The sequence below is a fragment of the Gossypium hirsutum genome, chromosome A03 (assembly GCF_007990345.1).
Source record: "Gossypium hirsutum isolate 1008001.06 chromosome A03, Gossypium_hirsutum_v2.1, whole genome shotgun sequence".
Taxonomy (NCBI): Eukaryota; Viridiplantae; Streptophyta; class Magnoliopsida; order Malvales; family Malvaceae; genus Gossypium; species Gossypium hirsutum.
Genome location: NC_053426.1, coordinates 53238613 through 53310701, shown reverse-complemented (window position 1 = coordinate 53310701; position 72089 = coordinate 53238613). Strand labels below are relative to the sequence as shown.

General features: G+C 34.5%; 1 protein-coding gene across 5 annotated transcripts; it reads right to left on the bottom strand.

Annotated features, from left to right (window-relative positions):
- Window positions 1–39138: 39138 nt before the first annotated feature.
- LOC107887187 (E3 ubiquitin-protein ligase SIS3) lies at window positions 39139–47104 on the bottom strand. Of its 5 annotated transcripts, none has more exons than XM_041093788.1 (10): window positions 46733–47104; window positions 46610–46644; window positions 46311–46377; window positions 46118–46145; window positions 45665–45803; window positions 45479–45571; window positions 45188–45253; window positions 40877–40996; window positions 40230–40343; window positions 39139–39806 (listed from the first exon to the last, which is right to left on the bottom strand). In XM_041093788.1, exons 2-10 carry the CDS (start codon window positions 46640–46642, stop codon window positions 39408–39410), a joined length of 1059 nt encoding a protein of 352 aa, XP_040949722.1. In that variant the 5' UTR covers window positions 46643–46644; window positions 46733–47104; the 3' UTR covers window positions 39139–39407. The 5 variants fall into 5 exon arrangements, with proteins under 5 accessions (XP_040949722.1, XP_016666840.1, XP_016666841.1 ...); XM_016811351.2 differs by having other exon boundaries at window positions 46118–46191; window positions 46606–46644; window positions 46733–47102; XM_016811352.2 differs by having other exon boundaries at window positions 46118–46191; window positions 46733–47100.
- Window positions 47105–72089: the final 24985 nt, after the last annotated feature.

Sequence of the window (72089 nt, the reverse complement as noted above, 5' to 3'; positions counted from 1 at the left end):
TCAACTGGTCAAACAGATTATCAATACACGGTAATAGGTATTTGTTCTTTATTGTCACTTTGTTGAGTTGTCGGTAATCGATACATAACCGCATAGATCCAACTTTCTTCCTAACGAATAAAATAGAAGCACCCCAAGGAGAACATCTGGGCTGAGCAAAGCCTTTATCTTCAACTCCTGCAACTGTGCTTTCAACTCTTTCAATTCTGTAAATGCCATTCTGTATGGTGCTATAGATATCGAGGTTATTATAACAGCCTGTTTTTATTCAAATAGGAATAGTGGTTTTGAAACCACAAATCTGAGGTCAAAATATTTATTTTACTATTATTTTAATATTTACAGCATGATAATGTGATTGTGTGAAAATTTCATGAGGAAATTTTATCGTTTAAATGGTTAATTTGGTAAAAAGGACTAAATCGCATAAAGTGTAAAACTAGTATTCTATTAGCTAAAAATGTCAAATAGCTATAGAATCTTAAAGTTAAGGTCCCTAAATAGAAATTAGACCATTATTATGATACTGGATGATAATTGCATGGCATAAGTGAAGTTTTGGATTAATTTAAAGGTTAATTTTGGTATTTGATTATTAAAGGTTATTTTAATTAAAAACAGAACACAAAATTTGGTGGCATTCATCTTCTTAGATGAATTTAGAAAAATAAAAGAAGCTATATTATTTCATCTAGGGTTCAGTCATTTGAAAGCTAAATTGGTAAGTAATTTTGACTCAATTTTTAATGATTTCTATGTTTTCGAGATCGTTGCTTCTTATTCTAGCTAGCTCGTATCTTAAATTTCAAAACTGTTAAAGATTTGTCATGTTGCCATTGTTGAATGCTTGAATAATTTGATGATTTATGATAGATTTGGAAGGTTTAATGTTAGATTAATAGTTTTTGTAAAGTGATTTTTGAAAAAAAATGTCAAAAAGGGATTAAATTGAGAAAATATGAAATATGGTGGTTAAAAGTGTGAATAAATTGAAAATATGGGCTGCTAGTAACATGTATTGAATTCGGCTAAGCATGGGTTTGTACTAGATTGCATGAATTTGCAATTTTATGTGATAAGGACTAAATTGTAAAAAATGTGAAAGTTTAGGGGCAAAAGTATAAATATGCCTTAAAGAGTGTTTTGGACTAAAATGAATGAATAGATGATTAAATAAGTTAATTTTAAATATATTTAGATCAAGAAAAGTGAAATACAGACTTGGATCGGGGAATAGATAAAGTTCTCGACTAATCGACTCGAATTCGCTGTTTTCACATCCGAGGTAAGTTTGTATGTGATAAGCATTGTTATAATTATGCTTTAAATGTTTTGATATTTCATAAATTATGTTTGTGAACTTATAGTCATGTTTGACAAAAATTCAGATATATATATGTGGCACTTAGTGTGCAACTCAAGAAAGCTTCGGCTATATATGGCACTTAGTGTGCGATTCGGAATAGCTTCGGCTATATTAGGCACTTAGTGTGTGAGACCGAGATAGCTTCAGCTATATAAGGCACTTGGCGTGCAAAATTATAATAGCTTCGGCTATGTATTGGCACTAAGTGTGCGAGATATCGAGTATTCGACATGTAACATCCCTTACCAGCATTTGACACTGGAACAGGGTATGAGGCATTACCAGACTTAAACACAAGCAAACATACATTTTCGAGCCATAAAATTTGGCATCAAATTCAAAATTTTTGAAATCGAGCATAAAGTCCCTAGCACGGGCCTACGAGGCCCAATACATGCTTTGGAAGGGATTTGGGTCTAAATCAAGAACTTTAGAAAATTTTATGACACTAAGAAAATTTTTGCTAAAACAAGGGTCACACGCCCGTGTGGCTTGGGACACGCCCGTGTAGGCAGACCATGTGGTCACACATGCCCGTGTCCAAAACCCGTGTAACCCTCTGTTTGTCACTCAAGAGCAAATTGAAGTCACACGGCCAGGGCACACGCCAATGTCCGAAGGTCGTGACCTTCACACGACTGAGACACACGATGGTGTCTCATGGCCGTGTGCTCAATACTGAGTATTCTGTTTTGCAACAATTTAGGTGCAGGGGACACACGGCCAAGTCACACGCCCATGGGGCTAATCATCATCACACACGGCCTAGACACATGCTCGTGTCTCTATTGTGTGGACAAAAACAAGGTTCTTTACCAAGCCATTTTGCCACCCTCACTTGCACATATCTACTCAACATCACATAGCACAAACTCAAGCATGAAGAGCAACCAAATAATCACAACCAAGACAATAACATGTCATTCTCATACCATTTTTAAACATGCTTAAAATCTCAACCTTTGCGCATCAAATTATGCAAGTTTCCACATTCACAAATGACATTAATACAAATATACTCATAACCAACATTAGCCAATTTCCAAGGTTATATACAAAATGAACCATGAACCATTATAAGCCAACACATATGACCAAAAGACCAAGTCCCTATACATGTCATAACTCAAAATACTTGAATTCATCAACACCCAAAATGATAGCTTGATAATGTGACAGGATCTCCAACGATCTCAAACCCGAGCTAGCTTGGTAGCACTATAAAACATGGGAAAGAAAGGGGGTAAGCTATAAAGCTTAGTAAGTCCATATGAACATAATAAGCAACTCTTACCAATCATTTACAAAATCCAATGATATAAACACAGGAGAATATAAATTGCATCAAAACTCACAGTTATAACCTATTCAGTCACATTGTTTGTTCTATCAATTTGCAAGCATAATTTAACATGTCTTGATGTTAGCGTAATAACCGAAATCTCACCATTATAACCGTTTACCACAATCAACCAATCACGTCAAACCTCATAATAAAAATGCACATTAATTATGAGTGTTCACTTTTCAAGCATATATTCTAACATCTTTCAATTGTTTAAAGCCCATGTTTTCTCATAATCATTTTAATAGACAATTATGTCAATCTTTCCTTTTTCTCATATCTAATAAATCACAATTTGTGTGAATCAAACATGCTAGATAATAACTCAATTTGGCTCGAAATCCAATTACGCGATCGCCAACTGAATTTGCCATATATTTCATACATCACAAGTATAGATCAATAATCACAAGGCTTTTACAAAAACATTCTCATGGAAACCATGAACTCAAAAGTCAATGCTTATAAACTTTATGTACATATTTGTACAAATTCGTAATACTTACATGCTCTTTCCCTTCTTTGACATACGCATTGAATTTCCCATTGAGCCACTTGGAATATTAACGGATACTCGGGAATCTCGTACACACAGTACCATACCAATGCCATATCCCAGATATGGTCTTACATGTAATCTCGTATCGATGCCAATAGCCCAGCTATGATATTACATGAAGTCTCACATTGATATCATATCCCAGATATGGTCTTACACGTAGTCTCATAGTGATGCCATATCCCAGATATGGTCTTACATGTAGTCTTAGTAACCCCAATGTTGTGACATTTGTATCCTATCTATTCCTAAGGTTCAACCGGAATTTCACGCTTGCCGTAACTTTTTCGAATATGTCCAAAGGTCATTCAAAATTCATACAATAATAAAACATTTAAACATAATTAAAACAATGCATTATTTACATACAAACTTATCTCGGCATAAAAATGACGAAAAGGACCTAACAGTCAAATACTCATTTTTCCCCCGTTCTAATTTCGAACCTCATTTTTCTTGATTCTATAATATTACATTTAACTTATTTAATCATTACACTATTCAAATCAGCCCACATTATGCCAAAAATTACATTTTTGCCCCTAAAGTTTCATATTTTTACATTTTAGTCCCTAGGCTCGTAAAATGAAATGTACTCAATTTATTCAACTTCCATGCCTTGTCAAACCTTATACATGTTTATAGCAGCCCACTTTTTTCTTTTATTTTCATTTAAACACCCATTTTACAACTTTTTTACAAATAAGTCCTTTTTAGGCATTTTCATCAAAAATCACTTAGCAAAAGTCGTTTATCAAACAACTAACATGCATTTTCTACCATTAAACATCGTACACAAATATCCATCATGGGTAAAATTTTAGATTTTGATTATGTCTTAAATTAGCAGTAGAAATAGGTAGATCATGTTACAAGGATTTCAAAAACATAAAAATCATTAAAAATGGCCTAGAACGGACTTACAATCGAACTTGGAATCTTGAAAAACCCTAGCCATGGCTTCTTCTTGTAAAATTCAGCCATGGGAGGAAGATGGACAAAAATTGGCTTTTAATTTGGCTTTTTAATTCATTTAATTACCAAATTACTAAAATACCCTTAATGAAAAACTTGAGAAACATACCTAACCATGTCTATTTTTGTCCAAAAACTTAAACAATGGTCTAATTACCATTTAAGGACCTTCAATTTCAAATTTCATAACAATTAGACACCTCTAGTATGTAGAACTCAACTTTTGGATTTTTACAATTTAGTCCTTTTGACTAAGTTGAGTGCTCAAACATCAAAATTTTTGAACGAAATTTTCACGAATTCATTCCATAAAATTATAGACCATAAAATATAATAAAAATAATTTTTTCTACGTCAAAATATATGGTCCCAAAACCACGGTTCTAACTAGACACAAAATCGGACTGTTACAACTCTCCCCCTTTAGGGATTTTTGTCCCTGAAAATCTTACGAGAAAAGAGATTAGAGTAACGCTCTCGTAATGTCCTCTACCTCATCGAAGAGTCCTTTCAAGGGAAATACTTTCAGAAGCACTCTGTCATCGATCTGGAATCCAATATCTTAAATTTTCAAATCTGTATACTACTTATATCAGCCTAAAGTTGCTTTCAACTTTCATGAATCACTTTCACCTTTTTACTCAGAATCACAAATCAATTCCACCCCGTATATCTTTCCAATCACCTTTGAACTCTAAAACACAGTGTGAGAGCATATTGTCAAAGATCTAAATTACTCTCTCAGGCTTATCGTCAGTCTAAAGATGAATTACATTGCCAAGATGCAACTGCGTACTCAGATTATATTCCCAACCATCAGAATATCTTCTTTAAATAACTGTATATTTAATACTCCCTGAATGAACAAACGAGCTACTACTGGGTTTCGTACAACATTTTCTACATAAGCTCTGGATAATTTATTGCACGAATTCTATCTCGGAGTAATAATAATAGAAATCGAAATCAAAAGTCATCTCACATTATACTTTTTTAGTTTACCACTCAGTATCACATTTCTGAGGTTCTCAATCTTGCAAATAAAACATCACTTTAGCTTTTTAATTTAGCTAAATTTATACTTCCATCAAATAAGATTAATCATGAAACCAACATCCAGAAAATGAACAAAGGCTTTCCATTCAAGCATCTGCAACTATATCTATTTCCTCAAAGGTTAATCGTTAACTAGTCACAATCTTTTAATACTTCAAGCCATCAATGTTGTCTAAATTTTTAGATTTTTCTGTAACATTAGATACTTTATACTCTTGGAATCAAGAGACACATGACATTTTTTGTCGAACAAACAATGTCATCAATTTCTCAACACAAACATACTAGCAGCCGACTTTAATTCACTCTTCGAACAATTCTTTTAATGAGACTTTAACCATCTGAAAGCAACTGTCACTTTACATTCTTACATTAAAACACATTCCAATTCGTTCTATAGTGTATCACTAAAAAAAATCACGAATCCTTTACTCAATTCAAACAGAACCCAGAGTCAATGTTTCGGTTAATACACCTTCAACTGTTTTCAACTTTGTTAACATGCAACAGGCCATTAAAACTTTCACAAATGAGATAACTATCAAATAATAACATATCAAAATACTCATTTCTTCATGCTGTTAAATGACTCAAACATAGAATCTTTTATAATTCCCTTAACATGTTAATCAAAGATCTTTACAACTGCATTAGCTCAAGAAACAACATATCCTGATTGAACTCATTGATCTTAATCAAACTTACTTGAGAAAAGAAAACCATCATACAATTTGAGCTTGAGTTTCCACTATCTATACCTTTTCCGATGTCAATTCCTTTCACGAAAATTAGAGAAATCCCGATACCAAAATCATTACGTTCCTATGATCGAACCAGAAATACACCCATAATAGACATAGTTATCACAAGCCAAAGAACACACTTTAAAGATGAACCATGATTGATAATTTACGAAATAAGGATGATAAGAAAATCGAGATAAAGAAATCCAAGATGCGAATACCATACTGGAAGTCTGAGAACATAACTCATAAGAAATAATAAAGATCTTGATGATTCCTCAGAGAAAACCAGAAGAAAAACAATTGTTACACACTCTAGAATCAATTGTAATAGAGATAATATATTTTCCAAATATATATATATAAAACAAAACAACATCCAGTAGAAACAAAAGAATAGCCTTACATAAATTTTCACCGTCAACTTTTATTCCAAGCATAATAGAATAGAACCCCAAAGTGAGAGAGATAAGATATGCTGATCCTCTACCAACTAGACCAACAGTACTTTCATTTAACATTATAATCAGCTAGCATTCTCATACGATAAGAATTTCATCAGAAAATGAACAATCACATATATCTCCAAGGATAAATGAATAAATAAAATACCCAGGAGACATCATCTGTAATAGCCCAGTTTTAGCTAAATCGGAACAGTGGTTTCAGAACCACAAATCTGAGGTCATAAAATTATTTTAATATTATTTTTAGTTTTTATAGCATGTGACTATATATGTCTGAAAATTTCTTGAGCTAATTTTACCGTTTAATAGCTCAATTTGAGAAAAATGACTTAATCGCGTAAAATGCAAAAGTAACATGCTATAAGTTAAAAGTACTTATTTGCTATGGCTTATTAAAGAAAGGTCCTTATGTTGTAATTAGACCATTTATAGTGGAATTTGACATAAATGGGCTTAATAACATGAAATTTGGTGGCTTTTAATTAAGGTTAATTTTGTAATTAAATAAAACAATGAAAATAAATAAATAAAAAGAATGAAAACATGTTCATCTTTGTTTTATTTGAACAAAAAATATAGAAAGAATAAATCCATTTAGGGCTCACATATTCGGCATAGATTGATCTTGATTAAGGTATGTTCTTTGCTCAATTTTTGATGATTTTGACGTTTTTGTAATCGTTGCTCTGAGTACTAGCTAGCCCATGCCTTAATTTTTGAGTTTTTTGGTGATTTTGTAAAATGCCATTGATGATAGTTGGATGTTTCTGAATGTTGATGATGAAATATGAAAGTTTGGTGTTTAATATACATGTTTTGTAAAGTGATTTTTGATAAAAATGTCAAATAAGGATTTAATTGTGAAATCTACAAATTGAAGGGTTGAAATGTGAAATAAATGAAAGTTTTGGCTACTAGGGGTCCCTATGAAATTCGGCTAGCATGGAAATGGATTTAATTGTGTGAATTTTGTGTATTTTTGAAATAGGGACTAAATTGTAATAAATGTGAAAGTTTAAGGCCAAAGTGTAAATTGGCTAAAATATGTGTTTTTGGATGAAATTGATTGAGTTGGTGATTAAATGGGTTAATATTGAATACATATAGATCAAGAAAGAATGAATTCGAATTTACATTGGGGAAAATCGAAGGTTATCGAGTAATCGATCCGATTCGTCAGTTTTGAGTACGAGGTAAGTTCGTATGTGGTAATTTTGTTATAAATGCATGTTAAATGCTTTGATATCGTATAAACTATGATTATGAGATTATGGATAGTGTTGAATAGTGAAAATGACTCTATGAATGCATTTGATGATAGAAACGAGAGGTGTGAAAGCTCGGTTGAACCTTAGGAATAGAATTGGACAATTGTGAAATGTTATAAGTTGATATACCGATTTGGCTTTGAGCTATGCATATCAGATGAGTTGGCTTCGAGCCATGATATCGACACCTTTGGTGTGCATAATACCTTGATTTGGCTACGGGCCATGGTATAGGTACTTATCGATTGAGATCTTGAGTATCCGACTTCTATTCCAAATGGTTCAACGGGTAATGAATGATGTAGTTGAGAAAGAGGTTAGTACGAGGTGGTATAGGTACGTATGGAACCTATTCGAATATTACATTGAGAAAGTTCAATGAGATTATTACTGGATCATGTTTTGAGACATGAGAAAGGTTTGCAGTTAATGTAATTTTGAATTGGTAATGTGAAAATGGTTGTATTACATTTATTTGATGAATTGAGTTAATCACTTACGAGTTTACTAAGCTATGAAGCTTACTGTGTGTTATTTGTCTATGTTTTATAGATTATCGAAGTTAGCTTGGACTCAAGGATCGTCAGGAAACATCATCACACTATCAATCATTTTGTTGGTACTTTTGAAGCCTTGTATATATGGTATATGGCATGTATAGGCTAGTGCCATTATGGTACATTTTGTGTTATGAAATTATAGCCATGTGATTTGGTTTGTATTTGGTAAAGTTGTGGGATGTGAATTTTACTTATTGAATGTGTTTATATATGCTATGTAATGTGAATGGTATGCCTTGTGAATTTGGCCTAGTAAGGTATTAGAATAAGGTATTGAATTGGTGTTATTTTGAAATTTGAATTAGATGATAAGATGATGAGTAAATGCATTTGGAACTTATGTAAGTTTTGATGGTTTTGGCATAATTATTTGGTATGTTTTGAATATGAAATTTAGTAGTTGAAATGGTTGAGGATAGTTGGTATGAATTGTGTATGAATTGGCATGTTTTGGCTGCCTATAAATGTAATGAAATGGTACCATTTTGGTTGCTAGGTGTGCATAAGAAAAGGGTGGCAAAATGGCTTGGCAAATGGCCTATTTTTTGTCCACATGGGTAGAGACATGGGCGTGTGTCTCAGCCGTTTGTGACACACGGTCACGTTACACGGTCATATGTCCCCTAGGGTACCCTTTCGAATTAAGTCAATATACCCTACAGGTTTGGCACGGCCTAGACACATGGGTGTCTCTACTGGCTATGTGTGGCACACGAGCTAACACATGGTCATGTGGCCGACCGTGTGACACAAGTCAGTAACCCCTCCAGTTTTCCCACGGCCATGGCACACGAGCGTGTCCCCGACCATATGGTGCAAGTTAGTATGTATGCCTTGTTTTCACACGACCTATGACACGGGCTTGTCTAATGGCCGTGTGAGGCACACGGCCTGTTCACACAGGCGTGTGAACCTTAAATGCAAGAAAATTTTCTGTGTTTCCCAAAGTTTGCTAACATTATCGGTTTTGTCTCGTACCTCTTTTAAGCAATTTTTAAGGTCTCGTAGGGCCTTATAAGGGACAATGTGAATATGTTGGATGAAATTTGATTATGAATGCATATATGTATGATTTGTATTGCGATGGATCGATAATGCCTCGTAACCCTATTCTGGCTATAGATACGGATTAAGGGTGTTACATCATCATAATCTATTCAATTTCAACTGTTACACTCAAACATCTTTACGATTCAAATATCATTTCTCTGACTAATTATGTCATCACTAATCTCGTATTATTCCATTCATTAACGAAAATCAATTCGAAAGAAATTCTAGCAAATACAAACCTTAGACATCATACCTGAATGAGTCGATTAGCCGAGATTAACTTTTTCTTTAACCGTGACATTGCAAAACCCGAATGATCTTTAGAATAACCTGACATCTTTCCAAAACTGTATTCACTTGCCAAACTATTCTCAACTCTGACCACATTATTATTTATTCTATTACTGAACTCTCTAGTCTTTCATTTGTGAGCTTATTCAACATAAATCTCATGAAATTTCATTATAAAATACCACATTGGTAAGGGGGTGAAGTCGTAAAACCTCTAACTCGACTCTCATATATGCACACATGTGACTTAACATTCATTGTCATCATAATATCATCACAGTTATATAATTCACTTCAAGCAAATTAACGTACATAATTATGTTACACGAACTTTTCGAGTATATTATTCAAACAAGTCCACTTATACATACATTCTATAAATTTTGAGTAAGTTTACTTATCGCATTCACTTAATCAAACAAGTCAGGCACATAACATCATATGAATGCCAAACAAACATCGATAGCTTATCACAATATAAACTTTTATTTCGTTTCATAAAATCACCATAATCCATCGAAACACAACGTTCAACTGGAACAATGACATTTTACCCATATTTCTCAACTTATGGTTACTTCATTTTGTACATCATCACATACATATCATGAACTCTTATTCATACCTAGCCAAGTTTCAACTTATCACAAATACATTTTCAAATATCTTAGTATCACCTTCATCGTTTTCAAAAGTAGTTCGATTGGAAAGCATCTCTGTCTCAACAAAACAATTTCATCAGAGTCAGGAGATATCACACTATCACATATTATATATGGCATGTATAGCTAGACTCTCACACATGCTAGGTTAGTCCGAAAATCGACTAAACCATAACTCTGATACCACTAAATGTAACACCTCTTACTCGTATTTGACACCGAAATAGGGTACGAGGCATTACTGGACTTAATCACAAGCAAACAAACATTTTTGAGCCATAAAATTTGGCATCAAATTCAAACCTTTTGTAATCGAGCATAAAGTCCCTAACACGGGCCTACGAGGCCCAAAACATGCTTTGGAAGTTATTTGGGACTAAATCAAGAACTTTAAAAATTTTTACGACACTTAGAAAATTTTTGCTAAAACAGGGGTCGCACGCCCGTGTGGGCAGACCGTGTGGTCACACACGCCCGTCCAGACCCCATGTAACTCTCTACTTTCCACTCAAGAACAAATTGAAGTCACATGGCCAGGGCACATGCCCATGTCCCAAGGCCGTGTCCTTCACACGGTTGAGACTACGGCCATGTCTCATGCCCGTGTGCTTAATACTAGCATTCTGTTTTGCAACAATTTAGGTGTAGGGACACACGGCCGGATCATATGCCCATGGGACTACCATGTGTCACACATGGCCTAGACACACGCCCATGTGTCTACCCATGTGGACAAATACAAGGCTATTTACCAAGCCATTTTGCCACCCTCACTTGCACATATCTACTCAACATCACATGGCACAAACTCAAGCATTAAGAGCAACCAAATAATCACGACCAAGACAATAACATATCATTCTCATACCCTTTTTAAACATGCTTAAAACATCAACCTTTCCACATCAAATTATGGAAGTTTCCACATTTACAAATGACATTAATACAAATATACTCATAACCAACATTAGCCAACTTCTAAGGCTATATACAAAATGAACCATGAACCATTATAAGCCAACACATATGACCAAAAGACCAAGTCCCTATACATGTCATAACTCAAAATACTTGAATTCATCAATACCCAAAATGATAGCTTGATAGTGTGATAGGATCTCTGGCGATCTCTAACCTGAGCTAGCTTGACGGCACTATAAAACATGAGAAAGGAAAGGGGTAAGCTATAAAGCTTACTAAGTCCATATGAACATAATAAGCAACTCTTACCAATCATTTACCAAATCCAATGATATAAACACAAGGTAATATAAACTGCATCAAAACTCACAGTTATAACTTATTCAGTCACATTATTTGTTCTATCAATTCACAAACATAATTTAACATGTCTTGACATTAGCCTAATAATCGAAATCTCACCATGATAATCGTTTACCACAATCAACCAATCACTTCAAACCTTATAATAAACATGCACATTAATTATGAGTGTTCACTTTTCAAGCATATATTCTAACATCTTTCAATTATTTAAAGCTCATATCTTCTCATAATCATTTTAATAGACAATTATGCCAATTTTTCTTTTTTCTCATATCCAATAGATCACAATTTGTGTGAATCAAACATGCTAAGTAATAACTCAATTTGGCCCGAAAGCCAATTACACGATCGCCAACTGAATTTACCATATATTTCATATGTCACAAGTATAGATCAATAATCACAAGGCTTTCGTAAAAACATTCTCATGGAAACGATGAACTCACAATATCATGAAGTCAATGGTTATAAACTTTATGTACATACCTATACAAATTTATAATACTTACATGCTCTTTCTCTTCTTTGACATACCTATTAAATTTCCCGTTGAACCACTTGGAATACGGATACTCAGGAATCTTGCACACACGGTACCATACCAATGCCATATCCCAAATATGGTCTTACATGTAATCTCATATCGATGCCAATAGCCCAACTATGGTCTTACACAAAGTCTCATATCGATGTCATATCCCAAATATGGTCTTACAAGTAGTCTCATAGTGATGCCATATCCCAATATGGTCTTACACGTAGTCTTAGTAACCCTAATGTCGTGACATTTGTATCCTATCTATTCCTAAGGTTCAACCGGGATTTCATGCTTGTCGTAACTTTGTCGAATACGTCCAAAGGTCATTCACAACTCATACAATAATAAAACATTTAAAACATAATTAGAACAATGCATTATTTACATACGAACTTACCTCGGTATAAAAATTGTGAAAAGGACCTAATCGTCAAATACTCGTTTTTCCTCCGTTCTAATTCCAATCCTCATTTTCCTTGATTCTATAATATCACATTTAACTTATTTAATTATTATACTATTCAAATCAGCCCAAAATCACATTATGGAAAAAATTACATTTTTGCCCCTAAAGTTTCATATTTTTACATTTTAGTCTCTAGGCTCGTAAAATGAAATGTACTCAATTTCTTCATCACCCATGCCATGCCGAACCTTATACATGCTTATAGCAGCCCATGGTTTTCTTTTATTTTCATTTTAACACCCATTTTACAACATTTTTACAAATAAGTCCTTTTTAGGCATTTTCATCGAAAATCACTTAGTAAAAGTCGTTTATCAAACAACTAACATGCATTTTCTACCATTAAACATCAAAACACACAAATATTCATCATGGGTAAAATCTTAGACTTTGATTATGTCTTAAATTAGTGGTAGAAATAGATAGATCATGTTACAAGGATTTCAAAAACATAAAAATCATTAAAAAATGGGCTAGAACAGACTTACAATCGAGCTTGGAAGCTTGAAAACCTTAGCCATGGTTTCTTCTTGTAAAAGTCAGCCATGGGAGGATGATGGACAAAAATTGGCTTTTAATTTGGCTTTTTAATTCATTTAATTACTAAATTACTAAAATACCCTTAATGAAAAACTTTAGAAACATACCTAACCATGTCCATTTTTGTCCAACAACTTAACCAATGGTCTAATTATCATTTAAAGACCTCCAATTTAAAATTTCATAACAATTAGACACCTCTAGCATGTAGAACTCAACTTTTGGACTTTTTACAATTTAGTCCTTTTGACTAAATTGAGTATCCAAACGTCAAAATTTTCGAACGAATTTTTCACGAAATCATTCCATAAAATTGTAGACCATAAAAATATAATAAAAAAATTTTTCTATGTCAAATTTGTGGCCTCGAAACTACTCTTGCAACTAGACCCAAAATCGGACTGTTACTTGCTTCGGCCGACTTCCAACCTTCGCGAGCTTTTGAGCATTACAAAATAAGGAAAATTGTAACATCCCAAACTTGGCCTGGACGTTATGGCTGAATCTGGTGTGTCACATTAAAGTGTTTTTCAAAAACCTTATTTTCATTGAAAACCCTTCGTTAAAATAAAAACCTTGAGTAAAATCCCAGCTTGTATTTGTTGCTTTCAAAGCGAGGTGTATTTAAAAAAAAACTTATTCCTTCTTGTATGGTAATAATTACTTTGTAAAATCTCTATTCAGTTGTGGAAGCTTTTTTTAAAACAGATGATCTATGAAAACTTTCCATTTAAAAAAATGAGTTGCGGAAACGTAGTATTTAAAAAAAGTTATGGTTTAGGAAAACGATGTTCTACTTCTAACAAATATAAAGCATAAAAATAATATTCCTAATTTGAAATAATAACCAGAGGGAAGGCCTTATTACACCCCAAATCAAAAACAATAGTTTAAAATCAAAATATTAAAAAAATACATATAAAAGACTAAGTCTAAACTTTTTGCTAGTTGGCCACCTCCGAGTCTCTCCATCCGTCGACCTGTCTACTGAGGATCACCTAAAAGAATTAAAATGAGGGGGGTGAGTTTCGAAAACTTAGTGTGTACAACCCTCAATAAGTATAAAGCAATATTAGTCATTTTGGGTTTGAGCCCAATTCAATAACGGTGGTCTTTGGGCCTTAGCCCATATTAGCCTCAGTTGGGTCGAAGCCTACATCGCAATAATATCACAATAATATCATACATGCAATGTTGTGCAACCCACCCCAATATTCCAACCACTACACACCAACTCCGTCCCCCGATACACATCATGTGGGGAAATAAATATCAACCCACCTATCCGATACACATCAATGGTAGCCCGGTTGCGGTACTACCTTCATTGCAGCAAGCTGCTAATCACATATTGGGCTTGATAGCCTTCGGTGGACCACGGTTGTCAAGCAACCATGCGATCCTCATATACTTCCTCCGTTCCATAATTCCCAACCCATATGCAACCTAAACAGAATATCGTATGTATGCAGCAGATATACATGTAACATCTATAAGTCTTACATTCAACACTTAGAGGGTATTTTAGTAATTCTCGCCCTTAGGGGCATTTCGGTAATTTTACAAGTCGAGGGTATTTCGATAATTGTACAAATCGAGGGTATTTCAGTAATTTTACAAATTAGGGGTATTTTGGTAATTTTCCTTTATTACGGGTTTTTACTTACCTTGGCCCGTTAACAAATCCCCGTTGGCTAAGATGAACAGATACTATGCACCAGGTAGGATTCCAGAGAAGAGGAGGTGAGTCATTGAGACCGCTTAAGTACCAAGCTCTCCTAGATCTAATCCTAGACAAGCATATACTCGTTGCCAGACCTTAACCTTATGACTTGTCCATGGTCACACTTAATTAATTAATTAAGTTCTATGTCTGTTTAAGCAGTGATCATATACTAGGCCCAAAACCCCTTACAAAGCCCAAACAAGTCTACATACATGTATATGGCCCACTAGGCCCAATCTCATTCATATGGCCCATTAGGCCCAAATCACATTCATATGGCCTATCTGGCCCGAATCAATTCCAAGCCATGTAACCAACATGACTAGTTCATCACTTATTATCAAATCAACAATTTGTTTATTTTGGGCCCACGGCCCTTCGGGCCCATTTAGCCCATTCCTGCCCAGATGGCCTAAGTACGGCCCAGATCCATGAGATCACTTATAGGGCCTCTGTCAACGTATCGATTGCCCCCTTACGAGTTTTCGCGCACTCGCAAGACTATCGTAGCCAAACTTTTGGCTTTTCGGCATTTTGGGATTTTTCGATCTAACGTGTGTACAGTGTATGTACACACCTTCGGCTTTATATCAAGCTATCATAGGGTAGAAGTACACACCTTATCACCTGGAGTACTAAGTATTCATAATCGCCTGAACTTATATTCAACATTATACTCCATTAGTCACATCCCATTAATTCAAAATAAATCCACTACTTACCGAAGAACAACCTATACCTGCCTTGACTAGATTGATCGGCTACGATCTGCCTACGTAACTCAAAATCTGACATAGTCCCCCTTCTGGATCCAGGCGAAAAGTCTTTAACGGCTGACACCTTACGTCGTTTAAACTTGGGAGCCTCTATCCCAACCTCTCTGCTAGAACCCTCTTTTTCCATCCACTAATACTCAGTCAGCGATCACACTCTTGAATGAGAGGGAGAAAGAGAAATAAATGGAGAAACCATAGGTTAACGAAAGTAATGGTATTGGAAAGGATAAAGAAAAATCGACTTTTAAGAGTGTAGAAATGAAAGAACTTAGAAATATTTAACAAAAGCTGAAGAAGATCTAATTCACTTACCGATCACGAGATCGCTTTCTAACAAGAAATGAAAAAGAAGTAATCGGCTAAGTTAAAGAGGGAAGAGGTTGATTCGATTAAAATAGGGAAGAAAATGTCAAGAGTTTGGCTTAAAGAAAAGAATAGGTGACGGGTTTGACATTACTCAAGTATTTGCTAAAAAAATTAAACAAAAGAGTCAAGAGGTTAGAAGAAATTTCCCCCAAGAATATGCGACTGAAGCACACAAAACAACAAATGCCCTTACTTTCCCATACGACACACATATATATACTAAATAAATAAATAAATAAAATGCAAACCTACACCCCCCAATTGACTTAAACTCATCAAGCTAAATTCCCTTCAATTTATCCAATTTTATCACTATCATATACACACATATATATACTGTAACTTTGATTTTAGCCAACAATTCCAATTTGAATTGCATTAAAATTGTTTCCACCGAATGGCAATCCTCCCTTGTGTTGAGCAGCAAAATTGAATTCCCTTTTGCGCATGAAACCACTCGAACCCTAGCCCTCTAACTTCCCCAACATGCTGCTGGCCACTGCACCGCCACTTATCTTGTGCTACCATTCGGTCATAATTAACTATAAGGCTTATATGCCTAAGCCTCAGTTTCCTTAAAATTTATGGATTAGCCAATAAGTACAGTTAATTCTTCAAATTCATCTTTGTTCTGCTATTTGACAGTTTCAACCTTTCTTCTCTAAAAATTAATTATCTCTTAGTACGGGATTCGGATGATGTTTGCATTTGTTTCTCTTGAAAATAGACTCATTAAGAATTTAAACATATAAATTTAAACCCCTAAGTATTTTTATACAATTTTTAATGATTTTCCAAAGTTAGAACAGGGGAACCCAAAATCCTTCTGATATTGTCTCACTAAATTTACTATATCTCATAATTTGCAATTTCATTGCTCACATTATTTATTCTGTGAAAAACTAGACTCAATAAACTTTAATTTCATATTTTATTCAACCTCTAATTCAATTTCCAAAATTTTTGGTGATTTTTCAAAGTTATACTACTACTATTGTCCAAAATTGTTTTAATGCTAATTTTACTCTTTCATAATCATTTTTAAATAGGCATTTATGCCAATCCGTTCCTCCTTTCATATTCATTGGGCCACAAGGTAAAGGGGTAAACATATCATGTCTCAATTTAATTTGGCCTAAAAGTTTCACACATGATCATCAATCAAATTTACCACATGTTTATACATCATAAGTATAGACCTATAGTCACAAGGTCATCACAAAATCATTCTCATAGGCATGACTTACTCATTTACATTCTTACCAAATGTCCAATATACATCGATTTCATTACTCATGAATTTTTCGTACATACGTGTACCTTTTCAACATGATCATACCTTTTCATATCTTTAACATAATCCTTGAATTACCCGTTGAACCACTTGGAATACTAAACGATACTCGGGAAAACTCGTACACATAGTAAGATGCCAACGCCATATCCCAGATATGGTCTTACATGGGATCACACATATCGATGCCGATAACCCAGCTATGGTCTTACACGATGTCTCATATTGATGCCATGTCCTAGACATGGTCTTACACAAAACCACATATCGATGCCAATGCCATATCCCAAATATGGTCTTACATGAGATCTCACATCAATACCAATGCCATGTCCCAGACGTGGCCTTACATTGGATCTCATATAACCCTAATGTCATGACATTTGTATCCTAGCTATTCCTAAGGTTCAACCAGGATTTTGAAGTAGCAATATTAAAGCATTTAAATACATAATAACATAATGTTGAATTATTTACACACAAACTTACCTTGATACCAAAAATGGTGAAAAAGACCTAACCGTCCAATACCTATTTTTCCCTTATTCTAGGCCCGAATCTTTCTTTTCTTGATCTTAAAACACATTTAGCTCACTTATTAGTCACATTATTCATTGTGACCCAAAAATCATATTATGGTAAAATTACATTTTTGCCCCTGAACTTTGTCATATTTACACTTTTTCCCCTAGGCTCGTAAAATAAAGTGTGTTCAATTTCTTTACTACCCATGCATAGTTGAACCTCTTTCATACTTATAGCAACCCACATTTTCATTAAATCACACTTTTATGACATATTTTGTAACTTTTACAAATTAGTCCTTTTAGGCATTTTTACCGAAAATCACTTAGTAAAAGTCGTTTCTCTAACCATTAACATGTATTTTCTACCATTAAACACAAAAATACACACATATTCATCATGTTTCAAAACCATAGACTTTAACCATATCTCAAATTAGTGGTAGAAATAGATAGATCTTGTTATAAGGATTTCAAAAACATGAAAACCATTAAAAACGGGGCTAGAACGGACGTACAATCGAGCTTCGAAGCTTGAAAAACCCTAGCAATGGTTTCTCCTTGTAAATTTCGTCCATGGGGTTGAAGATGGACAAAAATTGGCTTTTAATTTTGTTTTTAATTCATTTTAATTACTAAATAACCAAAATGCCCCTAACTTAAAAATATTCTATTTCACCTATTTCATGTCCATTTTTGTCCAAAAAATTATCCAATGGAATAATTACCATTTAAGGACCTTCAATTTAAAGATTCATAACAATTGGGAACCTCTAGCATATAGAACTCAACTTTTGCACTTTTTACAATTTAGTCCTTTTGACTAAATTGAGTGCCTAAACGTCAAAATTTTTTAACAAAATTTTTAAAAAATAATTCCATAAAAAATTAAACAATAAAAATATAATAAAAACACATTTTTCTATGTCCGATTTGTGGTCCCGAAACCACTATTCTGACTAGACTCAAAATTGAGCTGTTACAGATTTTTTATGTAACACCCCTAACCCGTACCCGCCGCCGGAGAGTTAAGCAGTAATACCAAACAAGCACGAAATTTCATTTAACTTTATTCCGATAATTCCCGTTGGCATACTTATAGAACCGAATTCCAACTTGTATTTATTTTTTTTATTTTTTTTATATATACCACATACAAAAGAGTCATCTCAAGTTAATAAGTACATTGATTCATTCTTAAGTTTAATTCACATCAAAACATGGAAAACATTAATCGAATATCAACCACACATTCACATTAATTATGTGGAACACATATAGTAACTTAACAAGCCATTTTCGCATGGCTATACATATATACATCATCAAAAAGATACTTATTTAACAACAAAAAGTCAAGCCTATACATGCCATTATTAAAGTTCAACTACTAGAGTACCGAATGGGTTAAGATAGTGTGGATGACTTCAACTTTGGGATTCCCGAGACCGAAGCTAACGAACAAGATCTATAAAACAGAGAATTAAGGGCAACAGAGTAAGCATTTCTATGCTTAGTAAGCTTTAAGAAAATACAAACAATTAAAACTTGTCATTTAAACGAGCATTTAGTATCAAAAAAATAATATTCTAATTAGTTATCACTTGGCCGAGTATATGTGTATAAATCCATGAATACACAAAGAAATTTCAGCATGTACTTTACTTTACTTCATAGCTCATACAATTTCTTTTTTTAAGTCACAGACTTTCATATAATGTCAGACATTGACCGAATAAATCATGCTATTAGTCGTAGATATGGTAATCGTTCACACGCATATATCGTTCCTTGATACTAATAAATCACCTTAAAAATCAATTCACATGTGAGTATATGATACGTACCTGGCTATCATGAGATATCATACATAATCACTAGTAGTTTAACTCGAACCTTCAAATTCATAATTTTACTTAAATCACTGGTGTTAAGCCTGCTAGGTTTAAAACCCGAGTCCAGTCACTAGCACAAAGCCTTCGGAACTTTAAGCCCGGATATATTCCCAGCACGTAGCCTACGGATCTTAAGTCCGGATATAATTCCTGCATATAGCCTGCGGACTTTAAGTTCGGATATAATTCTCGCATATAGCTTACGGACTTTAAGTCCGGATATAATTCTTGCATATAGCCTACGGACTTTAAGTCCGGATATAATTCCCGCATATAGCCTGCAGGCTTTTAGTCCGGATATAATTCTCAAATATCATGCATGTTTAATTGTATAATAATACCTCATCCAACATATCACATTAGTAGTCATTTCCACATTCAGAATTAAGCTCTATATGAACACTATCATTTACATTACGATTCAAACATCATAGATAAATCTCACATGTCCATTTCACCATTCAAACTTACCCTATAGTGACCATTCATTTATAATACATATAAATAGGTTATTTATCATACTACTTAATTCAAGTAAAACCAAAAGATCCCAATCCATCCAATTTACATGTATCAAGGCATCATCTAGTATATACTAAAGGTGACTATTCAAAACTTACCTCGGATATACTTGAACGGTTGCGAAATGGCTACTCGATTACTTTCTCTTTTCCCTTATCCGAAATTGTCCCCCTACGCTCTTGAGCTTTAATTCAACAAATTTTAAACTAGTCATTATTCGACTATTCAAGTATTACTTTCAGAATATAATACATATATATTCGACTTTCACATATATAGATTATGGTAAGCTTATAAGAAATCAATAAGCAATTCATTAGCAAATTTTTTTATCAATGTTTACAAAATAATCACAATTTCACTATAAGCTAACTTCCTGAACAACAGTCACTAAATTATTTATAACTGGAGCTACAAAACTCCAAATCAATATCCGTAAATTTTATTTGAAAATAAATTCATTTATCTTTTATCCATAAAATTTTAATTATTTTTAGTTTAGCCAATCAATACCAGATTTTTCCTAAATTTTCCCTTGTTTCACTATTTGACTAATCTGACCACTCTTCACTACAAAATAAATTTCTCATTGTACAGAATTCAAAACGTGTTCTCATTTATTTCATTTGAAACTAGAATCATTAAGGAGACTAAGAATATAAATTTTATTATACGACCATTTTTATACATTTTATAATGATTTTATAAAAACAGAACAGGGGATCTAGAAGTCATTTTGACTCTGTCCCGCATTACTTCAAATATCTCATTATCGGAAATTATTTTACTTTTACAGTTTCTTTTATAAGAAACTAGACTCATCAAGCTTTAATTACATAATTTATTCAGCTTCTAACTCAACTCCCACAATTTATGGTGATTTTCCAAATTCACGTTACTGCTGCTGTCCTAAGCAGATTATTACCAATTCACTCTTTCACACATTCTTTGCATACATATTATTTAAACATGTATATCACCAATCAATTTCATCATATATATCTATAATTTCACTTAAGCATAATCTCAATACAACACATTGTGCTCAAATCATTATTCAAGTTCAAATTCGGCTAACACACATATAAACACTAGCAACTAAATATTAACATTTGCATTTCACCATAATAGCTAATTTAGCAAACCTTAATTTAACATATAATTGTTCATAACACATTTAAAGCATCCACCCATTCCATCAATTCAAAACACATACATTACTCAATATTAACCTAGCTCATATTCGGCCATAGTACACAACATGTTAGCCGATTTTTCCCCTTTAGCAACTAATGCACATATATGCTCATTTGTTAGACTCTACTTCACCTATCTACCAATTTTCATCCAAAATAACATGAAACAACAACCATTTCCTTGAACACATTCCTTAGCCGAATACCCATGTTACCAACAAATTCAAAATTTTGACATGGGCTAACTAAGGGACTTAGTAACTAGCTAATATATGCAACAATTTCAAAAACTATCATGAATTACATACCTTATTTCAAGCTCAAAGTGACCAAATGCTATTTCCTCCTTTTCTTTCTCTACCATTCGGCTCCTAAGGAAGAAGATGATACAAGTCTTTTTGTTTATCCTTTGTTTTTCTAATATCTTTTTAATTTACTCATTTTTTATTCCATAAATTAAGCCATTTCCATTTTATAATATTATTTCATAATACATATTGCTTATCATCATTATCATGGCCGGCCACTACTATTAAAGTGGGGAATTTGACATGCAAACCCACTAATATACATCATTAATTAATTGGCCACTACTAAATTAACCTATCATATTTTCACAATTTTTCCAATAAGTCCTTTTTAAATAATTTCACTCACAAATAGCAATATTAAAGCATGAAATTTTCATACATACACCTTCACATATAATAAGCACAGAATATAGCATTTAATTATTTTTATGACTCAGTTTTATGGTCCCGAAACCACTTTTTGATTAGGGTCAAATTAGGGCTGTCACATTTTATGATAGCTTTGTCATTAACAAAACTAATATAGAAAGATGTTCAATTTTTCTAGATTGATAAATGTCAACGAAGCTTTGATTAGTTGAAAAAGACGTTAACCGAAGATCCAGTGTTAACTCAACTTAAATCAAAAGAAGAATTTTCAGTTTACAGTAATGCCTCATTGAATGGATGCAGGATGGCAAAGTGATAGCTTATACCTCTCATCAGCTGAAAATGCAAAAAGAAATTATCTGACACATGACTTTGAGTTCGCTACAATTGTGTTTGCTTTAAAATTTTGGCGGCATTACCTATACAGTGAAAAATGTCATATTTAAACTGATCATAAAAGCCTAAAATATTTGATGACTCGAAAAGAATTAAATCTGAGATTGCGTAAGTGGCTCGAATTATTGAAAGACTGCGAGTTGTAGATGCTTTGAGCTGGAAGTCTTTATTTGCCCTAAAAGCATTGAAAACTCGATTGACTTTGGAATGTGGCGGTCTTATTCTGATTGAATTGAGAGTTAGATCTACTATTCTTTAGGGAAATTTTGAGTTACAAAAAAACCAATTCCGAGTTTAAATTGAAGCATGACTTGATTAAAAATGGTCAGACGACAAAGTTCAATATCGATGATGATAGTGAATTGTATTTCAAGGGTCATTTGTGTGTTCCGAATGATACAATATTGAAACGGGATATTTTGAGTGAAGCTCACAGCAGTACCTATTTGATAAACCTAGTTGTACGAAAATGTATAATGATTTGAAGCAAATATATTGGCGGCTAGGTATGAAGCAAGAAATATCTGAATTTGTTACTAAATGTTTGCTATGTCAACAAGTGAAAGCAATGCATCAGGTTCCGTCGAGTTTATTGCAGCCCATAATGATTCTAAAGTAAAGATGGGAACGAGTCACGGTGGTTTTTGTATTGGGATTATTGCTAACTCCGAAAAAGAATATCTTACTTGGGTTATTATTGATAGATTAACGAAATGTATGCACTTTATTCCTATCATAAAGGATTATTCACTCAAGAGATTAGTTGAATTATATATCTTTGAGATCTTACGATTACATGGTGTTCCAATATTTATTATTTTCAATCATGATTTGAGATTTACCTTTAGATTTTGGGGTAAACTACACGAAATTTGGGTACAAAATTAAATTTTAGTACTACTATTCATCCCCAAATAGATGAACAATATGAGCGAGTAATACAAATTCTTGAAGATATGTTGCTATGTTGTGTAATTGAGTTTGAAGGCAGTTGGGAGAAATTTCTACTATTAGCTAGGTTTGCTTATAACAACAGCTATCAAACGAGTATCAAAATGGCATCGCACGAGGCTTTATACGGACGAAAATGTAAAGCTTTATTGTATTGGTCTGAGTTGAGTTAAAGAAAAATTGTTGGTACTGGTCTGATCCATGAAACAGAAGATAAAGTTAGAGTTATCCGTGATTGTTTGAAGGTTGCCTCTGATCAGTAGAAATCATATGTTGATTTGAAACGAAAAGATATTGAATTCAAGTTGGGGATAAAGTATTTTTGAAAGTTTCACCTTGGAGAAATCTGTTACGATTCAAAAGAAAAGCGAAGCTCAACCCAAGATTTATAGGTCGTATGAAATTCTTGAGAGAACCGAACCTGTAGCTTACCATTTGTCTTTACCATCAGACTTAGAAAAGATTCATCATGTTTTTCACATATCGATTTACGTTGTTAAAGTTTAGATCCACGACTTTTGATGTTTGCTGATGAAATTGAGTTATAGTCGAATTTGTCATACAGTGAAGAACCAGTGAGAATTCTAGCTCGGGAAGTGAAAGAATTTCGACATAAAACTGGGCCATTAGTGAAGGTTTTGTGGCATCATCATGGTATCGAAGAAGCAATGTGAGAAACTGAGGAATTTATGAAATCTCAGTACCACAATTTGTTTTCTGGTAAGAATTTCGAGGACAAAATTTCCTTTAGGGGGAGACTTGTAATAGCCCATTTTTAATGGTGCCAAAAATAGTGGTTTCGGTACCATAATTCTGATGTGTGAGTCCATAAATACTAAAATATTTACAAAGTCATTTAGTGTTGCATTAAGGTTTGGTCATGTAATTTTTACATTTGGCTAGTTAATTAAAGGAAAAAAAAGGCTAAATTGCAAACTCAGTAAAAGTGAGCTACTATGGAATTTCTTAGTGTTTGAAGGTTCAATTAAGCAAATGGACCATTCTTTTCATATTTTTTAATGGATGATGACACTCTTTATTTGATTAGGAAGATTAAACATGGTTAATGGTATGGTTAGTTTAACTTAACCTAAGAAGTCTTAATAATTACAATTTTACCTAAGTATATATCTTAAAAATAAAGAAACAAAATATGAGAATCATTCTCATCCATGGTCGTATGTTAAGGGAAAGCTTAGAGTTTTCATTTTCAACTTTTTTTCTTCAATTGGTAAGTGAATTCAAGCTCATTTCTTGCAATTTTTATGTTTTTAGAATCCCAAGAGCTTGATTTAGATAACCCAAGGGTTATTTCGCGAAACTGTTAAAGTTTTCTAAAGTTTTTGTTAATGTTTTCTTGAAGATTTTGTGGTTATTTGGTTAGTTCTGAAGCTTAGAAATGTTAATGGACTAGTTTGTAAGGTAAAAGTTGTTAGTTTTGAACTTAGGGACTAAAATGCAATAAGTTCAAAATGTGTGTGAATATTCTGATTTTTTATGTTCTATTAGACTATTGGAGGATTTAATTGAGACAATTTTGAAATCAAAGCTCAAATATGAAAGTTATATTAGTTGTGGTTTTAGGGACTAAATTGTGATAAATACAAGATTTGGAGATTTGTTGTACAATAGAAAACTTGAACTATAACATGATGTTTATAGACTTTTATATGTTATTTGGATTGGTTAATTAAATCAAATTATACTTTAGATCAAGAATTTCAACGATCGAAGGACACACGAGGAAAGGGAAAAATTATCGACTAGTCCCTGTTAATTAAACCGCTACGATTTCGGCAAGTAAGTTCATACGGTATAATTTAATTATTTATGCTGATGTGTTATATTAGAGTTGTTAATACTGATTGTTGGTGATTTGGAACTATGTTATAATCCGAGATAAATCCCAATGAAATTAGTAAAAATCTCATATACAACGTAATGAGTTTTGCCCAGGTTCTGAGCTTTTGCATATGTTGCAGACTCAAGAATACATGAATAGGTTCTGAGCTCCTGCATATGTTGTAAACTCGAGAATATGGGAATAGGTTTTGAGCTCTTACATATGTTGCGGACTCGAGCATACAGGTTTAGTTTCCAAGCTCCTGCATATGTTGTAGACTCGAGAATACAGGAATGTTAAGCCCTGGCCAGGCTATTCATTGTATAGGTTTAACCCTAATGGTTAACCTGACACTATTACATTAACTTGTATGCGAAATTCTTTTACAAATTTTCATCGGGAAAGATTGAGAATATAAAATGGTGATATAACATTAAAGGCTGACTAAATAATGATGTTGTTGAACCTTGTTAGCTTTAACTTTTTCATAATTGAATTGTGTGTGATAGGGAATTGAGGTAAGAAATTGTTATAAGGTATGAGCTTACTAAGTATTTTATATATTTACTCGTGATTCTATTCCTTTGTAGATTTTGGATGCCTGGAACATGTCGATCGGATCAGTGAGAAGCTTACACCTACTGTTACTCGATTCAATATACTTTTGATGTTTTGAAGTTGGTTACTTATGGCATGTATATAGGATGTTTACTTTGCAAACTAATGAATATGTCTTGGCATTTTGGTTGTGTATAAACTTGTATATGGAACCTTGATGTGTTAAGTGGTTGGTACCTATTTGATATCTAGTAAATTGATGATGTTGGCTGAGATTTGAATAACATTATGTATATGTTTAGGTAATGGCATAACTTGGTAATAAATGTTGGTTATGTTGTAAATATTTATGTTTGGTATGATTGACTTAAATGGTATGAAATGGCTAAAGGCATTGGTAACTAAGGTATGATTGTTTGTTAAAATAGGTACTCATGTTTTAGGTCACTTGTTGAACTTTGCTTATTGATGCCTTGCTTAAAGAAATTATGATTGTATATGTATGTTTGGGTTGAGTGCCTTAACAAGAATGGTAATGAATGCTTGTTGTTTGATGATTGAATTCTGGTGCCAAATTTTTCATTTTGGTTAGACACTTAGGTTGAATGAATTATTTTTAGTTTTTGCATATTTTGGAGTCTTGAAATAGATTGATCAAAGGTATATTGCTTAGACTTGAGGCTTAAGGATTTTAGGTCATTTTTTCTTGTTGTGGAAGGTATTTTAGGCACACACGGCCTGTGACACGGCCTGCCAGAAGGCCGTTGTAATGCCCTGTACCCGAGACCGTTACCGGAGTCGAACACGGGGTGTTAACGGACTTAATTCATTTGCTTACACAGTTCATTTTAAAATTTCCAGACAAGCTGGCTAACTGCATCATAGTCACTTTAAAAATCATATCTTGAGTTCCAAAACTCAAAAACCAATTCCGTAAATTTTTCCTAAAACTAGACTCATATATCCATCTACAAATTTTTTTCTAGAATTTTTGGTCAGGCCAATTAGTACATTTTATTAGTTAAAGTCTCCCCTGTTTCAGGGTTCGACTACTCTGACCTTCATGCATTACGACTTAGATATCTCCCTGTACAGGGATTCAATACTTATTCCATTTGTTTCTAATGAAACTAGACTCAAAAATGAATCTTTACATATAAAGCATGACTTCTAATTATCTCTGGTTAATTTATAGTGAATTTCCGAAGTCAGAATAGGGAATCCAGAAATCGCTCTGACCCTGTTTTACGAAAACTTAAACATCATATAAAATACAGCTCATATGGTCGTTCCGTTTCTTTCATATGAAAATAGACTCATCAATATTCGATTACATAATTTATTCATTATTTACTTACATTTCTACTATTTTTAGTGATTTTTCAAACTCATATCACTGCTGCTGTCAGCATCTAGTTTAAGGTAAATTTCACCTATTTCATAGTTTTCCATGAATCAACTAGCCATTTGTCATACATAACACCAAAATGATCGTGATTAACCATTCCAATGGCTAATCATTACCAAGCATTTCCATACCACTCAATGAACAATATACAAAATGATTATAATGCTATGCTCAAAATATATATAAGCCATTTTCGCATGGCTATCCGAATATATACATTACCAAAAGGTACTTGATTAACAACAAAGGTCAGTCCTATACATGCCATTATCAAAGTTCAACTAAAAGAGTACCAAAAGGGCTTTGATAGTGTGGACGACTTCGACTTTGACACTCCCGAATCCGATAGCTGACGAACAAAATCTATAAAACAGAGAATCAAATCAACAGAATAAGCATTTCAATGCTTAGTAAGTTCAAGTAATGAAATTATTTATGACTAAAGTATAGTGTTCATATGACTAAATGAATAATTGCATATACGCATATTCCCAAAATCATACTTACTTCACGCTTCAACCAGTATATTCATACACAGGGGATCAAACCTAACTAAGGCCGGAAGTTTGTTAATCATTTGAGCGAATACTATTTAAAAGGAATCAACTTTCCGATGCATATACGAAACATACCTTATCGTTTGGATTTTATGAGCGTATTAATTGAAATTATTACAGCAAGATCGCTCATTTCCAAACCCAAGTACCTTCAGGATTTAGTCGGATATAGCAACTCGCACAAATGCCTTCGGATCTTAGTCCGGTTATCATCCGAATAATCATGCACATATATCAATAAATCATAACACATCTATATTTCATTTTCATTACTATAACTCAAACACAAGACACTTATCAACCATTACCATTTTCGGCTCAATAGCCACATACAAAGGACATGATTTTGATTTGCTTTATAACATGATCTCTATACGCATTCGGCTGCCCGTCATAAGTATAAACCAATTACCTCAATATATAATTCAAGTAGAATCATTATATCACCGTTTATTTGTTATGCTTATATGTCATGACTTAATCAAATCATAAACTAAATTCCATTACTCGAAGACTTACCTCGGATGTTGTCGAACGACTTCAACGGCTATTCAATTACTTTTTCCTTTCCTTTATCAGATTTAGTTCCCCTTTGCTCTTGAGCTTAATTTAACAAATAAATTGATTTAATCATTTTTGAACATCAAAGAGAAACTCAAGGTACTTAGCCCATATATACATTAGACATTAGAGTCATATATATATGAAATCATGAATCAAATTCAACATATTAGCCAATATTCTCCTTTAGCCGATTATCTAAGTCAAGATAAAATCATCAATATGCTTACCTATAGCCGAATGTGCAACATCAATCTATCACTATCACCTACATCCTTAATTAAAGGCCGAATATATGCAACATCAATCTATGTATTCATTCATGTGGTCGAATATACATATTCTAATATGATATCATTTCCATTTCATTTAACACTTAACATTTACCACATATCAATTAACCAATTTTGTTTATAATTACAAAACTCTTCATCTATTCATGCTCTCATATTCGGTCATCCATACCTATACTAACCATATAACTAAATAATTTTAAGTTTAAACACAAATACAACATTTTAGCACCATGGCCGAACACCTCATGAAGTTGCTAAGACCCATCCTTTTCAAATTCTCACACACACTCACATCTAATCCTTTTTATTAAGCACTCAAACTCAATCATCTTCATGCCTCATCACCACAACATCAAACACCAACCAAGAAAGACAACATCCATGGCCGAGTATCATCTTCATCAAATAGCAAAAATTTAAACCATGGGCTAGGTAGAATTCAAACTAACAACTAAAAATATGCATGAATTTCATGAAATAACATCAAACATACCTCAACCTAGTTACAAGCATGGCCGAACTTCTTCAAACCTTTCTTTCTTTCTTTTACTTGGTTTTTTAGCCAAGAAGAACCAAACTCTTACTTTTTTTTTCATCACCCCCAAATTTTCATTACTTTATTACTAACCTTTTATTTTATTATTTCTAACACAAAATATTAACACAAAATGTTTATAATATGTTTTAACCCATAGCATGGCCGGCCACTACCTAAAATTTTGGGTAATTTGACATGCAAGTACAAGCATTTTCTAACATGCATTAATAGATCCTTATAGATTAACCTATCACATTTCAAAAGTGTCACACATAAGTCCTATTAACTAAATTCACATGCAATCGACTAAATCAAAGCTTAAAACTTTCACACATTCATATTCACATATTTTAGACAATAAATATTATATTCAAATACTTCGGTGACTCGGTTTAGCGGTCCCGAAACTACTTTCCGACTAGGGTCAATTTAGGGCTGTCACAGCCGTGACATATGGATGCATGGCACGACCGGTGGTCTGTTTAATTTAGGTGCAAGATAGCTTACATGATCACAGACTGTTACACGGCCTAGGGACACGGTCGTGTGATCCTCGGTTTACGCAGCATAAATCTCTAGCATGGGCTGGGGACACGGCTGTGTGATGGCACCACATGGCCATGTAACCCTTATTTTAACATTTTACCTATTATTTTGTAAATGATTAAGATTAGTCCTTATTTAATTCTGAAATTGTCTAAGTGATTTTTTAAGTTAATTTGAGACTTGGTTTTAACTTTAATGCATTTTTAATATGAACTTAATTTGAATATATTGATCTATTGAATGATAATGACTAGACTGCTTATGAATGTTCTGATTTATTGTATTAGCATCCTATAGCTCGGGTTTGGCATCTGGACTGGGTATGGAGTGTTACAATTTCCAAAGCTTTTTAATTTCTATTTTATTTATTTGTCAAAATAAATTAATAACCTAGAAGTGGAAAAATGATATTCGTTTATGTTTTTAACAAAAATCGAGGTTCTTGCATAGCTACTTAGCAATCATATTTAGGCAACCTAAAATCTAAATTAAATGTCATGCAATATAAAAACAAAACTCAATCTCTAAGTCCCATGCCACAGTACAAAATAAAATAATACAATCTTTGAATAGTAGAATAAATCAAATAATAAGGCCAAATTTTTTTTATAAATAAACCGAGCCGAGACCCTCCGAATGTGGTGCCTGCATCCTAACCTGGTAGGTTATCTGAAAAGATGGAAAATAAAGGGAGTGAGCTATGAAGCTCAATGTGAGTTCCATCACAAGTAAACCAGTGCAAACGCTTAAGTATATAGAAACACAATACATAGAACAATACACAATAGCAATTTTAGAATACTGATATTTCAGACCATTTTAATCAATGCATACATTTATCTTTATGTCATCTCAGAAAAATCCAGTTTGTATGCACATACTTTATGAATGTCATATAGTTTCGGTTTAACAGAAAAGATCCTACCCCACCGCTACACACTATAATTGGAGTTCCCCTGAATTCCAACCACCTACACATCAGGTTGTAGTTTAACCACCACTGGTTTTGCAGATAAAACTTGCCACTAGGTTGTGGATACACATCAAACATTCGTAGATGAAACCCATCACTGGGCTGTAGGTGCATAGCAAAATATTGCAGATAAAATCTGTCACTGGGTTGTAGATGCACAACATATTTGTAGGTAAAAGTTGTCAATGGGTTATGGATGTACATCATGTTTGCAATTAAAGGATAAATATTTCCATTGGGCTATGGGTGCACAGAAAATATATTTGCAAATAAACTGTAACTTTTTCCTCTGTACATATTGTCCCACCCCATGCAATGCATGACCGGCTGTTTAACGTCACAACAATAATGTGTAAGCATACACTATCGATGCAAGTATAGTAGACAGATGTGAGTCTGTCGGATATCGATCCCACAGGGATGGTTGTCTTTTGTCTATTAATGTCGATGCAATAACTAGATAGAAATGAGATAAATTGTGAGGATAGTTGTCATAGCAACAACTTGAAAACAATAAAATAAAATACAATAATGATAAACTAGGATCCCCAACATGAATCTTCAGAAAAATACTAGGTGCTCAGAAGGTGTAAGGATAGGTGATTGTCGAAGCAATAAATTTCAATGTATATCTTACCAAGCATCACTCCTCTATTTAATCTAAGACATAACATGCACATTAACCCCACCTTCCGATGATGGCAATATGGCACTGTTAAGAACAAGTGGATTAAATTCCTCTAATCCTCACTCAACTTTCGTTGTAATGCTTGTTGGCTCAAATTGTCACTGTACTTTCCAGTGTCAGTGGCTACAATAACTCTTCTGTGTTAAGAAACATTCAAACCCCAAGATTAAACATTAAAAGCAAGATTGAATAAGATAACATTTAACCAAGAATTCATGTGTACTTCCATACAAACTGAAAACAGAGAGTAATCACTAGCATTTAGAAAGAAATAAGAAAGAATCGAGTGGAGAACATTATTCCTAGACAACTCGATTGAATCTCTCTATTCCCTTTTGTCTTGCACTTAGGTCTCCTCGTCAGAAGCTAATCTGCATCAATTTTCACGTTGGCTCACCCGTGAGAGGCTTAAATGGCCATAGTTGCAAGCTTCAAGGTAGGATGAAGAAGATGATGGTCAAGAAAAAGCTCTCCTCTATTTTACTTCTCACGTCAACCTTTTATGTCCTCCTCCAACAGTACAAGTGTCCTTTCCTTAAAATTATTCTGTCCTTGTACGTACAGGTTGGTTATACCGGACTAGACAGCTCACACATTTTTAGTTCTTATCCAGACAACTGTCAGGTGCGGTGACAATTCTAGATGCAATCTAGAATTAACTCATGCAGTGAAATTAATGCAAAAAGATAGCAAAATTAAGGATAAAATAGGCTAGGATTCACTGAGTTATAAAATGCAATTCACTAAACTAAAAATGCTAAAATATATGATAAGGATAGCTAAATGGGAACAATTTAACCAATAAGTAAGGAGGAAACCTATGTTCTTTCTAGTGCTATCAATGCATTATGGCAAGCTCAAACAGATCAATATGGTAGCATTCAATTATGCTTTTAACAAAACAATACAATAGCAATCAATATACTTATGATAGTTCAATACAATAGCAAATAATATGTTTATAATATATCAACTCAGTAGAAAAAGTCATGCTTATTAAATGTTGGTTTAACAGTAACATAAGGCAAGCTATACGTACAATCACAAACTCCAAAATAATAAACATATGTATTGTTCACAATTCATGCAAATATATATAGATTTCATACTAAATCAATTTATCAAATCATGGATTCTAACATAATTCATATTATCAGTGGCTCTATTAAATAAATTATAGCACTAAAAATAGTTCAGAAATCACTCAAAGACTAAACTGATCAAATCCTAAAATTTCCGGGCAAATCTGTAAAAACTGAGAAATAGGGGACACATGGCCGTGTGACTAGACCGTGTGACAGACTATGACCGTGTGGTATTCGCAAAACCAACCTACAGGGGAGACATGGCCATGTGGCAGGCCGTGTGGAGGGTCCTAGGCCGTGTGAGAATTGAAAAACCTAAGGTTTTAGGGGGCATGGCCGTGTGAGGGGCCATGTGGTCCACACGAGTGGCCCACATGCCCGTGTGGTAGACCGTGTGGCCCTATCCTAGGCACGATTTTTTCTCGATTCACTTGTAAAAGAACACATACTTGTCTCTGGGATCTTGAACGACGTTCCTCATGCATAGATCTTGTCCGAGGTACCTAAATCAAGTCCTTCAAATGACATTTACGCTAGAATTAATAACAGTTTTCAATATTTATCAAGATTACTGGGAATTTCGGCAAGATTTGTAAAAGATTCATTAATTGAATGTAAGATTAGCTTTAGATAGTAATATAATGAAAATTCGAGATCTAAACCTCAGAACCAAATGTACTTGCCGATTCTTGGCAAGAATAGAGATGCTATTGACGTCAATCACAAATATAATAGAAAGATCAATTGAATAGAGGATGTTTTAATCTAGGAAAGCAAAGTAATCAATAGCAAGATGAAAATATGGTGTAAAGAGAATAAATAAAAGGATAAAGGGCAAACTTTATTAGGATTTGAAAATGGGCAAATCGAAATTCTAATTAGGAAATGAAGATAAAAAGATGATAGAATTCTAAGGGTAAGATATGAATTCTAATTAGGAATGAATTTGATCAATTATTAGGGTTTACAAACCCTAGGGTCATCACTTGTAATTTTCTCAAGATTTTGCCGAAATTTGAAATTAAAATTAAAAGGGAAGAGAGGCTTAAACTAAAGTTCTTAAGGGGAAACTAATACCCATTTTTTTTATATATTTTATGTTCAATCATATTGTTATGTTTGGGGGCGTTTTTGGTGAAATTATGAAAAAAAAAAGGAAGGACTTGAACCTAAGACCTCCAAGAAGGGTTCTAACGTGCTAATCATTAGGCCTAAACATATTTCTTTTTCAAATTTTTACTTCAAATAATATTTGTTTTAGTGTGGCTTTTATCCTAGCTTGTTGGAAATTAAAAGAAAAGAAATAGTAGGGAGGAAGCTTGAGAACCTAGGCTCTTTAGGAAGGGAAACTAACACTTAACCATTCAATCTATATCTTATTTTTTGCTTATTTTAGTCACTTAATTGTATATATTTATTTTGAGCTCAACTTACTTATTCTTTATTAGCATACACATTTACTCAATTTTTTTTCTTATTAACTTATTTAACTTTAAAATTTTTAACACATTCCTATTTTATTTTATATACAATAATTAATACTCATAGTCAAGACTCATTATTAATATTTTAATTCATTTTACCCATTTTCTAAGTAGGTCCTAATTCAATTAAAACAAACTATTTTTAAATTAAACCTCGTAACCAATTTTCATTTTAGATTAATTAATATAATATAATAATATCTAATTATATTATTTTAATACTTTAATTAATTATTTATGACCTAATTTCGGCATCTGTTTCAAACCATCGATTTATAAACACTCAAAGATAACCTTATAAATTGGGGCATCACCACTTTCAGTTTTCACAAATTCGATTCTTCTAACCCGATTTTTGGGTGTGACAAAAAGGGATAAGGATAAGGATCATGATCATTCGAATCCTTTATCTATACTATACATAAAATGGCTAACTAAGTTGGTGTTACGAGTCAACTTGATACCAACTCAGGAACACATGACTAACAAATTCATGTGAAAATCTTTTACCACTCCACCAATAATAATTTGTTGAAAGAATTTTATAACTACATTTTTTAATATAAAGGACTTTGGATGAAAATCGTCTTATAGGGTATAGTAAAATATTAAAATAAATAACTAAATAAAATAAACGGGACACTTGACAATTTTTAACTCTACTTGTGGAGTTAAAAATTTACACTGACAATGTACCAAATATTAACACTTGATTTATTTTTGACAAACTCTATTAATTAATATCTAGTGATCTAATTAAATAGTGAAAAAAATTATGTAAAAAATATATTTATAGAAATTTTATAATAAAATCAAATGAATTTTAATTGAAATGGTTAAGTTAAAATTCTAAAAATAATGCACTAAGTTCAAATCTTATTATAATATTATTTTATAAAAAATATATGAACAAAAAGACCCTCATATTATTTTTTTATTTTGTAAATATAATTGGCTTTTAGTTATTTCCTAATTAAGTTGATTTTTAATTGACTCATGACACTATCTCAAAAGTATAACAATTAAATTAAGATGTCACGTAGTTACAAAATATATATGTAGAAACCATGTATTTTATAAATTTCTCAAAAACTTGATCCCTACATATATACATACGTGATTTTACATAAATACGTGGTTTCTACAAAATATGTGTGATTAAATTTCTCAAAAAGTTGATTCCTAATTTTTTTTATTCTAAATACGTATTTTGTAAATACGTGATTTTCATAATGTCAAAAGGATTGAATCGCTCAATGAAAGTCTCCTTTGATTTGACGATGGCTCCCAGTGCGGCGTGTTTAGTGCCAAATTTTCATCTCAATCTCAATACATATTCATTTGGATTAGTTAATTTTTATGTGGCTAAGTTTTTTTATATAATAATATTTAAGATAAATTATATATATTATATATTTTTTAAGTCTTTTGGTAAAAATATGGTTAAAAATTTTATCAAATATTTTTAAATATTTATAATATACTTAAAAACATGTTTTAAATGTGTCTTATTTTATCCAAATATTTTTTTGTACTTTTTATGTTCGTTTTACAGTCCATGTTCGAGGTATCTAGTTTCTCTTCCTAACAATGCCGTTTCCAAGGTTTAAACTCATTCTCCCTTTAAGAGTGTAATGTGGCTTACCATTGTACTCAACACTTGTTGGTATTTTATCCAAATGTTTTGGAGCCAATACCAAAGTACTTTAAGATATTTAAAATATTTTTAAGTCACTTTGATAGTCAAGTCTTGAGACATAGAACCATATGTTTTGAGGCATGAAAGTTCATATGTAAAAATCTACTTCAGGACTGCATGTCTAGAGACAATGGCCCAATGTCTCAAGACATGTGTCTGTTTGTCTTGAGATATAGTCTGCCAACGGCTATATAACAACTATTTTTCAACAATGTCTCAAGACATCTTACCAAGCCTCGAGACCTAGACTGCAGAGTCACTTTTTCAGCTCGAAATTAATGCTTCCAAACCCCAACAACCATAAATGTTTGCAAACTTGTTCCTTGTATAAATACACTTCAAGAACACTTAAAAACCAAAGAGAGAGACATCCAAGCATTAAAGTCAAGAGAAAAGCTTCAAATTATTCATTCTTTCATTTTCTCTTGTACATCTCTAGGAACTTATTATTAGATCTTGTATCGCTCTCATTTCCATTTCTTATTATTTTCATTCTTAGTTTGCTTTCTTTCATATCACCAATCATAAATTGAGAGTTTTAGTTGAGCTACAAAAATTAAGAAGGGTTCTAGTTTAGCCATAAAAGCTAGGGGAAGGTTTTATCTAAGCCTTAAGAAAAGAATAGTGTTGTAAAAATTATACCTTCTCCTTGAAATGCATCAATTCTAAATTCTAATAGTGAATTGGAAAATACATGGTGGTAGAAAGCTAAGATAAGGGAATAGGCAATTGAGACAAACTACTATAAATCGAACTGTACAAGTTTTTCTTTCATTTTCTTATCAATTAGAAAAGCGTAGAGATTTTTAAAATACCAATTCATCCCTCTTAGTATTTTCAAGCCTAATAGGATGGAACTCAACAATGCAATGAAATACTTCCAATTTTAATAACAATACTTTGAGATAACTGGAGCCTTTCCTTCGCTACACCACAGTAAATAAAAATATATATTTATTTTCAAAAAATACTCATACTTTTTTTATACAATATTAAAGGTGAGAGATGGAGATAACACAATCTAAATTCGTGTCGAACAGGTATTTGACCGTGCAAAATAATTTTTAAGGTCAAACTAATTTCAAAGTAGATATTCTAAAAACTCTTTTCCAAGTATAGTGTTATTATTTGTGAAAATAATACTTGGCATTGTTATAAAGAAATTAATTAACTATAAAAAAACAATTAAAAAATATCATTTTATATAATAAATAATTTAAAATATTTATAAAAATATTATTATATTAAATAAAATTACAAATTCAATTTTTTTTAATGATCTCATAAAAATCAAATAATTTAGAAAATTCAATGCAAACACACTGATATACCCTTCCATTGCGGTATATTTTAGTTTTATACATTATTCATCTATTTTAATTACAAAATTTTAATTTTATAATATTAATTTTATAAAATTTAATATTATATAAAATATTATGTAAAACTAATAATTGATTAAATTTTATAAAATTTCGAAACAGGTGAGGATTAAGTAAACAATAAGAGTGAACAAAACTCGATTCAACTCAAAAAATTGAAAAATAAATTGAATTTCGAGTTAGATTAATCGACTTATTTGAATTAATTGAATAATTCGAGTCAACTCGAATTTTTTTTCTGAATTTCGAGTTTGAATTGAGTTTGGTTTTTGAATTCGAATAATTTAAAAAAACTGAATACCAAACTATAATATTTTATATTTTTACCCCAAACTCCTAAATCTCTCTACTTTCCCCCAAAACTTCTACTCCCTCCCACTTTCCCTTCAAAACTTTTACTCTCCTACCATCCCACCCCTCTCCAATTTGTTTTTTGAATATTCCCCCCTCCCCCCAAATTTTACTTCCCCATTTACTTTTCCCCCAAATTTTACCCCCTTAACCCCCAAAGCTTTCTATTTTTCCCCCAAAACTTTTACTCCCCTTCCATCCCTTTCTACCCCAAACTAGAGGTGAGCATGAGTCGGGCCACACGGCCTGGCCCGAAGGCCCGCCTGAAATGTGGGAGGATTTGAACAAAAATATAGGCCCGAAAAATGGGTTTGAAAAAAATAAGGCCCGTTTAAAAAACGAGTTGAGCCTCGGGTAAGGCATTTTTGGCCTGGGCCCAAATTCATTAAAGGATAAAAAAAATTGATTTTTTTATATTATTTTCTTGTTATTTTCTCCCTATTTTTCTACCATTTTACTATTTTATTGTTATTGTTTGGATATTGTATAAAACTTATTTTATTGTTAATTTTGTTATTATTTTAAAGACATTTTTTAATTTTGTTATTATTTTAGAGACATTTGTTTGTTAAGTTGCATCTATCTTAGTGTTATTTAAGTATAAATATTTTTTTAAATTTATTTTTAATTTGTTGAGAAATATTTATTTTGATGTTTTTAGTATTTTTGATGTATTATATATTTTTTAAATTTATATAAAAATAATATAAAAATTAATATGGGAGGGCCGAGTCGAGCCTGGGTTTTAGTATTTTTATCTAGGTCGGGCTTGGGCAAAATTTTAGACCTATTTTTTGGGCCGGGCTGAGGCTTAGCAAATAGGCCTAAATTTTTGTTCGGGCTTGGCCCAAACCGGACACGGTCTGGCCCATGCTCACCTCTACCCCAAACTCATTTCCCCTCCCCCCAATTTTTTTTAATATCCCCCCCTAAATTTTACTCCCTAACCCTCCAAAACTTTTTATTTTTCCCCTAAACTTTTACTTCTTACCTTTTATCCCAAATCAAAAATTAAAATCATCCAAAAAAATATCTCTAAACCTAAATAGTAACAATTTTATTTATATCTACTATTTATATTATTGAATTAAATTTCACATTTTGTACTATTTATATTATTGTATTATTTAATTATATTAAATCTTTATAAATTAGATTTTGTTATAAAATATTCGTATAAAATTTTATGTTTGTATGAACTTTACATTTTATCTATAAGATAGCATTTATAAAAAAAAAATCACATTGTTTACATTCAATATATTTTTTAATTTTAAAATACATAATGATAAGAATCAAAAGATAATTGAAGCAACTAAATAGGTAAAAAAATTAACCCGTATATAAAAAATTAATGAATAAATTATGAGAGAATAAAAGTTAATAACAAATTTAATTACAATGTACAAATTTGATTACGTTGGATGACAATTATTACAATGACCCAATATTATTTCTTTAATTTAACTCGAACAAATATATTCGATCCGATTCTATCTCACTCGACTCGAGAAAATTTTAAATCAAGTTAAAATGATAAAATAAAATTTATCAACTCGATTAACTCAAAATTTTTTCATTCAATTTGATCAAACACTCACCCTTAGTGTCAAGGCAGGTTTGGGGCTAAAACTTCAAATCACATAAATGGCAGATAAGTTCAGGTATAAACATAAAAAAATCAGTACGTGTAAAAAATTCACCACAGCCCACATCCTCAGACGTAAGTATAAACGTGGAACACATTTTGTTCCAATATAATCTGTAATTCAGTGGACTCGATATACTGGCAGCTCAACTTATAAACCGTTTGTTACAATGAGCAACAAAGAACAGGCGTTTAGCAATGGCCATGGGCAAAACATTATCGTCTAGCTCTTTCGGCTAAAGGTTAGAAAAATGTAGCAAAAATTGTGAGGGAAAGTTCAAGAAAGATTCAGTGGTGTGGTGGAGTGGAGAGACCACCAAGCGCATGTCCTACAGTTTCTCTGCCTGTAGAATTCTGAGTTGCCACATTAAAGGCTCCATTCTCAGCAGTGTCTAAAGCAACATCTGCATCATTTGGTGCCCCAGCATTGCCTGTTCGGACTGGGCGGAGTAGACCTTGCAATCTCAATAAATAGCTCTGGCTGAGAGGCTGAGTTCTCACGTATTGGGTTGATGTGACTATGCTGGCAGATGACCGTTCCGAATCAGCACTTCGGAGATTGGATAAGGCACTTAAATCAAGATTTGGGAACACGGAACATCGGCATCGAGGACACTTCACATTCAGTCTAAGCCACTGGTCAATGCACTCTACATGAAAATTGTGAGCACAAGGCAATCCACGAACCTGCACCACTCCTTGTTAGATACTCAAGCTAAAGCTAAACCAAATATCATTTACTATGTTTTCATACTATAAAATAGCACTCTGTGCAAGCACCTTCAGCTTTCAGTCATCATAGAGTAATATTTATTAGGTATTTTATTTTCCATATGATCAGTGTGAGTTGCAGTGACTCTGAAAATAATATATCTGAGCCAGGAATCTGCAAACTGGGGACTACGAGTATAAACTTCATAATAGATCCAACATACATAACAGATTTCATATCGATGTAATTACCTTTAAAGAGCCAATTCACAGGCCACAAATCCAACTCACTTATAATTGATGGAGAATAGTAGCCCTATCTAAGCTTAACCAGGAACATTTGTAGAGTATAAATGGAAGACCTTAGAGAAGTGCTTGAATTGACCTAAAAGCTTTTACCTCATTCCCTACATGGAACTCTTCCAAGCAGATTGGACATTCACTGCAATCAGTTGGAACAGCCTTCAATCTGAATTTTGGAAGCTCTTGAATGAGTGCTTCCACTGCTTCTCTCTGAGCAAAAACCATAAAAGATAAATAAATATTGAGAGATCATGATTGAAAATCTACGAGAGGGGCTTCAGCCTCGCCTTTAATGGAGGACCAAATTATCTAGGGCTTTACTTTATATTTTTAATGTTTACTATAACTTTTACATATATTCAGGATATTTCAAACTAATTAGCATTTTACTTTTATTTTCAAAAACTGGGTTTTTAGGGATTCGGTCATTTTGCGCTTTTTAATCAGGAATTGCATCTAGCTATAAACCAATGCTATTTTAGTTTCAACTGGCTTTTAAGCATTGAATATTTAATTATTGAGAATTTTCCATCTATACCATTAGGTTTTCTCCCTTAATCATGTTCCTCTCATATAATCTGTTCTCCCCTGATTGTTCTTGTTAATTTCAAAGTTCCTCTCTAAATTTATAAATTCTATTTCTTCTCCCTAATTGTTCTACAAGACTCGTTCTAGGTATTTAAAAAAATAAATAAATAAATAACGGAAATTATTAATGTGGCTCATAATAACTAAGCACCAACCTGAGCAGGAGTCAAATAAAGTCCAGGATGATATGGTGCAGTATCTTGGCCCATGCCTCTCATCTCTTGACCAGCAGCCTCAAATGCCCAATCTGGTACTCGAATCATGTCTACCAAAACCTAGATTAAACTAGGTATTTAGTTCAGAAGCCATCAAACTAAAGTGATACCAAATACAGAAATAGAACTTCTCTTAAACTACCAACACTAGCACATAAATGCTTAGATAAGTACTTTTTAACAATTAGAAACTTGACAAAACTAAAACAAAAGTGACTAAATCAAATGAAAGATAAAGTCAGCATCAATAAGGTTAAAGATATGAATGATTGAAACGTCTCTAGGTACTTTTTTGAATTCAAAGGGGTGGTCAAGTACAAAAGAAATCTCAATGAAGAAGCTATAAAGGATATCATGCACTGGAGAAACTGAAGTGACTCAGCAGAACTAAGCAGCAGCACCTTTCCATGATCAACATTCTTTTGTATTCACATAACTGAATTAGATTCCGACTCAAATAAAGATAAATATAGTTCTCTGAAAACACCAAACTACAAATTCCAATCAATCTTACTACAACAATCTCCATTAAGATTGGATTGAAAGCAAAATGAATACTCAAATATTTACATCATAAACACCACAGTAACCATTTTATACTCAAATAAATATTAGTTAATCTCTTTTGTTTATCTAAATTCATTGAACTTTCCTTATGCATTTATCAGAACAGAAGTCTATTTTATCCATACTTCAACATTAAACAAAACTCATTATGAATATTTTATTTGTACAAAACTTCTTGTAGGTAATAGTGAACCAAGGAAAAGTTCACAGGCGAGAAGTTGATGTAGTTCCATAGGACTGGGAGAAGCTGAACACTAGAATCTGTTTGATCACAACCAAAAGCAGTTAAATTGTACTATCAACCTCCATTTTACTCTATGCAATTAATTGTCATATCGAATCCGTTTTGAACTTGCAACATTCTCTAAGCCAATATGGGTTTTGCACTTAGGTTTCAAGGAATTAGCTCTCAAACAAAGGCCATAACCACATGAGATCCATTGTTATCCACACTGTTTTCTAGGTCCTTAGCAAAAGCTTCGGTGATATATACTTTTTCTTTCTCTCTTCTTTTGGAGCATCACAAGCAGGAGCAATTTTTTCAAGAGCTGGTGTGCTGACAGCTGATTTACCATCTAAATTTTTTTCATCTACCTCAACCATTGTCTTGTTTGATATATGAGCAGTACAGGACTATTCTCGCTCTCAATGCTAGAAGGTTAGCCAACTTTAGGTTTTGTTGAGCAGGTTTCAGAGAAAACTACAGCATTTAAAGTAGTTCTTATAGTAGCTGCATGTGGTTTTACAATGTCTAGTTGTCTGCCCACCACACTCATGATCTGCATAGATGCACTTGGCATTTCTAACCAGTCATAAAGGCTGTCAAAAGTCTTAAAAGTAGTCTTCAGATAAATCAATTATTAAGAATTCCATAGAACCAGCTAATTGATCAAGAAAATCATTCAACCAAGGTATATTCCACAAGGAATGATCATCTAGATGATGACACTCTTTAAAGAATGTTTCCATTTCTTGGATTTCAAGAGATGGTCTATAAAGCACATACACAGACACATAATATGGGTAAGACATAACAATAAAATATATTTTTTTTTATATTTTTAAATGTACTAATATTTAATATACATATTAATTCAATTTTTAAATTCAATTTATACCCTAATTCAAAAATAATCAACCCCCTCTATAACAACTCCACTTGTCTAACAAAACTTTTTGATGTTATACAGAAGTGGTTATTATACACCTATAACTACATTTAAAATACCTATAACAACATTTGAGACACCTAAAACAATAATTGAGATTGAAATCATATTTGAATATATTTTTAAAATTTTATATTAAAAAACTATAATATATTATAATAATAATATTAATTAGTGAGATTTAGATCGCATCTTTTATATACCCCCTGTCACACTAAATTTGTCACATTTGACTTTTAGTGGTAAAAGTTTTTCAACTTTGACCACTTATTCTTTAGATTTTATTATACATAAAATTTGAAAAACATACTATAAAAACTTTAGATAAAGTAGTTTTTAAATATATTTTTTATAGAATCTAATCAGATAAAATATTTAAAATAGTTGAGGCCAAATTTTAAGAAGTTTGACCTCAAAAATGTCATTTGTGCTATTTTTTATTGAGACATATAGAGTATTATCTACAGTTGTAATTTCATTTATTAAAAATTATTTTCATTTAACAGAATATGATTAATATATTTTTTATAAAAAATTTAACATTTTATTGAAATAATATCTTAATTAAAATGTATTATTTTTATTTAGCTTAGAAATAGAACTAATTTTACTAAATTTTGGTGAAGAGGCTATTATAAAAAACTAATTTAGTAAAGAGTTTACATACTTTATGATTGTTATAGATAAAAAGTTGTTATGAAGTATAAAAATAAAATACAAAAAATTGGTTCTACATAAACTTGGTTGTTATAATAAAATGTTGTTATAGAAGGTAGTTGTCATAGAGAGGATTGACTGCATAGTAAAAGTAAAAAAACAATTAAAATTATAATTTAAGCTAATGGTGTGATAAAAGAGACTATTGGAAAGAGAGCCTTTGAAAATTGGGTTTTTCCTTTCAAGCGAAACTTTTATCACTTCTTGAACAATTAAAAAAATGTTTTATACCATTTTAGTCTTTCATTTTCTCTGGAAGTATCTTCTCTCTCCCTCCCTTCTTCAACCCAAAACCAAACAAAGCATCACCATTATCACCTTCAATGGCAATTGCCAGTTACTGTTGATCGGTGTTTGAATAACTAGAAAATAAATACCTCATTTTATCCGCTCTCAACCTCCTAATCACAATTTACAAGTTTAGATTCTTGAAACCCTTCATAGAAAGTGTAGATCTAAGTTTAAAAGATTTTTTTTTACCCATTCCGAGTTTTCAGCCACTGAAATCCCATGTCCAAGTCACTTGACCAAGTTTGACCGTGTCCAAATCTTGTATTATATTTTTGTTGCATCTCATATGTATTTCAACGTGTTGACAGCAAAACGATGTCAAACACCGAAACAACAACGGCACGAGGGTCTTCTTGTCGTGTCCATGCTTTGTAAGCAATGGTAATGCTTATTCTTGGAAAGTTGGCTAGGATCCTAATCACCGTTTTAAGGGAGTATCGATTTTACATGTCTTGGTCTTCATCATCATTGTCTCTACTCTTCCTCATTAGAGATCTCATGGTTCATGCCAAACATATTGGGACTCTCAACTATGTTTGGGGTGAAATATGGGTCAATTTCATCCTGATCTTTAACTTTTCAAAATCCCTTCACTAGAGCACTCAATCTTTAAGTAGTGAAATTTGTCGACTAAGTGCATCTGCCACAATATTGGACCCCTCTTCACCTTTAATTATTTTTTTGTATGCTCATCATAAATAGGTGTTGATAGATCATATTCTTGCTCTTTCCAATGCACCTTGCAAAAAAAATCAATAAATTCAACAATAATTCCACCCTTGTTTAATTCAAGGGCATACACCAGCCACTCTTCCAATCCACCTCTTACCATATGATTTGTGGGTCTAGCATCATGGAAGGGGTTTTCTTCCTCACCAAAATTCATATTTATCAACGAGACTATCTTTTGATATGTCACTCTGATTGTGGGCACCTTCCAAAATTTCCTCCAGGTTTCCACTTTTTCTTATCACAACCAATTCTTCAATCGCATGTCATAATGCAACCAATTCTGTTTCTTGACACTGAGTTCCTCGATCTCTAACACGTCCAACCATGGCTTAAAAGCAAACCCTAATCTAGATCCTACGTTTTAACTAGGCTTTGATACCAAAATTGATGTTGTTTAGACAGAGTAACAGCAGCAATCGAGAGAAAGGCAGAAAAATGAGTTAGAAAGAAAGTGAAACTCTAAAAATCATAAGGTTATAGAAAAACCTCTAGTTTCTTATATTAATTCAAAGAATATAATAATAATGTTGTGGCTGTAATAAAGTTACAGCATATTTATAATAGACTTCCTTGCAAGTAAATTTACTAGGTTTTCTTGCAAATAAAGTTCTATTCTTAACCTTAGATTTAAACCCCAAGGAAAACTAATAATCCTAGCCATGCAAAAGATATCTAAAACTTAAAATAAATATTATAAAATAAAACTGAAATAATAAAATATTAATGATAAAGCTCCCATATTAAAGATATATGTAGTAAGAGATTAAGAACTCACCCCATATTCTGAAATAGGAATACCCTGCTGAGCACGTAATAAGTGTGCTTGTCTCCGTGTCATCCACTACAGAAGATGAATTTCATGAAGAAAGATAAGAAAATAGTAATAGAAATTAACATAACAAACAATTTAGATGTGCCATGCATGCATCCAGGCCATGAGAACATGACATAAAAAGAAAGAAACAGAAACAAAAGACAGCTGTCATCATGGGTATGTAACATACAGATTACGGCAAGGTCATTGATGAATTAAAAGGCACTCTACTGTAGTATAGGCATGACTAACCTTTCCAACAGACATACAAGCAATGCAAAGCAGTCCACAGTAACTGAAAAGCAGCCAAATCAGGAAACCATATTTCTGACCTTCTTTTGGCAACTGCATATGTTTGCCATATTAACTCCAGTCCAGTGATAAGATAGCATTTACAAGAGAATGATCCTGACTACTGTGAAAGCATTAAACACTTACACAGTTCCTAGCACTAGTGAACCATAGAGTGCCAATTACAGTCCAGGCCCAAAGAAACGGATAAAGTAGCATAGACAGAATTGAAAGGACCACTATTCTTCCACAAAATCGAGCATACCTCTGCTGCCACCCAAAATCCCTAGAAGTAAATCAAGTCAAGCATAAGATAAGTACCTGTAAAGTAAAATGTTAGCTACTAACAGAATACTACCTTTTACAGAAGAAAGAGTTGCAGGTAAATACAACTAAGAATCAAACAGGACAAAGGTAGAAATAGATTTTTTAACTGTAATGGCTAATTGGCATTCTAGTATCTAAGTTGAGCAGCACGACAGCACGAGCATGAAATTGAAAAGCAACGGTTCAGACTTCATGATGAAAAACTCTTAAGCCCATGTTCAAACTCCGTTGCTTAAACTACTTAATAGCTACAAGTAAAAGACAAGTACTTACAAACCCATTCCAGCGGCAAGTCCATTATCTACAAACATCAAAAGACGAAAAATGAAGACAGTAGTGTAGTCAACCTGAAACATTAAGTTTCGAATTCATAAGAAACTTTTCCTGCATCAGAAAAATTCTGAAGGAACCAACTTTTCAATTCATACAAAATTCCCAAAACCAAAACGAATAAAAGAACACTCACCACGATCCATATATGCAACGGGTATGCACAATGATGATAACGCTTCCAATTGATAGCAACAATGATTCTAAAGGAAAAGAATTGTTAAAAGAACAAACAAGTACTTCTCAAACAAACACAAAAGAAGATAACAAAAGATTCATTTCCCATCCCCTTTACTCCAATTTTCCCAACAATCAAACTTTACCAAAACAAAAATAACTTTAAAAAAAGAAATCCATAGATGTACAGAACTAGCAAGAAAATCCTAAACCCAAATTAAAAATAATGAAAAATCAAAAGAGAAAAAGGATACACACTTGTAGCCAGCATAGACAAGAAGAACCCATCATACCTGCAAAAACCAAAAAACAAAAAGCAAATAATAAAATCCCAATTTTTATCTGCATAAATAAGAAAAATTAAAGAGATGAAAAACAAACCACTTGAAATCGACACCTCTGATTGCCATAGAGGAAAGAGTTTAAAGAAGTATAACAGAAAGAAAAAAAAAAGAGAAAAGAAAAGAAGGGGGCGGGAGCTTTAGAGAGTGTAAGAACAGCAAAACCCAAGAGATCTGATATTCATTTGGAAGAAAAAAAGAGAAAAGGAAACAAAAAAGAATGAAATTGAACAAGAATATATCCCTACTATGATTATCTTTGTTTATAGTTATTGATTCATTAAGCAGAAACTAATTTACGGGAATAATAAAGAAAAGAAAAAAAATAGGCACAGGTAAAGAGAGCGCAGTAGCATTTTGAGGACTTGTAAGTAAACGGAAGGGCAGACATTAATCAATCCGAGGTGGAAGGGAGGGCCTGGAATTTAATTAATTTTTAGTGATTAATTACACTTATAACAAATGTTTTTTTACAAAGTGTGGCTTTAAGAAAAAAAACAAAAACAAAATTGATTTAGACGGTGGGGAGTTGATGACACGTGTGATAGTGTGGTTACGTGCTTGAATTGAATTAGGATCGGTTAGATTAGGTATGACATTTTTAGCACAAAGAATCCTCCTCCTTGCTATGCTTTTATTTAAAAATTCAATTGAAAAATAAAATCAAAATATAAAAGAGTTAAATCATATTTTAGGGCTGGAACTTCACAACTTTTCCTATATTAGGATTTGATTTTTTTTTCTAAGTTAGGCTTTGAATTTTGTAATTATTCCTCCATTAAGGCTTAAATTTTTTTTTTCAAGTTAAGCCTTAAACTTTGGCAAATGTTCTCAAATTGGGACTTGAACTTCTTTTTAACTATGTAGTCCTTGAAAACCCTAAAATTCAAGTCCCAATATAAGAATAATTACTAAGTTTAGGTCTTAATGTGAGAATAATTACTAAACTCAGGGTTTAATTTAGACCAAAAAAAAGTTTAAGCTCCAATGTGAGAATAATTACTAAGTTCAAGACTTAACTTGGCCAAAAAAAAGTTCAAACCACAATGTGAAAAGAATTACTAACTTTAAGCCCCAAATAGTAATTTAACCCAATATAAAACTATAGCATTGGGATTCTTTCAAAGAAGGAAAAGACTAACATAGAATCAGATTTTCTTATACGAGAGGAAGTTTTTAAGATTGAATCTAAAATTTAAGGGAAATGATTTTTGTACAAAAAAAATATATTGGATAGAACTACAAAACCCAATTTTTGGGTATTATTGTGACCAAAATATCCTTGATTAGAATTTAAACTTTAAATTGATAAAAGGGAAATGATTTTTGTATAGAAAAATATTTTTGTATAGAAAAATATTGTACAAAATATATAGAACTTGCATTTCGAGTATTATTATGATTAGAATACGCTTAATTAGGATTTAAATTTAAATTAATAAAATACATCTCTCATCAAGATAGGTAATCATTGGTCATGTTTTTACGTGAAAACGAAGCAAGTTCTCCCACTAATTTATTCTCTTTCAAAGTGCAAAACACTTTTTTGCAGTTTAACCCTTCTCAAAGCATATATCTTTAACTAAGAAAGAAAATTTTCCTTTCCCAATTTCTTACCTTCATCCCCTCATCTTTCTCATCCCTCGTCCCTTCATCTTTCTTTATTTTTAAGGGGAAATTTTTGAAGTATTATTTTCAAAAAAGCAAATCTTCATTTAACTTTTATTTTTTGGTCTCTTAAGGTGTATTCCAACAATGAACGATCAAAATCAAATGAAGATGTAATGCACCTCACTCGACCCGATCTCCGGGTCTAAGCTTTGAGATGTCATATCCGTTGCCGGAGCAACTACTGACAAAAACATTAAAATAAATCATTGTATGATAAATAAACTTTCCTAAGACTCAATCTAATGTACAAAAACTTGATTGTTAAATTGAACATGAAATAGGGTAAAATTGCAAAATTACAAAATTCTTGAATAGGTATCGATACCCCTAAAAAGTACTGATACCAAATTTAACTTTGATGTTTGAAACACTCATCCTTAAAACAAGTATCAATAATTAACTTATGGTACCAATACTCACTTACAAGTATCGATGTCATGTTCTAGTATTGATACTATTTTACGATTCTGTTTCTTTTGAAAAAATAATTAGAGTGAAAAATTCATCGATACCTAGATGTGGAGTATCAATACTTTAGTCCACTATCGATATTGTTTTGGCATTTTGTTTGTTTCAAAAACTAAATGAAAAAAAGCTAAGTATCGATACCTTTATAATAGTATTGATACCTTAGTTCGAAAATGTAAAAAAAAAAATCATTTTGGTGCCCATTTCATGCTTAACTTGAAAAATGTTCAAAAGGTGCCTTTAGCACATATTAAAACCTGCACAAGCACTTTAAAATGCATACCAATTCACCATTCAATTTTTTCCAAAATCAACTTATTAGCTCGATTAATCAAAACCAAAATTGCCAAGAGGAGGGGTGAATTGGCCTTTAAAAATTTTGGTGGAAGCAAGGAAAGAAAATGAATAATGAACACAAGTATTTAGAGTGGTTCGGCCCTAATAGCCTACTCCATTACCTTAGCTTTTCACAACTAAGGATTTTCCCAAATTCACTAATTTGTTCAACTTTTGAGGACAAAGATTAACCTTGTATACCTATTAAGATTTCTACCCAAAATTTTAAGATAAGCTTTCTCAAAGAATTACAAATAAGAAAACAAATAAATAACCCTAACAAGATTAGAATATTTTCCAGTTAAACACAAATAGACAATAATACACTTGAGCAACAGAAAGACAATAAAACCTCACAAGTGCATATAAGAGAATTATGGAAGTATTACGTACAAAGGTTGTTTGATTGATGATTTTTGCTTGAATATGCTTTCTTGTTGTTGTAAGATCTTTAGAAGTTGGTATTTATACCCTAATTGATTTTCAACCATTGGGGTTGTTGTGGTAGTTAATAGAGCCGTTAGGGATGTGAAAATCAAAGCATTTAATACACTTGAAACAACAAGTATTGATACCAAACAAAAAGGTATTCGATATTTTTTTGTAAGAAATTCTAAATTCAATTACCGTTGGAGCTGAAATATCAAAACCATGCATATTTTGTCGACACCTTATAAAAAGGTATCGATATCGAATCGATACTTAGCTAAATTTGTGAAAGTCATAATGTCAATTTGGTATCGTTTCTTTTAAGGGGTATCAATAATTTTTTTTTGAAAAATACCAAACTAGACATTCATTATTCAAGAGAAAAACAAAAAGAAATAAAGTTCCAAAAAAAACTAGCCTAAACCAGAAATGAAACCAGCCTGAAATGAAAAAGAAACCGGCCCAAACCAGAATTGAAAACTGTCCTCTAGATAAAAAAATACCATCCAAAAAGCTCTAAAAAAACCAACAAATTAAAAAAAAAACCAAATGTTTAGTCAGATATGTAGCTGACAACCACCAAAATAATTAATTGTCCTTATCCCCTTCTTTTTGTCAGTTGTAGTTTCCTAAAGCAACATTTCCCTTAGATCTGTCGTTCTCTTTTGCCTTTTCCTCTCCCAAATCGGCCTTCACATGGTTCTTCCTTAATTGGGTTCCCTTAGTTGTCTCTGTCCCATTTATTGTCTAACGAAGCTTGGAACCTCTCCTTTAAGGTAAGTTTCCTCCCCTTTCTTCATGCTTTCTGTTACAAGGACATGCATGAGATAATTTATTATTTTAAGGACATATTGAAAGTCTATCCATTGAAAATACCCCTTACATTATTAAATATCTCTTATAATAGCCTCGAAAACTGATTTTTCTAGAGTATTTGACTGACATTTATTTACTATTGTCATCGAATCACCCTTTATTGTCACCAATTCGAGCTTCAAATGAACCCCTAGTAATACTGCTTAAAGGCATATATACGCCTCCCTTGCAAACGGTGTTGGGATCGTTCTATGTAAGGTCAGTTTCAAGGCTACGATCTCCCACGAGGCGTTTCTGGTCACAACCCTCGAACCAGATCTGGCTTGCTTGATGTCAAAGGCTGCATCAAAATTTATATTCACATTAGCTCCTAGTGAAGGTCTCCATTTTGCTTGAATCGAAGATCTGGTATGCTTCTATTCCTCCACCCCATCTGATGCGTGATGTTCATAACAGGTTTTAAAGATTTATAAATGAAACGTTCTTGAGACTAACTTATTATCACGATTAAGGCAAGCGCACCTATCAAACAGTAGTATAGCTCAGCAAGACCGGATTGTTGAACCCAAAGGAACTATGAGTACTAGTATTTACTTCCTTTTTATTATCTAGCCTAAGATTTAAGAGGTTTGGTTGTCTAAACTAATTACTAACTAAGAATGTACAGAAAGAAAAACTAGGGAAAATACTTTTAGGAAAATTCAATTAATTGAGACAATACCTAAGGACAAATCCACCTAGACTTCACTTGTTATTTGACTCTGAATCAGACTATTTATTCATTTGACTTGATCCATAGAAATCCCTACGTTATATTATTATCCCTCTCAAGACTAATAACGTCTAACCCTAGGTTGAATAATTGAAATCTCTTTCTAATTAACATCTTAGAATTGTATTAACTCGATCCATGGATTCCCTTATTAGGTTTCACCCTAATCCGAAAAAATCTTGTCACCCTATCTCTAGGCGCACAATCAACTCCGCTTAATTATGACAAATTTACTCTTAGACAGGGTCAATTCCTCCTCTGAATAGGAGTTTAACTTGAATCAATATCCTGGAATATCAAAACAAGAATTAAGAACACATAATTAAGAACAAATCAAATATTTATCATACAATTCAGATAATAATAACAAGATCTATCTTAGGTTTCATTCCCCTTAGGTATTTAGGGGTTTAGTTCATACTTATAAAAGAAAACAGCTCAAAAGCATAAAGATAACAAAACATAAGAAAACCCAAAACTCCTGAAGGAACTTGAAGGGGGATCTCCAGTCTTGATGATGAATCCGGCTCTTGAGATGGATCAATCGGCTTTCCTTGAGTAATTCCTTACTTCCTACTCTACACCCCCTCCCTAAATGCCTCCTCAAGTGTTTAAATAGGCTTTGGAATGCCTAAGAGCCCTCAAAATTGGCCTTTTCCGAATTGGACTAAACTTGGGTTCGACAGGGACACGCCCATGTGACACGCCCATGTACGATTACTGAAGGCCATAGTCAAGGTTGTTAAATTGGTACGGGCATGTGATCCACCCGTGTAAGTCGTGCTTCGATCTTGCCAAATTGACACGGTCGTGTGACACGCCCGTGTGAGGAAGTCTAGGCCGTGTTGTTTTCCCATGTGGGTCTATTTTTTTGTTTTCGGCCCGTTTCTCTCTCTTTTTACTCTCCTATGCTCTCCTAAGTATAAAACATGAAATTAAAGGATCAGGAGCATCAAATTCACCAAATATAATGAGAAATCGTCCATAAATGCATTAGGTATGGGGTAAAAATATGTATAAATTACGGTTTATCAAATACCCCCACACTTAAGCATTTGCTTGTCCTCAAGCAAAACCCTCAACTCACAATCAAAATAAATTCTTCTTAACTTATAATTCCTATTAATAATATCTCAAAATAATCCATAAGTAATCATACATTGAGAATTTGATTGAAAGAATATCAAAGTTCCAAAACATTCCAAGTTGAGTATTTTATCATGAAAGGATAGGTGTCTCCCCTCATCTAAGTAATTACCTTCGACTCAAAATATCATAGAGTTTCACATCCTCACTAAAGAATCACTCAAATCACTCGAGGTGTTTAAGGACAATACATGAAGCACTCAATAGTCAATAATGAAAAGTCATTACCATAGGCTTGCATGAAAATCAAATCCCCACCACTATATATTGAAATGAACATCAATCAAAAGGTCTTTAAAGGGTAGTAACATGGCTTTGGTTAGGGGGTGTGGTCACAAGCTGAAAGAAAAGGTTAGAATCGAGATTGAATTGAAAAATTGCCTAACTAGAAAAAGTAATTAAACATCAATTGAGTACAAGTGAACTTCTTATCAGAAGATGGAATTTAGATACTGCGGCTCAACACTATCGAATTACTACTAATATGTAAGTATGAATGTTTTTTTTAAGAACAAGACAAATACATAGAAGAGCAAAGCATAGCTAAGCAATTAGTTCAAATCAAATCTCGAAAAAATAGGGATCAAATTAGGGGATTTCAACAATAATAGTTTATGGGTTAATATTGAGGGTAAATCAATTAATGGCTCGTTAGGCTCAAAGGGGTTTACTAAGGGTTAATTATAAAGGTAGGCTTTAGTGCAGTGAGTGGGTTAAACCTAAGTGCCTTTATCATTTTGACATATCAAATCAAATGGTGTGGTCTTGACATACATAGTCAAGCAAGTTCTAGAATAAGAATTCAATACTGACGCACTCAAAGCAACAATAAAAGTGAGCATGAAAGAAATAGTAGATGCTCTAAAGGCTCAAAATCTCACAAAAATTACGGCTTTTTGATGTTTAAACCTGTGAATTTCAACTCAAGATAATACCTAAACTTGGGAGAAACAACTTATAAAATTTTAAATTCAAAAGTCAACTTATCATGCTTGATTCTTTAATATCTTAAAGTTTAAACAATCAATGCATGAATGCCTAAGTTTTAATTCAAGACATATCAATAAAAATCATAAATTAATCATAATTCATTCTAATCATGGCATGAGAAGATCACATGAGAATAAGACACAATTCAGGGATTTCTAATGACGATATGAAAGATCATCCCATATTTAAGATGTACATTGCCCTCAATGTACAAAGGTAGATATATTGAAAAAGATAGATTGATAATCATAAGATAGGGAGAGAAGTGAAACTTCCTGAATGATGAATGAACTCCTTGAATTGGGGTTATGGAGAATAATCAGCCAAAACAATGATGAGGGTGAAGGAGGATACTCTAGTGGTGGTAGAGGTTAGGTTCCACAAATGCTTGGCCAAAAGAATATTATATCTCAAGTTGGCTATGGTCGTGGTCGAGCAGGGCATGGGAGTTGTAGAGAACCTTTCTCGGTGGAGTTTCAAGTTCCTGAGTAATAGTGAGCTTTGGAGCTCTTTATAACTGTGATAGAATCAGGAACTCTTTTAGGAAATATATAAGGAAGAATAAGTACTCGTAATGAATTAGCCGAAATTAAAAATTGTAAAATAATAATTATAAAACCTAATAAAATAAGGTGAAAGAAAAATAAAAAGTAGTCTTAAATGAAAACAAAAGAAACAACATAAAATAATAAATAAAAGTTTTTAAACATCTTCATTGCCAGATGGTTCGCGAGGTGGGGGTGGCGATGAGATGTGGAAGTGCTGACAAATCTGCTGTAGAGTAGCATCAATGTTATTGAAGCGCCGAAAACACTGCTGCTCGAATCGAGTAAGGCGCTCAGAGATGTTAGTGTATGAAGCCACCGTATGAACTGGACAATGAGGAGGTGGTGGCTGAGACGATGTGTCCTCGTGATGTGGAGGGACATCATCAGCAATATCCTTGGGGTCTTCCTTCTCGGTGGACTGGACGAGGCGGTATTGAGGAGGGTGGGTTCCTCGGTGCTTCTCGATCATCCTCATATGTAATATGGTTGAGATACACTGTGGAGACATCTGGCCGATGAGAGTGAGGGAGGATGATTGGGCCGCTGTGTTGAGGAGCCCGAAGTGTCAAGCCAACCGAGTTACGTAGGGGCCAATAGAGATGAAACCCTTCTGATGCCGCTCTGTCTGGTGGCGAATGGCAAGGGCAATGAAGTAGGCGAGGTCGAAGATATGGCCATTCACCATACTCCATAGAAACTAGGCGTCGTGAGTGTTGACGACGCCAGTGCTCTCTAGTCAGCCTGTCAAAGTGTGTGCCAAGTGTAACACCCCGAACCCGAAACCGACACCGGAGTCGAACACGAGGTGTTAACTGGCTTTAACCCCTTACAAAATTTATTTTCCAGACACTGCCCAATCTGTGTACTAGTCGTTTTAAAAATCATATCTTGAGTTCCGTAACTCGAAAATCAGTTTCGTAATTTTTCCCAGAAACTAGACTCATGTGCCCATCTATGTATTTTTTTCTAGAATTTTTGGTTGGGCCAATTAGTATAGTTTATTAGTCAAAGTCCCCCAAGTTGCAGGGGTCGACTACACTGACCTTTGCCCATTACGACTTGGATATCTCCCTGCACGGGGCTTCAATACTGATGCCGTTTGTTTCTATGGAAACTAGACTCAGAGAGGAATCTGTACATATATGGTACGACCCCTAATTATCTCTGGTTAATTTATAATGAATTTCCAAAGTCGGAGCAGGGAATCCAGAAACCGTTCTGGCCCTGTCCCACAAAAATCTGATTATCTCTTAATATACTGCCCATATGATCTTTTCGTTACTTCCTCATGAAAGCAGACTCATCGAGCTACGATTACATAATTTATTCATCAATTAATTCCACTCCTACTATTTTTAGTGATTTTTCAATCTCATGACACTGCTGCTGCCAGCATCTGTTACGAAAGTAACTAGGTCCATTTCATGCCTACCCTTGATCCAACTCAATCGAACATTCGTGCCATTTTCGCATGGCTTAAAGTTTACATGCCATAATTCAAACACAACGTACTAGCTTATACATGCCAAAATGATCTTCTAAGCACACTAAGAAGAAAGTACCAAAACTTGCTATCCGGTGTGATGACTTCGATGACGGCCCGACCCCGCAAAAGTAGATGAGTCCAAGCAACCTATAATGGGTGACAAGGAAACACCGGGTGAGTTTATAACTCAGTAAGTCATAAGCAATGCACTACTATATATCAATAACATTATCACAAGAGGAAACAAAATGGAATGAGACAATTTACTCCATCCATACCGAACCATGCCATAGTTCCTCCAACCTATCGATTCAATTTCATATCAATTCATGCATTCACCATCCATATACTCATCAATAGGACATTGAAGCATTTTCATAAATCAATTTATTTTCGTTACAATCAAACAACAAAACGGCCTTTCACCCATCCTACGATAAATTTTTATGTACGTGACTTCAAGTATAGTTGTCACATAGGTTCAACTTACCGAGCTCAACACCAAGTATAAGCATAGCACATATTAGCCATGTACTCAAGACACTTACCCGATCCGCTGTCTGCGATCGACTCAATAGTGTCGCACACATAGTGTCCATAATGATTCACGAATGTATATTGAGCCCGCACACTCAGTGCTATATATTCAACTCGCACACTTAGTGCCACGTAATCAAATCGCACACTTAGTGCTACATAGTCAGACTCGCACACTTAGTGCCGCATGGTCAATTCGCACACTTAGTGCATCATATTCATTTCGCACACTTAGTGCAACATAGTCAAATCGCACACTTAGTGCTGTACAATTTAATCCCGCGCACTTAGCGCCAATCTCATGGTCATAAATGGTTATCCCGCACGTTTAGTGCCGAGATCAACAACTCGGTACATCTTACCTCTTTTCTTTCATTCAACAATTTCATCATCACATACATACATGCATATATATATATATATGTATATTTATTCATTCCATTCAGCATCAATACATACACATTATGACCATTTGAAATAATACCAACTACATGCTTAATGACTTACCTCGTGTTGGGTAAGACGGTTCCAACTCGGCTACTCGATAACCTTTTCTTTGCCTTTGCTCGATTCACCTCCTTTAGCTCCTTGAGCTAAATCAATAATTTAACTAGTTTAACCACCTTGCTAAATATTTACAATCCAATTTCACATGTATATGTATGTTAGTATATTCGGCTAATAACCTCATGCAACTACCAAAGCCGAATCAACTAAATATACTTATGTATATACACATATATCATCATCGAAATCACCTAAGCTTAGACATCAATTTTTAATTTCAAGCAAGTTGCCGAATGCAACCTTACTAAATTTTCATGGATTCAATATACCATTACCATGAAATCAACAACCAAAAATTCATAGACAATTTAGGAAAATCACCTTGCAAATCTCAAATTCAAACAAAACCCATGGCCGAAATGCATGTATACATGTACAATGTCAACTATAACATCATTTAAACACCTAATTCATCTCATGAACACTTAATCAAGTTTCCCTAATCTAGCATATTTTCACATCTATTTGTAACATCATGTAAGTCCACATATAACTACATTTCTTAAGTTCCACATCTTAATGCCCATTATAGCCACTCCCATAATCTACATTTAAAAATCGGCAACACCCACATTCAACTATCTTAGCCGAATACTCCTCAATACTTAGACTAAAGTATGCACATTAAACTTAATACAACTTTCATTATTCCTTTCATGTTTCGGTCAATTATTCAAATTACCTCATAACATGAACATTCTTTTCAACTAATCTAGGATGACTCATTCGGCCATAACCAAGAACCACTTTTCATACAAGGACCAAAATAAATCAATTGAACCTCCCATTTAAACCCCTTTCCATCTTCTACTTACTCAATAATACATGTTTCTTAGTTCATATTCATCTATAATCATTTCAAATCACATACTACAAAACATCATCACTTTGGCATATAAGAACATAACCAAAGGTTTCTTGCAACACAACTCAAAAATCAACACATGGGTCATGTTATGAGCATCAAAACAACTCAACTTCACAAAAAAAATGCCAAAAGAACCACATGATATCATACCTTAATCTACAAACTCACTTGGCCGAATGTCCTAGCTTCCATTATTTTTTTCTTTTCTTTTCCTTATGGTTTCGGCAAGATGATAGAAAAGATGAAGGAACTTTGTTTTTATCACCACTTACTAATATAAATTTATTATACATAATTCCCACCAAATATAAAAAATGGAGACAAGGGAACACCATAATGCATGCTTGTGTTGGCCGGCCATTCACATTCAAAAATGGTCTATTTGACATGCAAGTCCACTCTTTTTGGTACATGCACTAATAGACCATTTTAAATTGGACTATCATATTTTCTCCATGTCTCAAATCGATCCCTATTAACAATTTTCTCATGCAATTGGTAAAATTAGGGAATGAAACTTCCACATACTCATGTTCACACATAATAAGCACAGAATATAGCAATTAATTATTTTTTTACGACTCGGTGTTGTGGTCCCGAAACCACTTTCCGACTAGGGTCACATTAGGGCTGTCACACCAAGATAGCGTGTAGGTACCTCAATGAGGGAGAGAGAGCCGATACCTTGGAGCGTTGGGATCGTAGGAAGCTGAGCTGGGGACCAAAGCATCCCAACACTTCGAAGGGCAGTAGTGGATGTGGCGATGGAGGGTGTTGAGCTCATTCTCTTCCATGAACTTCTCCGTATAAAGGCCCAAAGCGATGCCGGACTCGGGTACACTTAACTGGTAGACTAAACCACCGAGACAGAACTAGACCGTTCTAGGGTCATCGAAGTTGGTCATGACATCTTGAACATGAAAGGTCGAGCAAAGTTCAAGTGTAAGCTCAAGGTACGTCGGCTCGATTATTGCAAAGAAAAGTTCCCATGGATCAGTTGTCAGGAAAGTTCGGACATCGTCAGCCAACTGAACTCGTTCAAGCACGATCCAGTCAATACAGCGGCCCACACCTAAAGTTTGGGCCCAAAGTATCTGAAAAAGTTCCCCTGATTTCCTGAAGGAAACTAGAGGAAGGGGTGTTGGTTTTTCGAGATGAGACCCGAGGATGACGCTGCTCCTTTCCTCTTCTTCGAGGCGGGAACAACAGTCTTCTTACCATGTGATGATGACATTGTACCTGCGTTGAAAAATCAAAACTCAACCAACACGTCTCAAAAATAGCACAGAAGCACAAAACTAAATATGGAGATTTCATGAGATTTACGTAGTGGATGAAGTACACAAAACTACTAAATATATCAAGTTATAATATTATTGGAATAATGTAGCAGGAATATGAATGAATGTATATGGGAAGCATAAATTTCATGAAACTAGTAAAAATGAAAAAGTAGAGCATAATGGAGTAACTAAAATGACAAAATTCTTATAAACAAACAAAAGTATTCTATTGTTCTAACTATGATAATTCATTTAAAATAGGCAAATAGAGTAGAGAAATCATGAAATAAACAAAATATTCAAAGGAGATAGAGAGAAAAGAGTAAACAAAAGCAAAAAGAAGGAACTTGGGGCGTCGAAATCGATGTTGTAGGCGGCGCACGGGCGTGGAGGGTAGGGCGTGTGGAGTTACAGCGACTAGGGTTAGGGATTTTTGGGGAGGGAGATGATGAATAGTGAGGGGTTTTTATATATTTTGGGGCACATGGCTGTGGGACACGCCCGTGTGCCCTAATTTTTGCCCGTGTGTTTCGCAAATTTTAAATTTGGGCACGTTTGACATTCGGCCCACGCCCGTGTTTCTCAAGCGTGTGAGTGCACACGGTCGTGTCGCTTCTCCCACGCCCGTGTACATAGGTCCACACCCGTGTTAACTTGACAGGTTTGCCCATGGATGATGGGCATGGAAGTGTCGCACGTCTGTGCTAGTTTGACAGGTTCGCCCATGGTTTTGAGGCACGGGCATGTCGAACGCCCGGGTTGTTTTAACAGGTTCACCCACAGCCATGTCGCACGGCTGTAGTGATTTTATCGCTTCCCGTGTTGGAAAATTTTTTCCCTATTTTCGCATGGCTTAAGGCACACCCTTATGCCTGGCCGTGTGGCATTTAGAGAGTCTGTGTACCATGATTCAGTTAGTACGTTAGATGTTAAAAACTCAAATTTAAAGAAATTAATACTGTTAGTGCTCGGGTTGCCTCCCGAGAAGTGCTTATTTATAGTCTAGGCTCGACTTACTTCTTTGGTGCGTGATCATTGTGAATCGAGGAGTTTACACTCCTCATCTCTGCTATCAATTTTATCAACATAAGGTTTAAGACGAGTACCATTTACCTTGAACGTGCCAAATTTTTAGTGGTTTACCTCGACTGTACCATATTGAAAAATACTAATTACCGTAGTTTCTTCATTTGGTTCAGAAGTGGCGATTCGAGGATTTGCTACATTGTGTAGTACTTTGTCTCCAACTTTAAGTTGATTTTTGGAGGAATTAAGCTCCTCATGGCTTGGTTTTGGTTTTTCATGTTTTCTCGATTTATGTGTCCACCATTCATCTAGCTCCTCGATTTGTAACCTTCATTCTTCATGGATAGGTTCTTTGTTGTTGCTTGGCTTATGTATGTTCTTCGAACCTGTTTTCTGCAAAGAAGGTTGTACTATATATGGTTAGTTTTAGCCAAATGATTTGTACAGTCACCTTCGATTTTTGATGTGTTATTCGAATTACGGGCTTGAAGGGTGATTGTTTTGTCTCCCACACGAAGTACGAGTTCACCTATGCCAATGTTAATAATTGTTCTGGCAGTTTCTAAAAAGGGCCTTCCTAAAATTAAGGGGATGTTGCTATCCTCCTCTATGTCTAGAACAACAAAATCAACTGGGAATATAAATTTGTCGATTTTAACGAGTACATCTTCAATAATACCCTTAGGAAATCTAATAGTTTTATCTGCTAATTGAATGCTCATCCTAGTTTGTTTGGGTTTCCCTAGACCTAGTTGCTTAAATAATTTGTAAGGCATAACATTGATACTAGCCCCTAAATCAGCCAACGCATTATTAAAATCTAAACTACCAATTAAACAAGGAATTGTAAAACTCCTTGGATCTTTTAGTTTGTTAGGCAGCTTATTCTGTAGAATGGCTGAGCAGACTGTGTTCAGCTCCACATGCGATGCTTCATCTAACTTTTGTTTATTTGCTAAAAGCTCCTCTAAAAACTTGACTGCATTTGGCATCTGCGAAAGGGCTTCAATAAATGGTAAGTTAATATGTAGTTTCTTTAGAAGTTTAAGGAATTTACCAAATTGTTCGTCTGAGCGGTCTTTCCTTATCGCATTGGGGTATGGCACGCGAGGTTTATATTCTGTAATTACTAGCTTTGGCTCATTGTAGCCTACCTCATCCTTACCTATGCTTACCACCATTCCTGGCCTTGGTTCTGCAACTAGCCCTTCCTCATCTTGAATAGCAATCGCGTTGAGTTGCTCCCTTGGATTAGATTCAATGTTGCTTGGCAGACTACCTTGTGGTCATTCAGAAATCAACTTGACAAGCTGTCCAATCTAAGTTTCGAACCCCTGGATTGATGCTTGTTGATTTTTGAGTGCGGTCTCGGTATTCTGAAAATGAGTTTTTGACACTGAGATGAATTTTGTTAGCATCTCCTCAAGGTTCGATTTTTTCTCTTGTTGGTAGGGTGGTTGTTGGAAGCCTGGAGGTGCTGGCCTCTGATTCCCTTGGCCTCCCCATGAAAAATTAGGGTGGCTCCTCCTGTGACAGCCCAAAATTGACCCTAGTCGGGAAGTGGTTTCGGGACCGCTAAACCGAGTCACCGAAAGGTTTGAATGTGATGTTTATTATCTAGAATATGTAATCATGAATGTGTGAAAATTTCAAGCTTCGATTTAGTCGATTGCATGTGAATTTAGTCAATAGGACTTATATGAGAAAATTTTAAAATGTGATAGGTCAATGCATGAGGACCTATTAGTGCATGTGGAAGAAAAAGGGGACTTGCATGTCAAATTCCCCCTCCCTAATATGTAGTGGCCGGCCATGCTATGGGTGGAAACATGTCACCAACATGTTGTGTTAGTGATGTATGGTAAGGAAAATAAAATATTAAGCATGATAATTAAAATAAATTAAAGAAAGGAATTAAACAATGAAAAGGAAGGGTGATGAAAAAAAAAATGGTCTCATCCATACCCCCCCCTTGTTGCCGTGAGTTGAGGAAAGAAAACAAAAAAAATGTGTGTTCATTCTTGAACACCTTTGGCCGAATAGAGGAAAGAAAGGAAGGGGAAGAGCTTGAGAAAATCGGCTATGGTGGTTTGCTAGACTAAGGTATGTTTGATGTTGTTCTTGAGATGCATGCATGTTTTAGTAGTTGACTTGAGTTCTAAAAACCCATGGTTCAATTTTGTGGATTGATGATGATTTTGTGTTTTGCCATTGATGAGTGCTTGAGCTTTTGATAGTTGTTGATGAAAAGTGAAAGATATGTTAAAGATTAATATGTTTTGTGTTGAAGTTTTTGGTGATTTTGAGTAGTTGGGGTTAAATTACAAAAACAAATTTTTGAAGGACTCAAAGGTGAAATAAATGAGATGTATGGACTTATATGGGCACTAGGAAGATTCGGCCCTTAAGGAGTGTGACCAAACTTTGTGTATTTTGTGTTTTGTGGAATAAAGACTAAATTGTGAAAGTGCGAAATATTAGGGGTAAAAATGTAATTTACCCATTTATGCGTTATTAGACTAAATTGAATGAAGATATGTTAAATTAAGGCTTGGCAAGCTAGCTATTAAGGTGAAATGCTAATGTTAGTATTTGATTCGGTAATAATCTGTTTGGGGACAGCAGCAGTAAGGTGATTTTGGAAAATCGCCATAATTTGTAGGAGTTGAATTAGAAGCTGAGTGAATTATGCCATTAAAGCTTGAAGAGTCTATTTTCTTACAAAAGAAACTATGAAAACAAAAGAGTTACCGATCTTGAGATATTTGAAGTATTGTGGGGCTGAGTCAAAATGACTACTAGATTCCCTGTTCTGTTTTTAGAAAATCATTATAAATTGTACAAAAATGATTATAAGATAAAATTTATATGCTTAGACTCCTTAATGAGTCTAGTTTCAAATGAGATCAAATACAACACATTTTGAATTCTGTAAAATGAGAAATTTGATTCGTAGTGAAGAGTGGTCAGAATAGTCAAACAGTGAAACAGGGGAAACTTTAAGAAAAATCTGGTATTGATTGGCCAAGCAAAAAATTCTGAAAATTTTATGGATGGAAGATATACGAGTCTATATTCAGGGAAAATTAACGGCTAGTGATTTGGAGTTTTGTAGCTCCAGTTATAAACAATTTAGCGACTACTGCTCAGGAAAACAGCTCGTAGTGAATATGTGACTTTGTTGTAAACATTAATGAAAATTTGCCAATGAGTTATTTATTGACTATTATAAAGCTTACTATAAGCTATGTGTGTGAAAGTCAAATCAATATATATATTATTCTGAAAGTAATGCTTGAATAGTCGATTAATGACTATTTTAAATTATTGATTTGGCTCAAGGAGTTAAAGGAGGTGAATCGAGCAAAGGCAAAGAAAAGGTTATCGAGTAGTCGAGTTGGAACCGTCTTACCCAACACGAGGTAAGTCATTAAGCATGTAGTTGGTATTATTTCAATGGTCATAATGTTTATGTATTGATGCTGAATGGAATGAATAAATATACATATATGTATATGTGCATGTACGTATGTGATGATGAAATTGTTGAATGAAAGAAAAGAGGTAAGATGTACTGAGTTGTTGATCTCGGCACTAAACGTGCGGGATAACCATTTATGACCATGAGATTGGCGCTAAGTGCGCGGGATTAAATTGTACAGCACTAAGTGTGCGATTTGACTATGTTGCACTAAGTGTGCGAAATGAATATGATGCACTAAGTGTGCGAATTGACCATGCGGCACTAAGTGTGCGAGTTTGACTATGTAGCACTAAGTGTGCGATTTGATTACGTAGCACTAAGTGTGCGAGTTGATTATATAGCACTGAGTGTGCGGACTCAATATACATTCGTGAATCATTATGGACACTATGTGTGCGACACTATTGAGTCGATCGCGGACAGCGGATCGGGTAAGTGTCTTGAGTACATGGCTAATAGGTGCTATGCTTATACTTGGTGTTGAGCTCGGTAAGTTTGAACCTATGTGACAAATATACTTGAAGTCACGTACATAAAATTTATCGTAGGATGGGTGAAAGGCCGTTTAGTCGTTTGATTGTAACGAAAATAAATTGATTTATGAAAATGCTTCAATGTCCTATTGATGAGTATATGGAATGTGAATGCATGAATTGATATGAAATTGAATTGATAGGTTGGAGGAACTATGGTATGGTTCGGAATGGATGGAGTAATTAGCCTCGTTCCATTTTGTTTTCTCTTGTGATAATGTTATTGATGGATGGTAGTGCATAGCTTATGACTTACTGAGTTATAAACTCACTCGGTGTTTCCTTGTCACCCATTATAGGTTGCTTGGACTCATCTATTTTTGCGTGGTCGGGCCGTCATCGAAGTCATCACACCGGATAGCAAGTTTTGGTACTTTCTTCTTAGTTGGCTTAGAAGAACATTTTGGCATGTATAAGCTATTACGTTGTGTTTGAACTTTGGCATGTAAACTTTAAGCCATGCGAAAATGGCACGAATGTTCGATTGAGTTGGATCAAGGGTAGGCATGAAATGAACCTAGTTACTTTCGTAACAGATGCTGGCAGCAGCAGTGTCATGAGATTGAAAAATCACATAAAATAGTAGGAGTGGAATTAATTGATGAATAAATTATGTAAGCGAAGCTCGATGAGTCTGTTTTCATGAGGAAGTAACGAAAAGATCATATGGGCAGTATATTAAGAGATAATCAGATTTTTGTGGGACAGGGCCAGAACGGTTTCTGGATTCCCTGCTCCGACTTTGGAAATTCATTACAAATTAACCAGAGATAATTAGGGGTCGTACCATATATGTACAGATTCCTCTCTGAGTCTAGTTTTCATAGAAACAAACGGCATCAGTATTGAAGCCCCGTGTAGGGAGATATTCAAGTTGTAATGGACAAAGGTCAGTGTAGTCGACCCCTGCAACTTGGGAGATTTTGACTAATAAACTGTACTAATTGGCCCAACCAAAAATTTTAGAAAAAATACATAGATGGGCACATGAGTCTAGTTTCTGGGAAAAATTACGAAACTGATTTTCGAGTTACGAAACTCAAGATATGATTTTTAAAACGACTAGTACACAGATTGGGCAGTGTCTGGAAAATAAATTTTATAAGGGGTTAAAGTCAGTTAACACCTCGTGTTCGACTCCGGTGTCGGTTTCGGGTTCGGGGTGTTACATTTTATTGGTATCAGAGCTATGGTTTAGTCGGTTCTAGGACTACCATAGCGCGTATGAGTCTAGCTATACATGCCGAATGTTAATGTTTAAATGTGTGATGACTTCCGACGGTTGAAATGTTTTTGTTTTGATTAGTAAATGGACCCCGGTGAAGAAAGAACCCTAGCGGATGACATTGAGAGCGTAGCGGCTGCTCCTGCACAAGGGACGCCGCCTGTCGAACCTCAGTCATCTGCGAATAATCAAGGTGAGGGGGCTAAACAAGCCTTCTTTACCATGATGAATGAGTGGGTTGCGCAATATGCCCGAACCAACCCGGCTATCCAACAATTCCCGAATTTGAATAATCCACCCCAAGAGCCTGTAATGCCATCAGTCGCTGATCCTATGAGGCTGAGTAAGCCACCTGTAGACTTGATTAGGAAGCGTGGGGCCGAGGAGTTCAAGGCCATAGTAACTGATGATGCCGAAAGGGCCGAGTTCTGGCTAGATAACACCATTCGGGTGTTCGATGAATTGTCATGCACACCCGACGAATGTCTAAAATGTGCTGTATCTTTGTTGCGAGACTCAGCCTACTATTGGTGGAGGACCTTGATTTCCATAGTCCCGAACGAGCGAGTAACTTGGGACTTCTTTCAAATGGAATTCCGGAAGAAATTTATTAGCCAACGGTTCATTGATCAGAAGCGTAAGGAGTTCTTAGAACTCAAGCAAGGCCGTATGACTGTATCTGAATACGAACATGAATTCGTAAGACTCAGTAGGTATGCCCGGGAGTGTGTAGCTGACGAGGTTGCTATGTGCAAAAGATTCGAGGAAGGATTGAATGAAGATTTAAAGATACTAATGGGTATTTTGGAAATAAAAGAATTCGTAACACTAGTCGAACGAGCCTGCAAGGCGGAAGAACTTGGAAAGGAGAAGAGGAAGGCTGAATTTGAAGCTAGGGATTATCGTAAGAGATCGACGGGTAAAGCTCCGTTCTCAGCTGTAAAGAAGTTCAGGGAGGACATTAAGAAGTCGAGGGCGACTGCGGGAATTTCCATCAGGGCAAGACCATCGATGGGCTCCCGAGCTACTTCGGTAGCTAGTGTGGGCAATAATCGTCACGAGAAACCTGAATGTCCCCAATGTGGAAGACGACACCTAGGTGAATGTTGGGGCAAGTCTACTAGCAGGGTCTGTTACGGATGCGGTTCGAAGGACCACTTCATTAGAGATTGCACGGAGCTGGATGAGAAGAATAAGATTCAAGGTGCAAGACCTAGTGGAGTGACATCTAGAGGTAGACCACCGAGAATTTTAGGAGGCAGGGGTGGTAGTCAGAGGGGGCCTCTGATACGGCCGATCGAGCCGAGAACCGTACTCCTGCTAGAGCATATGCCATTCGCGCACGAGAGGAGGCATCCTCCCCCGACGTCATCACTGGTACCTTCACTCTCTTTGATACTAATGTGATTGCATTGATTGACCCTGGTTCTACTCATTCATATGTATGCGAAACCTTAGCAACCAGTAAGACTCTACCTGTCGAGTCTACTGAGCTCGTAATTCGAGTATCAAACCCTTTGGGTCAATGCGTACTTGTTGTAAGAGATGCCCTCTAATAATCCGAGAATCCTGTTTTCTGGCCGATTTGATGCTTTTGCCGTTCGACGAGTTTGATGTTATTTTTGGTTTGGATTGGTTAACCGCGCATGATGCGGTTGTGAATTGCAAAAGCAAGACTATCGATTAGAGGTGCGCAAATAACGAAATAATCCGAGTTGAGTCTGCGGACTTAAGGGGGTTGCCAGCTGTAATATCAGCAATGTTGGCCCAGAAATATGTAAGGAAAGGGTGCGAAACGTACCTCGCGTATGTACTTGATGACAAGGAGTTAGAAAAGAAACCCGAATCGGTGCCGGTGGTCTGTGAATACCCGGATGTTTTTCCTGAAGAGTTACCGGGTTTGCCACCTGTTCGGGAGGTAGAGTTTGGTATTGAGCTTGTACCTGGAACTACGCCTATTTCGATCGCTCCGTATCGTATGGCACTAACCGAGTTAAAAGAGTTGAAAGCTCAGTTGCAAGAATTGACGGATAGAGGTTTCGCTCGACCGAGTTTCTCACCTTGGGGTGCACCAGTATTGTTCGTGAAAAAGAAGGACGGAACCATGAGGTTGTGCATTGATTATCGTCAACTGAATAAAGTGACGATAAAGAATAAATATCCGTTGCCGCGTATTGATGATCTGTTCGATCAATTAAAGGGGGCATCGGTGTTTTCAAAGATAGATTTGAGATCGGGTTATTATCAGTTGCGGATTCGAGATTCGGACGTACCCAAAACTGCTTTCAGAACGAGGTACGGTCACTACGAGTTCTTAGTGATGCCGTTTGGGCTCACTAATGCCCCTGCGGTGTTTATGGATTTGATGAATCGGATCTTTAGGCCGTATTTGGATCGGTTCGTAGTTGTGTTTATTGATGACATCTTGGTCTATTCAAGAGATGAGGCCGAACATGCTGAGCATCTGAGGCTAGTGTTGCAAATTTTGCGGGATAAGCAGTTATATGCTAAGTTCAGTAAGTGTGAGTTCTGGCTAAGAGAGGTTAGCTTCTTGGGTCATGTGGTATCCGCATCGGGTATTCGAGTTGACCCGAGCAAAATTTCAGCCATACTTAACTGGAAGCCTCCGAGAAATGTTACCGAAGTCCGGAGCTTTCTAGGGCTCGCCGGTTATTACCGACGATTTGTCAAAGGTTTCTCGATGATAGCCACACCAATGACGAAGTTACTTCAAAAGGATGTTAAGTTCGAATGGACGGAGAAATGTCAGAAAAGCTTCGATCAACTGAAAACTCATTTGACTGAAGCTCCAATTTTGGTGCAACCCGAATCGGGTAAAGAGTGTGTCATTTATAGTGATGCATCCCTACTTGGGTTGGGTTGCGTATTGATGCAAGAAGGTCGAGTTGTGGCCTATGCGTCGAGACAATTGAAGCCACACGAGAGAAATTATCTGACCCATGATCTCGAACTAGCCGCCATTGTGTTTGCATTGAAAATATGGCGACATTAATTGTTTGGTGAGAAGTGCCATGTGTTTTCGGATCACAAAAGTCTCAAATATTTGATGACTCAACGAGACTTGAATCTGCGACAAAGACGTTGGCTTGAGTTGTTGAAAGATTACGAGCTTGTCATTGATTACCACCCGGGAAAGGCTAATGTGGTTGCGGACGCCTTAAGCCGGAAATCACTGTTTGCTTTGCGAGCGATGAATGTACACTTGTCTGTTCTACCTGACAATGTGTTAGTAGCTGAATTAAAAGCCAAACCATTATTGACTCATCAAATTCGTGAAGCTCAGAAAGTTGATGATGAATTGGTTGCAAAACGAGCTGAGTGTGTTCCGAACAAGGAAACGGAGTTTCAGATTGATGATGATGGTTGTTTGAGGTTTAGAAGTCGTTTGTGCGTTCCAAGGAATTCGGAACTCATTCTGATGATACTGAACGAAGCCCATTGTAGCCGAATGTCAATTCACCCGGGGAGCACGAAAATGTACAACGACTTGAAACGTCGGTTTTGGTGGCATGGTATGAAGCGAGACATCTCCGACTTTGTTTCGAGATGTTTAATATGTCAACAAGTGAAAGCGGAACATCAAGTGCCTTCAAGAATACTTCAGCCGATCATGATACCCGAGTGGAAATGGGACCGAGTCACAATGGACTTTGTGTCCGGACTGCCATTGTCCGCAAGTAAGAAGGATGCGATTTGGGTTGTTGTTGATAGGCTGACTAAGTCGGCTCACTTTATCCCCGTACGTACGGATTTTTCATTGGATAAACTAGCCATTTTTGTATGTTACTCAGATTGTGAGATTACATGGAGTACCTATTTCTATCGTGTCGGATAGAGATCCGAGATTTACCTCACGATTTTGGAAGAAATGGCAAGAAGCTTTGGGTACCAAGCTGCATTTTAGCACCGCTTTTCACCCCCAAACCGATGGTCAATCCGAGCGGATAATTCAGATGCTTGAGGATATGTTGAGATGTTGCATCCTCGAGTTTAGTAGTTCATGGGAACGGTATTTACCTTTGATTGAATTCGCTTACAACAATAGTTTTCAATCAAGTATTAAGATGGCACCTTACGAGGCTTTGTACGGGCGTAAATGCCGCACACCATTGTTTTGGACTGAGCTTGGTGAAAGTAAAATTTTCGGAGTTGATTTGATTAAAGATGCCGAACAGAAAGTAAAGGTGTTATGGCTCGAACACGGGATCGAGGAAGCTACTTGGGAAACCGAGAGCTCGATGAAAGAACGATATCCAAACCTATTTACCGGTAAGATTTTCGGGGACGAAAATTTCTTAAGTGGGGGAGAGTTGTGACAGCCCAAAATTGACCCTAGTCGGGAAGTGGTTTCGGGACCGCTAAACCGAGTCACCGAAAGGTTTGAATGTGATGTTTATTATCTAGAATATGTAATCATGAATGTGTGAAAATTTCAAGCTTCGATTTAGTCGATTGCATGTGAATTTAGTCAATAGGACTTATATGAGAAAATTTTAAAATGTGATAGGTCAATGCATGAGGACCTATTAGTGCATGTGGAAGAAAAAGGGGACTTGCATGTCAAATTCCCCCTCCCTAATATGTAGTGGCCGGCCATGCTATGGGTGGAAACATGTCACCAACATGTTGTGTTAGTGATGTATGGTAAGGAAAATAAAATATTAAGCATGATAATTAAAATAAATTAAAGAAAGGAATTAAACAATGAAAGGAAGGGTGATGAAAAAAAATGGTCTCATCCATACCCCCCCCTTGTTGCCGTGAGTTGAGGAAAGAAAACAAAAAAAATGTGTGTTCATTCTTGAACACCTTTGGCCGAATAGAGGAAAGAAAGGAAGGGGAAGAGCTTGAGAAAATCGGCTATGGTGGTTTGCTAGACTAAGGTATGTTTGATGTTGTTCTTGAGATGCATGCATGTTTTAGTAGTTGACTTGAGTTCTAAAAACCCATGGTTCAATTTTGTGGATTGATGATGATTTTGTGTTTTGCCATTGATGAGTGCTTGAGCTTTTTGATAGTTGTTGATGAAAAGTGAAAGATATGTTAAAGATTAATATGTTTTGTGTTGAAGTTTTTGGTGATTTTGAGTAGTTGGGGTTAAATTACAAAAACAAATTTTTGAAGGACTCAAAGGTGAAATAAATGAGATGTATGGACTTATATGGGCACTAGGAAGATTCGGCCCTTAAGGAGTGTGACCAAACTTTGTGTATTTTGTGTTTTGTGGAATAAAGACTAAATTGTGAAAGTGCGAAATATTAGGGGTAAAAATGTAATTTACCCATTTATGCGTTATTAGACTAAATTGAATGAAGATATGTTAAATTAAGGCTTGGCAAGCTAGCTATTAAGGTGAAATGCTAATGTTAGTATTTGATTCGGTAATAATCTGTTTGGGGACAGCAGCAGTAAGGTGATTTTGGAAAATCGCCATAATTTGTAGGAGTTGAATTAGAAGCTGAGTGAATTATGCCATTAAAGCTTGAAGAGTCTATTTTCTTACAAAAGAAACTATGAAAACAAAAGAGTTACCGATCTTGAGATATTTGAAGTATTGTGGGGCTGAGTCAAAATGACTACTAGATTCCCTGTTCTGTTTTTAGAAAATCATTATAAATTGTACAAAAATGATTATAAGATAAAATTTATATGCTTAGACTCCTTAATGAGTCTAGTTTCAAATGAGATCAAATGCAACACATTTTGAATTCTGTAAAATGAGAAATTTGATTCGTAGTGAAGAGTGGTCAGAATAGTCAAACAGTGAAACAGGGGAAACTTTAAGAAAAATCTGGTATTGATTGACCAAGCCAAAAATTCTGAAAATTTTATGGATGGAAGATATACGAGTCTATATTCAGGGAAAATTAACGGCTAGTGATTTGGAGTTTTGTAGCTCCAGTTATAAACAATTTAGCGACTACTGCTCAGGAAAACAGCTCGTAGTGAATATGTGACTTTGTTGTAAACATTAATGAAAATTTGCCAATGAGTTATTTATTGACTATTATAAAGCTTACTATAAGCTATGTGTGTGAAAGTCAAATCAATATATATATTATTCTGAAAGTAATGCTTGAATAGTCGATTAATGACTATTTTAAATTATTGATTTGGCTCAAGGAGTTAAAGGAGGTGAATCGAGCAAAGGCAAAGAAAAGGTTATCGAGTAGTCGAGTTGGAACCGTCTTACCCAACACGAGGTAAGTCATTAAGCATGTAGTTGGTATTATTTCAATGGTCATAATGTTTATGTATTGATGCTGAATGGAATGAATAAATATACATATATATATATGTGCATGTACGTATGTGATGATGAAATTGTTGAATGAAAGAAAAGAGGTAAGATGTACTGAGTTGTTGATCTCGGCACTAAACGTGCGGGATAACCATTTATGACCATGAGATTGGCGCTAAGTGCGCGGGATTAAATTGTACAGCACTAAGTGTGCGATTTGACTATGTTGCACTAAGTGTGCGAAATGAATATGATGCACTAAGTGTGCGAATTGACCATGCGGCACTAAGTGTGCGAGTTTGACTATGTAGCACTAAGTGTGCGATTTGATTACGTAGCACTAAGTGTGCGAGTTGATTATATAGCACTGAGTGTGCGGACTCAATATACATTCGTGAATCATTATGGACACTATGTGTGCGACACTATTGAGTCGATCGCGGACAGCGGATCGGGTAAGTGTCTTGAGTACATGGCTAATAGGTGCTATGCTTATACTTGGTGTTGAGCTCGGTAAGTTTGAACCTATGTGACAAATATACTTGAAGTCACGTACATAAAATTTATCGTAGGATGGGTGAAAGGCCGTTTAGTCGTTTGATTGTAACGAAAATAAATTGATTTATGAAAATGCTTCAATGTCCTATTGATGAGTATATGGAATGTGAATGCATGAATTGATATGAAATTGAATTGATAGGTTGGAGGAACTATGGTATGGTTCGGAATGGATGGAGTAATTAGCCTCGTTCCATTTTGTTTTCTCTTGTGATAATGTTATTGATGGATGGTAGTGCATAGCTTATGACTTACTGAGTTATAAACTCACTTGGTGTTTCCTTGTCACCCATTATAGGTTGCTTGGACTCATCTATTTTTGCGTGGTCGGGCCGTCATCGAAGTCATCACACCGGATAGCAAGTTTTGGTACTTTCTTCTTAGTTGGCTTA

Excerpts from the sequence above, each read along its gene's own strand:
- LOC107887187 (XM_016811351.2), bottom strand. The coding sequence starts at position 46,761 with ATGGCAATCAGAGGTGTCGATTTCAAGTG. Across the intron at positions 46,378-46,605 it reads TCTATGCTGGCTACAAGTGT|AATCATTGTTGCTATCAATT; the intron begins GTATCCTTTTTC and ends CTTTTCCTTTAG. Across the intron at positions 39,807-40,229 it reads AGTTCCATGTAGGGAATGAG|GTTCGTGGATTGCCTTGTGC; the intron begins GTAAAAGCTTTT and ends GGAGTGGTGCAG.